Source organism: Pangasianodon hypophthalmus, chromosome 13 (genome assembly GCF_027358585.1).
Source record: "Pangasianodon hypophthalmus isolate fPanHyp1 chromosome 13, fPanHyp1.pri, whole genome shotgun sequence".
Taxonomy (NCBI): Eukaryota; Metazoa; Chordata; class Actinopteri; order Siluriformes; family Pangasiidae; genus Pangasianodon; species Pangasianodon hypophthalmus.
This window is the reverse complement of record NC_069722.1, coordinates 6323702-6394607: the sequence shown is the minus strand read 5'-3', so window position 1 is coordinate 6394607 and position 70906 is coordinate 6323702. Positions and strand designations below refer to the sequence as shown.

Genomic DNA, 70906 nt, shown 5'->3' with positions numbered 1-70906 from the left:
AGGAAACATGAGGAATCTCTCGCTCCACCGGATTTCAGCCCAGACACATCACATGTACAGGCTACATGTCTGACACAAGCGCATGTAAACAACACAGAATTTTTTAAATCCTGAACATCTATGTGGAGCTAGAGAACGTTTTTCGAGAATAGATATGGAGAAGGAGAAGAAGAGTGTTAGAAAAAGAAGAAAGAGAACGAGATGGAGCGAGAGCAGCTGGTGTGTAGTGTGTGTATAAGAGGGAAAATGCATGGAGAAAAGAAGGGGGGCTCGAGGCTGCAGTCTCGGCTAATTACTACTCTGAAAATCATGATTATGCCTTTCAACTCGACTTGTCAGGAAAGAAAAGAAGGGGGAGTGTGTGTGTGTGTGTGTGTGTGTGTGTGTGTGTGTGTTGGAAGGGTGAGGTCTTGTCGATTCTCTCTGTTTTCGTGCACTCGATCCAGACCTCACCAAATTCCCAGTGCACCACATGGCACCATTTGACTTCAGTGTTTCACCTCATTTAATACATTACATTCTTTTGTGTGTGTGTGTGTGTGTGATGGTCCCTTACACCTGAGCTTCTGCATGATTCTGAAACAAAATCACTGCATGTGTAGCATAAGCTTACTTTTATTTTGCCTAACACACACACATACACTACATTTGTAATTCTACCTTTATGGGGTATTTCCACTAACTTGTGTGCTACTGAAGGGAAACTAATGCTTTGCCTAGATCTAGCCTCACTCTTAACCTCAGTAACTTCGAAACATCTTTTGTATCTTTTAGTTTTTTTGGGGGGTGGAGAGGGGGATGTTTAATAAAATTGCGGTTTTGGAAGAAAAAAAATCTTCATGAGGACCAGCCAAGATCGAAACTGTCACATAGTCCTATAATTATATGGACATTTGGACCTCATAGAGAAATAAAAACATGGCAAATACACACATTTGTCTTTCTGTCCTTGTGAGGGCCTTGCATTGACATTATGTTATGCTTCACCGAAATCTGACATTAACCTTAACATCAATAATAAAAAGGAAACATTTTGGTCTTTGGTCTTTAAGTTTTTTAAAAGCAGACATAACAAATGTCCTCACAATGCTGAAACTGCCAGATATTCCTATCCTTATGGAAACATTTCCTCCCCAGCAAGATATAAACACACACACACACACACTGTTAGCAGAATGCAAGATGTAATGTTCAGTGTCGTTGAGTATAAAATGAGCTCATACACAATTATCCTCATCTTCGTTTCTTCTTTTTCTTCTCATGATTATGGTATTTTCTATTCTTATTATTTTGTCCTTGTTGTACATGTGCTGTACATGATGTACAGATTATGAGAGTCAAGCTGTTGTGGCTAACCTGAGAACCCTTGAGCAGGCACTCATTTCAAAGATGGCTCCCAACTCTGATAAGGCAGAAAAATATAACTAACTCTATTCCATGTGTAGAAAATCGATATTGAGATGCATCAAGAATTTTTTTTTTTATAATCGAATCCTAACCTTCTAAGTGAAGATTTGCTCTAGTAACCAGACTTCAGACTGCTAGAACCTGTAGTTTTCAGAACTATATAAAATAGAAAATATCAAAATTTGACTATGTGAAGGGTTTTTGCAGGCCGTGACACAAATGTATCCGTCTCTCGAAGTCTTGCCAACCAAAATGCCTCCCAATGCAATGATGTCATAATATACATGGTCATGGACCAGAGAGATCATTTATTGTAATGTTATTCTGATATGAAAATGAGCACTATAAAAAAACCACACATTTTTTATTGTGCTCTCTGAATATAGAGATGATCTCTGAGGTTCCAGATGCTTTTTATCTGCGATCCAAGTACAAGAAACAAAGAAGACGTGTCGAGAGGAAAATGTTTGGAGATTTTTTTGCGATTAGCCACATTAACTCTGTTTGTGCACAGTGAATTATGCAGTCTATTCCACTATATAGGTTTTAGTTTTCAGTCATAATGTGTGGGTTCATGCTTGTGTATCTGTGAGATTGTGTGCACCCATGTGTGTGGTTGTGTATGTGTGTGTGGGTGTGTGACTACCATGATTGATCTGTGTGGTAGGGAGGTATGTAAGCCATGCGAAGTGCTCCTGGATCTCAGACTCAGCCAAGCGGAAAATGAAAAACCTCTGCATCCAAGCTCCATTAAAAAATCCTGGTGTGTGCATACACACACACACACACACACACACATATACATATACACACACACACATACATATACATATACATTAAAATCCATTATACCCACAGTGTCTATTACTCTTTAAAGGGCCAGTAGTGTGTGTGTGTGTGTGTGTGTGTGTGTGAGTGTGTGTGTCTCTGTTTGTCTGTCTGTCTGTCTGTCTGCCTTAATGCATGGCCAAGTGTACATTTGTACACTTACGAAGAGTGAATGATCGGTCTCTAATAAGGTTCAGGCACATTTGCTGAGAAATCGATTTATTATACTAATCATAAGTCGTGGGTTAAATCATCGTAACATCATCCTATCGCATCGTCAAGGCTTCAGCGATTGATGATTCCCTAGAGGGAGGTTGTGGGTGACTTCTGAGGCCTCTTAAGCCAAAAATGATCATTTATAAAACTTAACGCAAAGTAATCCATCACTCAACGTATGTTTGGTTTCTGGAATCGTACTTCAGCTAGAAGGATAATGTACAGGTAGCTAACAAGTTAGGGAAGTTTATTTGCATAAATTGTACTAATTTGGCTAACCGGGTTCAAACTAAACCTTCAAGCTAACCTGCACTTCAAACAAAAATTTTTCTCTATCATATTTCAGCTCTGTCACAACGTCAACAGCACACACAGTTTTACACCTGACAATCTAATAACCTATCAACTCCCCATGTCTATAGGGGGGCGCCTGTGGTAGCCAATCAAATTGCTATGGGGCAGGTGTTGCTCTAGGCCCCCCACCAGACACAACACTGAACTGATTGCATCTGCATTGCTAATGTTTAACTCTGAGCACAACTCTGAACCAGAACAAGCCTGCGGGCAGAAATGACTGATTGGTTAAGCAGGACACCTTCAGTTAATATGATTTATTTTGTGCCCCTTGAAGTTGCGGCAGCATGTTTTTTTGCATTATTCTGGCATCAGAAGCATGAAGTTCATCACCAGCAGAGATTCCTCAGACCCGAGTTCCTTAAGCCCCTTATTAGATCACCCACTGAGTTTCAATTTCTTGGATTTAGTTTGTATTTTGTCCCAGTTTTGTTGCTGAGTCTCCGGCATCTCTTTCGATGTTCTCTTTGATCTCTGATTGGTTCAGTGGAGATAGAGGCCCTCTCTGATTGGTCTTTTTTTTTTTTTTTAATTTTGCACAGGTCCGGCGGCTCAGGGCAGCCCCCTGCTGGCTGCGTTACCTGTACAGACTCGCCCATTGCAGACGCCTCTGGAGCTCAAGAACTTTCTGCCCTTCAGACTCAACGGCTCCAATCCACTCAGCCTCTTTCCCAACTTCAATACGGTGAGTCTAAAATTTCACATTAAAAAGCATGTATGAAATAGGGCTGCCAATTTATTTTAAAATTACATTTGAAATTTAAGGACTTATTATTAAATATTTTGTTTCTATTTCACCCCGCATAACCACCAGGTGTGGTGTGAATCACCTGGATATCTTTCAACAAAGTTACGAGGTGACGTATGAGGCAGCATTTGCAATAAATACTGCTGTCATACAGCCATCTTTCCCTTTCTTCTTCTTCTCACCTCATATACGTGTCAAATCAAATGTACACCATATAGAGCTTTCTGCTTGTGACTACATCTAGAGCTACAGGTAACCTGTCCTCCAAAGTTAGGGATAGCCTTCTTTCTTGTATTCTCATCTCTTCCGCCTCAGTGAGTGTATTTTTTGTATTAATTCCTAGTGCCTTTATTGTGTAGAACACTATGTAACTCCGCATTGTCTATGAACTGGTTAGTTTTTCCTCTCTGCTTGGTAAGTGGTATTTACCTCCAATTTTCCCCACCAGTTGGTTTCTTCCTCTGCATTGTCTCTCCAAGTATTCCACATCTCCCATCTAGCTGAGTAATAGGCCTGTGGCTATGTGCTGCTAACATGGTTGAGTGGTTTTCCCTTGCTATACTACCCGCTGTTATTGCTGAGTCTGCTAACGTCGTTTTTTCCACATCTCTTGCCATCTAGCCGAGTAGAAGGCCTGTAGCTATGTGTTGCTACCATGGTGGAGTGGTTTTCCCTTGTGTAATTTTTGTGTCACTTTCAAAAATGGAGAAATTCACAAAGAGAAATCTCAAAATGTAATGCTTTGAATTTTTTTTTTTTTTTTTACCCACAGTAATGTTCCTTTGTTGCTGTTATCTTGGCTAGAATTTGCATCCTATGTAAATGTTCACCCCAGCATACAGTAGTTAGGCTATATATAAAACATTAAAAAAACCTGAATTTCAGGTACATCAGCCATAAAAAGTCTCAAGGGGAGCAGTCTTCAAAGTCATAGCAATGTATATCAAACATGGACAGACAGCAGATAGATGGACGCTTTCAGGAATAGATGCTAAATGCCCCAGCATTCATTTAGCATCAGTAACCACTTTATGCTGGTCAAAGGGGGTTGATGGATCCAGCGCATATCCTGGAAACATTGGGCATAAAACAGTCATGCACTCTCATTCTCACCTGCATTTATCACGTCCAGATTAGATTACTGTAATGCTTTACTATCTGGATGCTCATCTAGATGCATAAATAAGCTTCAGATAGTTCAGAACGCAGCAGCGAGGGTCCTGACTAGGACTAGGAAGTATGAGCATATCACGCCAGTCTTATCTACATTACACTGGCTCCCAGTAAGATTCCGCATCGATTTTAAAATATTACTCCTAACCTATAAAGCATTAAACGGTCTCGCTCCGCAGTATTTAAGCGATATGTTAGTACCTTACGTTCCGCCGCGCCTACTTCGCTCTAAGGATGCAGGCTGTCTATCAGTACCACGCGTTGCCAAAACCACGGCAGGGGGCAGAGCTTTCTCTTACCAAGCCCCAAAATTATGGAATAGCCTCCCAGTTAATGTACGTGAAGCAGACACGGTCTCAGTGTTTAAGTCGAGGTTGAAGACTTATTTATTTAACCTAGCATTTAGCGACTAGTGTTTTTATCAAAGGAGTAGATCTGGGGGACTCGTGGATGTTGAGTTTTATCTCCACACGGTGACTGTGAGTGTACCTAACCACTTTCCTTCTCCTTCTGCCGAGCTACACTCCTGAGCTGCCGGTGATCCAGACCTCCCCCCCTTCACTCTGGACCTGTCCACCGGCAATGCTTCATACTGCCACGAAAACGCTTCAGCTGTTTTCCATGGACTACACCAACACACATTGTGCTCACACACACGCACACTACAGTGTAAACCCATATGAGGATGGGTTCTCTGTTGAGCCTGGTTCCTCTCAAGGTTTCTTCCTATCACCATCTCAGGGAGTTTTTCCTTGCCACCGTCGCCCTGCTTGCTCATCAGAGACGGCACACACACACACTTCACTTTACTTTTGTTTGTGTAAAGCTGCTTTGAGACAATGACCTTTGTAAAAAGCGCTATACAAATAAAAATGAATTGAATTGAATTGAACCTAGGAGCAAATCTAGCCTTTAATATAGACAGTAACCCAAGGTCAGGACTGAACCAGGGCCACACTTTTTTTTGAAAATGAATGTAATAAGTACATTTACATTTGAGTTCCCAGTGAGTTCTCACAGAGGTTCTTCAGTTCTTTGCTCTTTGTTCATTATTGTCTCATTACTATGAATGTAATGTGTGTTCACTGCTGCTGCTCTATAAAACATAAACAGTTTCTCAAATATACTGAGAGCCATGGTCCTTTTCCAGTCAGACCCTGTGTGTGTGTGTGTGTGTGTGTGTGTGTGTGTGTCTTCCCCCGGAATGATAAATGCACCTGTCTTGGTTACAAAGTAGCTGTCAGAGACGTGCCTCTCTCCTCTGTACTCGACTCCTCGCCTTCTCCACCTTATTTTCTCCTCCTCTTTCCATTTCCTCTCCTTTCTCTTTGGTCTTCTCCAGTTTTTCCTTCCTCTTATTTTGAGACCTTGGAATTGTATGTTTTTAATCTAGCAATTCTGTGATTTTAAGAACTTAGGCCATAAACTCAAAGTGTTTAATAACATTTTTTACTATTGTTTAGTACACTCTCATCTCTTCTTGCTACTTTGTAAAGAATCTCTCTGGCTCTGCACTGAGTAACACACACTCACACTCTCACACACACCAAGATGTCCACTGCACACATTCTTGAGTTCCTAAAACAAACAGTGGTCCAGGAGGTTTCCAGTTCCCATCGGTGGCTGCACAGCCAATGCTGGGCCGTGTGTGTGTGTTCCCACAGCGGGTGTTACTAGGAGAAAGTGCTCGTCCCCCTGGGTTTAAGATTACACTGTACACTTTTGTGCCACTTTTGTGTGCTGAAAGCAAACAAGCTGAGGCCATGCTGGTGCTGGAGAAAGCCTCACACAGAAAGACGGGAAATACAGAAACAGCAGGCTGAATATGTTCTTGGACATTACACCAATCAGTAGACAGAGTTGTTCTTGGATTTGTTGTATTTTTCCTGAACTCTCTTTTTCTCTGTGTCTCAGATGGACCCTGTCCAGAAGGCTGTTATTAACCACACCTTTGGAGTTCCTCAGAAGAAGAAGCAGGTTATCTCCTGCAACATCTGCCACCTTCGGTTCAACTCCACGGTCAGTACTCATGACTTGATTTGTGTGTGACAAATACACCTTTTATAGCTTTGATTGTTGGGCTCAGGAGCACATCTTATTCCAGGATTGCTGTCTGTGGAAAAAAAATATTTTACTTCCAGTAGACACTCTACATTAGTGTATAGGACAGAATGTTAAAAGTGTTATTCAAGATTAATAAAATGCTGTTTTAAAGTGACTCGTTAAAACTTCACTCCTAATGATTGCTGGCTAAATGAGCGCAAGAGGGCGAGTTAATACAGAAAACACTCGGATGTATACAAATTGTCAAATAACTGATCAATCAGGATATCATTTATCATTAACCTTCACCTTGTTTTCCTTTCATTTTTAAAATATTTTTACTTTTTATTGAATTTTTTCTTCTTTTTTTTATTTTTATACTTTATCTTATTTTTATTTATTTATGTGACACACTTTGAAACTACACGGCTAATGTAGCTAAAAAATAATGGACATCTATGTCTTTCAAATTCATTTCTGTAAAAAAAAAACTTCTCATGCTTTTTTGATGCGTAATTGCACCGTTTTTGGTGTGAACAAACCTTTTGTGAATCTAAGCATAGAAAACAACGCGGTTGATGTACCTGAATGGCACGTCACAGATTAGAAACATGTTTTCCGACACTTTTAGACTTATCGATAGCTAATTGAACGTGAACCCGTCTTCTTTTATGTATTTTATGTAAGGAATAACACGATAGGCCGTGCCGATTTACAAAAGTATTACACACCGGGATGGTGTGATATACCCTCAATGTTTCCATGTAACAGCACAGTCCGAAGTGTGTCGTTCTGCTCATACTACAGCGATTTTTGCCAACAATTACAATGTTTTACTTATTAATGTACAACACATCTCACTTTTAAATGGTTTATAGTTACATTTAATGTTGAAGAAAGTCCATGAGGCAAGTTAGCTCCTGTTATCACTCATGTTATAGCAACAATAAACAATCCATCATTCTGTCATTCTGTTCTTCTCTTTTTCTGTCAGCCTATCTCAAAAAAAGGCAGAAAACACCAGAAATAGTAAACTCCTCTGCCCTGAAGACTTTTTCACAATTTTACAAAGCACCATGACTGTTGCAAAACGCTGACACCTGAGACTCCTTCCATAAATGTTAAATAAATGTGTCCTCACAAAAACCTCACCAGATCAACAATTATACTTTGTACTGTGTTAAACAACGCGTGCATGCATTTAGACCTGCATTTTTATGTGAAAATACAAGGACATCTGACGTTTTTTGTTTTTTTCAAAAGATTCAATATGCATACCACGAAGTGCCAGATCTAATACCTTTCAAATAATTTTAATAGTAATACAAATTAGAAAGAGATCCCAACTGTTTGAGCAGCAGCAGGTCAACAGTGAAAATGTCAGCAGTGTGGAAACATTTCACGCTTTCTATGAGGAACATTAGACAAATGATTTGTAATCACTGTTCATGCCATGAGACCTCTCCACTTCTCCAGCAAAACAGCAGAGGAAAAAAAGAAAGTCCCCAAGCATGCCGATGCCATCTGTAGCCACAGCTTGTAAAAAAAAAAAAACGAAATAATTCACCAAAAAAATAACAGCATTTGTTGCTTTGGATGACCAAGTTCTCTGTTGGATAAAACATATTGAGACTACTGAGTGCTGTTTTTCAGATCACTCAGAATAATAAAAAAAGTTTCCGTTTTGGCTAGGAATTTTTTTATTTTGGTGCGTCATTAGAAAATCCAGCTCTGGACATAATTCCGATACTCAGGCTAGAGTAAACGGGGTCATACGTTTTTTTTTCCCAAAGTGCTGCAGGACTTTGTCTTGCTCCATTAATGTCAAATGGGTGGAAACCTGTTGAGCAGAGCTTGATAGGGTTTGTGGTTTTGTTCTCGACTGGCACTTAGAGCCTTTCTGAAGCTAATCCACGCAGTGTGTTCTGCAGGGGACTGAAAAATCATTTAAACGCTCATTAACTCCCTGCAGAGCTCTCTCACACATTCTCTCTCTCTCTCTCTCTCCTCCTCCTCCTCCTTTCTCTGTGTTGCTCTTTTTCTGGAATTCCTCCATTTTGTCGTGTTCTCTGCAGAGTTGATTTATTAGCTTGTGGAACATGTCGTGCAAATGATTTCAGTCTATTTTATCTCTGATTTGCATTTATATGGCAAGAGGGAAAAAAAAACTCCGACCTCTCTTTCTGTGTGTGTGTGTGTATGTGTGTGTGTGTGTGTGTGTGTGTGTGTGTGTCCTGTTAGCATTCCCCCATGCCTTTACTGGCATTGCCTTTTACGATAACAATTCATTTTAATGTTTTTTTTTAAATCCTTCGCTTCTCTCTGCATGCTTCTTCAGACTCCTGGCGTTATGGGATTTCTCAGTGTCGTTAAAGAATATTCATTATTTCATTCTTTGAAAACACAACGTCTTTATTAGGGCTGGGAATCTCCAGTTACATCACTATCTGATTCAGTTTTAATTCAGGGTGTTATGTGGTTATGTGATACTGAAATGATTCTGTATGCATGTTGATGCGTCTTGCTCAGGACTAGATAATGTGCAAAATTATGCAATGTAAAGACACTCAATCATGGAAATTAGAGCATGTTTTGAAAGACAAAAGTAAAGATATTCTGTCATCAAAGTATTATTAAAGACACCAAGCATCTAAATCGGTTGTTTTTAGACATCCCAGTATTCTCTGCACGAAAGTGTTTTCCCAAACATGCTACAGTTAATGATCTATAAAATTAATAAAAAGTTTCAAAAGTTTTTTTTGTTTTCTTAAAAGACTATCTTGAGAAAGTTGAGAAGTCTATGATCTTTTCACAAGGAAATGACCAGAACTCTGATTTTTGTAATTTTATATAATTATGTAAATTTCATCCACCATGAAACTGCACTAGTGTTTTGTCGTGATGGTTGAAAATGTACATTATGGTTCTAAAGCAGCCAGTGGTCAGAAAAAATCATGATTCTTGTCATTTCCATGCGGAAAAAAAAAAAAATCTAGACTTTCTCAAGATTCAATTAAATCTCTTCAATCTCTAATCTAAAATTCAATCTCTATTTATTTTTCATCAGATATTTCATTAGACGGTTTGTAGAACTCTAATTAATTTTTTCCAGGTCTACTTTTTATAATTGATGCCCGTAGTTATTTTTATTTATTTATTAAGAGTTTACAGTGATATGTAATTAAGATATGTATCATAGCCAGATATTGAAATTGATTGAACCAATATAAAGCCTCTCTTTTTGCTTTGATTTATGCCCTGGTGTGCAGCAAAACTGAATTATAATCAAAACATAATGATAAATGCGAATGCCTTAAAGTCTGTTTTTGTTCTTACTGTTTATCTTTCACCCCGTCTTTTCTCCTTTTCTGTCTCTCCCTCTCTCTGTTTCTATCTGCACTGACGGTGTATTTGTGGAGTGATCATTTTCTCCTGCACATTACACATGCAATTATACCACTGCCTCCCTGCTGGCTGTATCTCCTCTTATCAGCCCTGTGCAGGCCCTGTGTGTGTGTGTGTGTGTGTGTGTATGCGCACAAATGCACACTTAAAGATCATCCAGAAGGTCTCCTGAATATTAACATATATTAAAATTTACATCCCTTATGGTATTTTGGATTTTTTTTTTCTTTTTTTACAGAAAGGTAAATGTTTATATGTTTGTTTAGCTTGACAATGACAGTGTTTTTCATGCATGTATTTGTGTAGCATATTAATAGTTTGAATAATTAAAGACCCCCCACCCCCTGGCTGTATCTGTGTGCAGAATCAGGCCGAAGCACATTATAAAGGTCATAAGCACGCTCGTAAACTGAAGGCTTTGGAGGCCCAGAAGAACAAGCAGCACAGACGGCAGCTCGACGCCACACACAGCAGCCGAGACAGAGAGAAAGACAGAGACAGAGACAGAGGGAGGATGATTGCACCTGATCCTCTCCCTGCTCTCCCGGATTCCTGCGCAGTGGAAGCATCCAGTGAGTGGCCAAATGTTTCCGTGTGGGCGTGTGTGTGCGTGTATGTGTGTGTGCGTGCGTGCGTGTGTGTGCTCGCATGTGTCTAACCCTTTGTAAGGATCAAAAAGAACTAAATGTGTCAAATATGTTCATAATCACCTTGCAACATATAGCCCATTTTTATTTTTATTTTAAAAAATTGTGTTGGCATAGTGTTAATTACCAACAGTTATAAGTGTCAAAAGCCTCACAAATATAAAAAACCCAACATGTGAATAACAGCAACGATAGCAGCAAACAGATTTGAAGGAACTTTGAAGTTGTAGTTCATAATATTTAAGTGTTGTGAATGCAGCACAGATATACATTCACCCTCCATTTTAATAGGAACACCTTTAAAATTGCTCATTTAAGCAGTTATCCAGTCAGCCAATCATGTGGCAGCAGCACAATACATAAAATCATGCAGATACAGGTCAAGAGCTTCAGTTAATGTTCACATCAAACATCAGAAAGAAAAAGTAAGTGTGATCTCTGTGACTTTAACCGTGGCATGATTGTTGGTACCAGATGGGCTGGTTTGAGTATTTCAGAAACTGCTGATCTCCTGGGAATTTCACACACAACAGTCTCTAGAGTTTACACAGAATGGTGCGAAAAACAAAAAACACCCTGTGAGCGGAGGGTCTGCAAGTTGATGAGAGAGATCAGAGGAGAATGACCAGACTGGTCTGAGCTGACAGAAAGTCTATAGTAACTCAAATAATCACTCTTTACAGCCATGTTGAGCAAAAAAACATCTCAGAATGCACAAAACATCAAACCTTGAAATGAACGGGCTACACTGGACAGCTGAACATTACAAAAAGAATCTCCTGGTCTTTTTCCAGTCTTCAACAGTCCCGTTTTGGTGAGTCTGTGCCCATGATGGCCTCAGATTCTTGTTCTTGGTTGACAGGAGTGGAACCTGATGTGGTCTTCTGCAGCTGTTGTAGCCCATACATTGCAATGTTTGATGTGTTGTGCCTGAGATGAAGAAAAATTATGACTGAAATTGAAAACATGCAATTTTATCAGTATAAAATTAAATAAATCAAAAATTGCTACGAAGAGAGGTTTAATACTGTAAACAATCAGCGGCATGGGCCTAGTGTCGTTTGAAAGCTACTAAAGTGCTCTTTTTAATGGTTATTGTTATCGTAGGTCTTTGTTTTCCAGAGCTGTTGGTCACTTCACAGGTCCAGATGATTCCTGGTAATCTCGCAAGCTCTCCACGTATGAAGGAGATGACGTGAACAGCATGCTCCCTTTATATTTAACGTTATGGGTAGCCCAGATTGGGACCTCTGGTGTTCAAACAGTGCAACTGCATTAGATGCATAATTAATAGAATGCTAATTTCCACAGTGTTAATCGCATATTTCCACGGTCCCCAGTGTCACATATTTGCACCACGGTGCATCGTTACACCTCTATGATACAGTGAAGACTTGAAATGAACACATTTAGCTTTAATGATCAAATGTATGTACATAGCAGTTTATGATTGCCTTGGCTGAAGGAAAACATTTGTACAACTTTGAAATGAAATTATTTCTCTGTAAACCAGTGTGAGATTTTACTACCGCATTATTATTATCATTATGCCATTCTGTGATTTACGTCTCCATCAGATTATAGTACTTCAGCTCAGCTCTGATTGCTGTTCACCTAAAATAAAAATGTGCAGCTCCCCCGCAATTTTACCCCTGCCGGCAATCCCAGGGGGTCCATGGACCCTATTTTGATAACCATGGCCTTAGAAAAGCTAAGATTTGCAATAATTACATGCAGTGGATTGTTTCAGTCCGCTCAGCTCTGCCTTGTCAGACACAGTGCACCTCACAGTAGTGTTTTCGGTTTAGGGCTTACAGAATGTTTCTCACAGAATGGTATCAGTTTAAGAGCAAACTGTTCCTAAATCCCTGCTCGTCATTAATGTAGCCTTCTCCTTTTGCAAAAGAAATAGATGAGAGCCAGAGAAGCCTGAGCTCACCGAATCTCATGGTAATATTCTACCCCATTCCTGGTGAGGCACTCAGACAGGAAATATTCAAAAAAGGAAGAAAATACAGAAGAGATGGAGACACAGTGGGTGTGAGAGAGTTGATTAGCCTTTGCTCCTTTTCATAGTGGCAATAATTTAAATACTTTTATGATAATTAGAGGCTGGTATTGGACACCGTTCTTCATTCTTGTATCAAACACAATTGTGAGTGGCCTCACAGCTTGTGAAGTCTTGTATTAGCACACAATGAAATAAACACACATATTCATATACTATCTCGCATGAACATACACTGGAGCTTTAGCTAATCACTGAGTGCTTTCATGCTAACACACACACACACACACATTCATCCAGCTGATTACTTGATGAAATTAGCACTGTTCAGTTATTAAGGTTGCAGCTGCAGGGGCCAATCAGCACACATTAAGCATGTCAACTGCCATTAAGAGCTGAGAGGCACGACAAAGAGAAGAGCAGGTGAGAGAGAGAGACGGACAGACGAGGGGGTGGGGTTGAGTGGCTAATCACCTCTCCACAGAGTCACACACACATTCACTGGCCATGCTGACCTGAAGTCTTCAGTGTTGTCCCCTAGAATCACCTCCAAAGAAATTGAAAGTGCTCAACCCCAAAAAAACAGTAGCTTGTGGATAAAATGCAAATCAAACTGAAATAAAATAACAGAATAAGTGACACAGCTGTGAATGGAGAGGGAAAGACATTACAAAAAATCTGTAATCCAACAAATATACTGTCAGGATTATCACCACCCATCAAGAGAATGGACAAAACTGACTGTAGTTTAAACGTTTCTGAATTTCACTCATTTTCCTTTGCTCTGATTTCAAATTCACAATCTTTGTTACCCCTAAAGAATAATAATAAGTGAAAAAATCAATGAACTCTATTGTCATCTATTTCCTGTATTGCTGTGCTATAAATATGAGATTACATACCTGTAAATCCTCGACATAGGAAAAAAACAGTTTTTAACGCAAAAGAGACATATAACATAAGCAATTAAAATGACAGCTAACATAATCATTCCTACAATAAAAAGTTCAGTACTTTGGAAGCATTGGAAATTTGCCAGGAATAGGACATGAGTTGTCCAGGGGCTCTTGTGAAGATTGATGGAATCATGAATTCTGTACCAGGATGTTATTCCAAAATCAGGTTGCCCCCGCCAGGAGGTTAAAACTTGGACATACTGTAGCTAAATGGTAACACAGAAATAGTTGCACAAGCACAATATCAGCACATTGCAATGTCCTTCACAGTCTCCAGATAGTAACCCTGTTAAAATATGCTGTCTTGAATTAAAGAGGACAGTCCATATGCGGAACCACAAGAATATAACGGAGCTTGAAATATTCTGTATGGAGGAGTGACCAAGATGTTTTCTAAGCTTGTTAAACATTGCAAGAAGAGACTCAGTGCTGTTGTTCTCTCCAGGGGAGACCTCACAAGCATACTAATTGTGGTGCTGATAATTTTGAAAGCAGTGTTTTGCAGGAAAAAAAACGATTATTTGGGGGGATTGTTTCTTCATTTCCTCCCCAAATTGGTCTTGCCGATTCCTACCTACTAGCTAACTCTCCACTATCATATGACAACTACCAAACGGGGAGGGTGAAGGCTAACACACAGAAACAGAAAGACCTCCGCGTCTTTACGAACTGCAGTTCATGCTACATCACAGGGCAGTGTAACACATGTAGAGGAAAGAGCTATCTGCCCTCTTCCACATACAGGACCTCACAGACACCTGTGATTGGCTAGTCTCACTCTGATTGACAGGGGAAAGACAGTAATAGCAATTTTGCTCACTTGACTCATGACAACGCATGGCTGTGGCATCATAGGGATTTGAACTCACAATCTCCCAGTGATAGGGTGAACACGTTTCTGTTGTGCCACTCTGGAACCCAGCTTTAGATACAAAAGGCCCAAGCAGTAGTCAAAACATAGGTAGACAAGCTCAACATAGGACAATCCACAGTTTAAGACACGGAAAACAAAGGTACAGACTTAACAAAACAAAATGTGATGAGACTTCGCCACTTTTTTTTTTTGCAGAAACAACATGGTATAAATGGGTGAATTAAGAATAACACAAAACAGCTGGACACAATAAGGCAACAAGCAAATGACAGAACAGGGGGCGGAGTCAGGACCGAAACAGAAACAAGAACAAACATGAGTACATGGAGCTTTTGCCAAGGAGACCGGGACAGTTGCTGATAAAACACAATTTCCTTTTTATTTCCCAAAACATAAATCTATATTATAGATATATGCTTCTGAAGAATTTAATCTCTGAGTAATGAATTAATTGTAACTTAAATGTAAGAAAAACTGGATTCTCTACTTTGAGAGTTAACTGTGTCTGTGATTGTAGCAGCTAAGTTTGATGTCCTCTACTGATATACTACTGATAAACAATAACTATCACTATTCTACCTGTATATGATGAGCTGGCTCTTATAGTCACACTGTGTCTGTATAATTTATTTGATCATATATAATGTGTTTTATGACAGTAATGCTGATAAAGCATTAAAAATGAAATGAGACTGAGGAAGTGAAAGAGTTATGATGTTCTGCAAAGCTCGTTGATACGTGTAAGCGCAGACCGTGAACATGACTCAGCACTTTTTACACACCGGTGCTTGCACAGTTTATACAGAGGGGACTGAACTATTATACTGAACTGTTATATCCACACACAGCTCTGCTATATTATTGATTAAAGAGACTTTATTATCATCCCCTTTCTCATAATTATCATCACCATTAATATTGTCATTAGTGGTATTATTATCATCATCATTATCTTCATTATTATCATTATTGTAATCAAAGCCACGAATCCGGTATGTGTCTCTGTGTGGGTGTGTGGATTCATGTCCTACCATTTTTTTTTCTTTCCAGCTATAAAAATGTGGTTGCATGATAGTTTTGCATGAAACTTACCCTCAGCTGAGCATGAACACACACTCATTGGGGCTCCAAATGAACTTTATACCAGATTGAAGCACTATGGAAGCCATGTAGAGAAAACACAGCATGTTGGGTTCTCTGTGGGTGTGTGTCTGTGTGTGTGCTTTATGCATTATCATAGACAGCTGTATGTGAGATTTGTCAGCCTCACAATCTTGTTTACTCAAACACTTCGGTTTATCATGCAGTGAAGTGCTCCACTTATACGGAGCATGTCAGTTTAATGAGTAGCACAAAATCAATCCCTTGTTGCCCGTCTATGAAGAATGCAGTGACATCTCTTACCCCTTTTTCACCAACACACAGCCAGAGCCCACATTTCCATTAGTTTCAAACCATTATGTAATGACATGTGGGAGTTTCCTAATGAACAATATAAATAACAATCATTTTGCAAGCTGTACTTTAAGAACATATGAATTCAACCCAAGTTAAATCTGTAAGAAAAAAAAGATATTGTCATGATCATGCACAAGATGAGTGCGACAGTGAGAAAAGAATCACCCCTTTTCAAAATCTTTACATTTTGTTGCTTTACAGTAGGAAATGAAAGCACAAAAAACAGGGATTTTCCAGCAACATTTCTGAAAAATAATTAAAAAATTAAAAACAAGAATAACTGAGGGCAGCAGGTTTTCCTCAAGAATCTGTGGGTATTATGCTCCATCCATTGTCCCTTCAATATTTACAACTGCCCCAGTCCCTACTGAAGAGAAACACCCCTCTCAACAGGATGCTACCACCACCATGCTGTACTGTAGGCCATAGCACCTTTTTCCACTTGGCCTTAGAATCTTCAAGGTATTTTTTTTTTTTTTTTTGCAAAGCTCAAATGACGTTTTCTTCCAACCCACCCATACAAGCCAGATTTGTAGAGCAATTGTGATATCCACACAATGACCACTCTTTGCCATAAAGTCCTGTAACTCCTTCAAAGTTGCCATTGGCGTCTTGGTAGCCCCTCGGAGCAGTTTCCTTCTCACTCGACCATTCAGTTTGGAGGGACAGCCTAGTCCAGGCAGGGTCTTGGTGGATAGAACACCTCCCGCTTCTTAATTATGGACTTGACTGTGCTCCTAGGGATGGATTTAAAATCTCTTTGTACCCATCTCCTGACTTGTGCCTTTCCACAGCTTTATTTCTGCATTCTTTTGTAAGTGCCTTGCCACTCATAGTAGATTGTTTGCTTTGAATTGCACTACCAAGCACTGGAATGCTCTAGAAATAACTGCTTTTATTCTGAACTAATCAAAACCATTACAGTTGATCACAGGTGGAAGCCAATTACCTTGGATCCAGAAGGTGATTAGTTACTCCTGATTACGTTTACATGTGATTTTCTAAGGGGAGTGATCCTATATCAAACGGTATTCTAGTTTAGTTTTATTATTATTACTAGCTTCTTTTCTATGTCCACTGAAGATAAGGAATAACACACGACAGAGCATGCTGTTATAGCAAAATATTCTATGCCGGGGTGGTGTGATACAGCCCGAAGCAAAGCAGACTCGTTTTGCAGTAGAAATGCATGAAACGGTTCAGGATTTGACACTGGCTCAGTAAACAACAACCTTGTTGGTGTTAAAAGGGCCATCAGTGAGATTGTAATTGTAGAATTCCCTGGTGAGGGGGAATTTTATAGAGGCCTTGAAAGGTGTGAGAAGAAAAATGCAGCCAATCTGTTGGGAATATAGTAAAGAGAGGACCAGCGTGCACACAAGCATTTTTTCACACCTGAATGAAGTGTGAAAGTTAATGAAAGGGGGAGAATTGCATTGGGTAACACTCAAAACACTGTGTGTGTGTGTGTCCTGGCTATGAGTGTGCAGGTGTTACTTAGTAGAGAGACTGATTCTGATCATTTCTACTCTGTTACACTTGAGTACTTTAATTTATGATCTGAGTGCATTGGGCTCGAGGGAGGTGAGACTAGAGAAGGAGTAAAGAAAGGAGGGAGGTGAGACGACCAGTGAAGTGGTGCAGAGATGGATAAAGAAATTGAAGGTAGAAAAAATAAAGGTAAATGCAGATAGGCATCAGTTTGCCAATGACATTTTAATAAAAGATTTAAATGACTTTTCTTCTTTTGTCAGATAGAGAATTTTTATAATGAAAATCTCTCTCTCTTTTTCTCTGTCTCCCTCTTCTGTCTGTGTAGCTCTTCAGTGTGACTCCGACTCTGTGGTGAAGCTGAACGAGGCTCAGGTCAGCTCAGTGGTCCTCACTCCGGTATCTGAGGTGTCATGCGCAGATGTGGCCGTCTCCTCTCCTCCCTCGCAGCACTCAGACAGCCTGCAGGATGCTGCTGGTCCCAGCGAGACAGGCACCGAGCAGGACAGCCTAGCTAAAGAGACCCCGAGGGAGAAAGACCCCAGGAGGAGCAAGCATCACCTGCACTGTCCTGTCTGCAAAGTGACAGTCAACTCAATCACTCAACTGGAGGCCCACAACAGCGGTACAGGCTTTGTTTATCCAAGTAACCAGATACAGTGTTTGTGTAGTTATAGAAGTACACTCAATTGTCAGTTGATCAGGTGAATCTACCATATAAGTTCACACTGTACCCTATACTAAATAGTAATAAAATAGTAATAGTAATAGTACACTAGACTAGACTAAATAGTATTTGAGATCTGGACCCGTTCTGAGCACAGCAGTGATTGGCACAAATGCATTTTAAAATCTCGGCATCACTTTCAGTAATGCAAAACATTCAGTCAGAAGCTGCTCTGGTCAGAAACTGACACTGATGAAGCGTGCAGGAAAATCAACAAAAACCGTGCCTTGAAAAAGATGAATTTTAATCAATAAATGCAATGTGAGATCATGTGTAACATGTCATCATCCTATTGTGCTCCGTAACAATTGCAGACCATAGTATCGCAGACCAGAAGCTATAGCTTCTGTAGCTGCTAGTTGCTAGCATTAGCATTTAGTCTATTTTTTAGATTAATTACCCATTACCAAGGTCAGGAATGCTGCAAAACTGAAGTCTGTAAATTAACCTAACATTTTATTAGCTGAAACTAAGCGAATAATAAAATTTAAATAAAAGCATATAAACTATGCCTGCATGTGCTCTGTGTTGAACACAGTTCTTGTATTGTAAAGTCGTCCTGATAAACAACACGTTGTTTCATTTTCTTAATTTAAGCCCCATTCATGTTTTGCATGCAAAGATATTCGCGGCTTTATTAGGCACCATGGACAAGGGAGGCTAAGATGCATCAGAGAAAGGTGTTTTGTTGCTCTGCTCCAAAGTCAGACAGCAAGTTATTAAGGGTTGTATAGGACCACAAAATAGGCTAAAAGGAAGCAAATATTACAAGACACCACACAATTTATTTTTATCAATCGTAAAGCTGCAAACCCCATATTTTCCGAAAACATTTAAATCATCCAACCATCTTGATACTAGCATCAATTTTCCCAGTGCAAGGTGAATTATGGAGGTGTGTCTAATAAAGAACCCAGTAAGAATATACAGTGTTTAAAAACCCAGCAACACTGCTCTACCGGATACACATACCTGTATGATGGCTACAGTCAGTAAGTAACCTTTATGGTAGGTCTACCTAATAAGAATGCAGCTTAGAGAACTTTCTTTGCTTGTTTGTTTGTAATAAACATGTCATATGTCTGTTATACTTGCGTGTTTTTCCTGATCCTTACTGAAGCTTCCTTATGATGATTTAGCTCATGGTGGGAGTTTTTGTGTTTCGGGACTCGTTCATGAATCCTGAACCTGATTTCTCACAGGCATCAAGCACAAACTGATGCTGGAGGGACAGAGCGTGTTGCCACGGCGACGAGGGAAGGCACTGTCCTCCCGTGCCGCGTGTAAAAGCAAGCGACTGGCCAACAAGGGCAGCCTGGGTGTGAGCAGCAAGAGCTTCCATTGTGAAGTGTGTGAGATCCACGTCAACTCAGAGACCCAGCTCAACCAGGTAACACACACTTCTCTGGAAGGCAGTGTCACTTTATATAACTTAAAGTTTACTTAAAGAATTATGTACAAAAAATATTATGTTTGTTTGCACTGAAGAAGAAAGACTAAAGGAAAATGCAACCCATGATCATCCACCTACAAGCAGTGCCATTTATAGCCAATCCAGGTCAATTCACAGTAAGACAGAGGGAGCTTTAGGCCACAACCTGCTACAATACATCTTATAAAATCCAAATCCAGACTTCTGTATCCTCAGAAAAAATTAAAAACCCTTCAGGATTTTAGATTTGACCTATATGTTGGGGTGAAGTTTTTTTGCGTACACCCCATTCCTGAACTAAAAAGATTTTTTACGAAAGCTTCTCTGATTTAAACATATCACAAGTTCCAAGTGAATGACATGCATAAAGCCACAGGACATGGTGATTTATCTTATTTCAAATTAGTTTAATATATTGTATTCACATGCTGCTTAGGTTCAGGTCATGATTGTTGTACAGTAGTTGATTTGATTTTCTTAGGGGTTTTTAGTTTTCATTGTGATTTCAGTTTCTCAGAAAGATTGTTTTGTTGATCTAAGGATAATCATAAAGTCACCGTCCAATAGAAAACTAGCTACTGATATGCTGGCTGAATGATACAGATAAAGGTAGCATATTGCAATTGTGATAAGTGCTTCAAAATGTACTAGAAAGGTAAACTTTTCATGCATCTCGGTTAAATATTTGACACTTCTGCCACCATTTATATGGCAATTAACAAATGATATTTTGTGCAGCCATCTCTCTAAGTCTGATTCGTCTCAATAACTTGACAGGGGTTATTTCATCATTTGTTACACACTGAGAAAATGAATGCGAGAACTGAATCACTGTCAACAAGGTGATAAGTGGATTTATATTAAATTCAGATTTGTATTCCTATAACGTTAATATGCGTTTGTCTTTATTCCAGCACATGAACAGTCGCAGACATAAAGACAGATTGGCCGGAAAGCCGCCCAAACCCAAATTCAGCCCTCACAGCAAGACTCAACCAACCTCAGCAGTGTCGGTAAGACACACACACTCACACACACACACTTCAAGTCACACAGATAGATGCGTCTCTAATGAGATAGATGCGTTTTTCACTCTAATGTGTCTTTTAGCAGAGTGTCAGGTGGAATGGCTATGCAGGAGGAGCCGTGTCAGCCATGAAAAAAGTCTTTAACCAGTACAGTCTCACCTCTCTGTCTTCACAGGTGAGTAACACACCTGCACACCAGTATGAGTCTCTGTGAACATTCTTATCGAACATTTGAATAATATTAGTCTCATTTACACCTGATAGTTTTGTCTGCTTTGTATGCTGATCAAATTTGAACTTCAATGAACCTGAATTTTACACTTACATAACCTCAGGATAAAATATGTCTGCACCTTCTGAAGTGGTTTGAGTGAGTGGATTTAAATATGTATAAATATGTCTGCATTTTTATGTGGATAATTCATATCCCTATATACAGTCAAGCGTACATGAAATGTGGGTCCTGAAACAAGACAACAATCTACAACCTACATCTAATCTACAAATTAGTTTTTTGTCAAGACCCTTTTGTGTGACATCTGGAAGACTTCCAACAGATTTGTTCAAAACTACTATTTGCTATTAATACATTAACACACATTAAATGACCATTTTGTTACTTGTCATAGTAACAACCAGTGAAGCTGTCCCAAGCCCAGACTGGGTGAGAGACCCAGGAGGGTTTAACTGAGATGGTTGAAGTGTAGGTCTATGCATCATTTGCAACTCATCAGATAATTAATGTTTATATTTCTGTTATTTTGTAAAATAGTTTGGTCTGCTGCTTTTTGACTGTAAGAGCTTCCACACCCACTGAAAGTCCCTTGGATAATTAGAGACATTGTTTGATATGTAGAGGGTCTCTGGCTATTAGTTACTTTCATTCATGCAAGTCTGCTAAGATGTCCCATAAGTCAGGCACACAAAAACAAAAAGAAAAAACAATGTTTAACTCAATAGAGTGTATGGCAGAGTTCTTAAAGCAATATTGAATATTGCATTAGAATGAGATCAATTTTGATTATGTGTTATAGCCGTGTGTGTGTTTCCTTGGGGGACCTTTTTAAATGGTTTGTCCTGGGCCTGGACAATATGCACAGCAGGCCTGCCTTATCATGTCCATGTTAATAAACGCACTTACTTACGCTGATATCCATTGGCACTGGGATTTCTTTCAACACATATCACTTTCTTTCTCTCTTTTAGACCAAACTGGCTCTCCAGAAGCAGCTGACTAAAAATTTGACCACCAGTTTCCTGCCCGCTCCTATAACTCCGCCCACGCTTTGCACAGTGGCAACCAATCCCCTCACTCTCCGACACCCTACCGGTGCCGCCTTCATTCCTGCTCCAATCTTAGGCCCCACCCTCTTTCGGCCTGCGCCAGGACCACTGCGGGCCACACACACACCTATCCTATTCTCACCTTATTAAAGTATGCATTAACGTACACACATACACATACATGCGGTTATGGTACAGGTATGATTTGGTGTTACAGTTGACTTTCACGCACAGAACAAACAACATGGTCTTAAAAAATCTCAAAACTGATACACACACTCCAATTTTTCTGCACTCTCCTCTAGGACTGTGGCCCTCACAAGAGGATCACTCTTGAACTATGCAGCACAGAAAGGTAGAAAGCAAAGACAGAGATAGATGATTTGAGAGAAAACACGGAAGCAAGAGGAGACATACGCGCACACGCCCCCAGGCTGGGGGAGGGCCCTAGAGACCTCATTGACCCACCCACCTCTCTCTATTCCTTCAAATAGAGGTTGACTGATAGGTCACGCCTCCAGGGAAATGCGTGGAGCCTCGTATAGTTGGCTGGGACCTCATATAGTTTTATAAGACATTAACCATAGGATTTTACTGTGTAATTTATTAGAAGTACTACAGCATTAGAGGAATAGAGCACATTTCCTAGTGAGACAAATGCAAACATCCCTTTACTCGAGGCTTCTTTTTTTTAAATCTGTGTTTATGCTTTTTAATTTGACGTTTCATTCATTTTTTTTCCCAACACGAACAAACATGTTATTGCTCCCCTGGAAACCATAAGAGCTTTCGCTTTGCATCGTGGGTAATCATCGTGGAATCATCAGTGAGTACAAGTGCAGTGCACTGAGATGACAATTTGCAGGCAAATCAGCACTCGATTGCTAACACACATAGACACGCACACACAGTCGCACACAATCAGTGTTCCAATTTTTTCTGCATAGATTAGATGATTTTGAGTCAGACTGATACACACATGCGCACACATAGACACGCACACACACACACACACACACACACACGGATGATTATAACAGTCTCACATTTCGGCCCTGCATGTTGGTACATTTTGCTCTCAGTGTTATCTCATTAAGACCTCACAAAGGTCAACCTGTCAGTCAAAATCCATCTCACATCACCTGATTACAGTTTCAATTTTGCCACGTTATTTGAGTGCGTGAGTGTGTATGAGTGTGTGTATGAGTATGTGTGCATGTGTGACACATACCAACCTCATTCCCTCATAGACACTGCAGCGCGTCTCTCTCATACAGCAGCGCTCTCTGCTGTACAAGGAGGAGCACTGTATTTTTTCCTGCCAATTGGGGCTTTCTAAAGGAATACTCCAGCATTTTTAACTTTAATCTTTATCTACCACATCTAGAGCTTATATGTGTTTATCACCAACAAGAATTTTGATGTGAGAAAAGAACAGAAAGCCTGTTTACACATACCTCATTTATAATGAAAGTCTAAAGGTTGTTGTATCTCTGTACGGATATGCAAAGTTCTTCTGTCTGATCACCTTTATCCTATAATGAAATGCTTCTATTCCCAATGGGCGTGGTCTCTATCAGGATGACTCCACCCACATCCACAAGGCATAAGGACTCACTGATTAGATTGATGAGGATGAAAAACATGTGCTATGGCCTTCACAGTCAGCAGATCTTACTCTAACTGAACACCTATGGGAGATTTTGGACTGATATATTAGACAGTTTTCTTGCTATAATTATTAAAATACCAATTGAGGGAATATCTTTTGGAAGAATGGTGTTCATCACTCCGGTACAGTTCGCTACATACAGATGTAGAGTTATATGAATATAAAGAGAGAGAGAGAGAGAGAGAGAGTCAGCGGTGTAGTACACAAAGTTTACAGAAAAATAGGTTGTTTCAGACAAAAGTCCCTCATCAGCTCTGTAGAATTTTTATAATACAGTACTGTGCAAAAGTCTTAGGCACCCTCTGTTCTTAAATACATTTTATACCTACTTTCTTACTGTAAATTGTATGCCTACTGCATTAGTGTTTCAGTAGAAAAGAAAAAAAATATACATTTCCAAATATTAACAAATATTAACATTTTTCTTTATAATATTACAAAAAATGTAAGTAATAGATCATTGTAAGTAATGGACTGCATAAAAAGATCAAGGTATAAATCAATCTGATTAAAAAAAAAAAAAAAAAAACAAGTTCTCCATGAAACCTGTGAAACCTGGAGCAAACTACCAGCCAACCTCCTTAGAAAACTGCATTACAGCGTACAGAAAAGAATTTATTCCGTTTTAAGGCCAATTACGATTCGGTTTTATGTTTCACTGCTTGTTTTATTGTTTGGTGCTCAACATAGTAATTATTTTGATACTTTTATCTTCACCTTACACAATGTCTTTAGAAGTGTCTAATACCTTTGTACAGTGCTGTATATGAATTAATGTGTGACATTTTTGTTGAATACTTTCATGAATTTTTCAGTCAAAGCTATTTGTAAATTATGCATGATACTGACTTGTGGAAGCGTTGAATGTGTTGAAAGTGCATTTGAATTCCATCAAGAAATGTTAAAAAATACTATATAACACTAATTCAAACAATAACTGTTACACTCCAGCACAGAAAAGGTCTTCAGATGAGACAAGTATGAGAAACTGTTTTCTGTTCTTTTGCATTTTTATTCATCTTTCAACACAGAGGCAATGCAGCAAACAGTGATTCTTGTTGGTTATACTTTCCCGAAGGTTGAGTGATAATCCATATGTGAGTTTTAGAGCTTAATTTACAAATACCTTTGACGAATTTAGGAAAAGTTTCTACAAAAAAAAGGTGCTCAAAGCTTTTTAATCAAAAAGGGAACAAGATGGAATTTTAAAAACCGTCCCTTTAGACTTACATTATAAGTGACTTTGGAGTAAACAGGTTTTCTGTCCTTTTCTCCGTACATGAAAACACGTTGAAATCCATATCGGTGGTGATCACACATATTTACATGAGCAGTAGATTAAGATTTAAGTTGAAAAATGCTGGCATTTAACTCTTGATCTGCAGTGATGTGTTGCTGCTCAATCTGTTACACTCAGTACATTCATTTATCTGTTCATTTTTTTTTCCATGTTCTGAAATATTAAGATATTTTACAAAGTCTTTAAGAAGATTACTTTAAAAAGTTGTCTATATTAGGTTGTATGTAGATTTCTAAATATGTAGAGAGTATGTAGAAAATTTATCAGAGTCATTATTGTCATTATTGCTATGATAAGAACAATTTCTATCTGAAGGGTCTTCTATTGTTTGCCAAGTCATAACAAAGATTACAAAGATTATGAAATAAGAACATATGCCAAGAATGAGTTAGTATATTTACCTACTTTTTATGATTTAATATATTGAAAAAAATATCAGTGTGGGAGGAAATCAAGGTGTGTGTGTGTTTATGTGTGTGTGTGTGTATGAATGTGTGTGTGAGAGAGATTATGCAAAGAGAAAAAAAAAAAACAGCATGACTAAATGATATGTCTTATTGCATTTGGGACATTTCAGCTTCAAAGCCTACAGTGACAGGCGAGTCTCAGGGCTCCTGTTTGAGCTCCATCAGAGGAGAAGTTAAACAGAGTAAAACATCAGCCATACTGTAATCCAACCTGGAGCATAGCAAGCATAGGGTGTGGATCAGGATGTGGGTCAAAGACGATAAAGGGTTTACAACGTCATACCGTTTATCAGCAGTGCTGAAGATTAAAATAAAACGTACTCTAAATAAATGAAATTTGGACATTTGGTTTAAAAAAAAAAATAAAAGCACAATTGAAGTAGAAGCTATAACAGCCAAATATTGACATTAACAAAATTTTAAATAAAATGGTGTATAAATTGTCTAGTCTATTATTTGTACACTACATGAGAAGTATAGCTAAAGCCTTATATGTCTTTTTTTCATTATCTATTTTCCCGTATCGTATTTTAATGTGCTGAATTTCTGCTAAATATATTTTTGACTTTTTTTTTTTTAGTAAAGTAATCCAGTTACACAGGAAGAATCCCAATGTGTAGTACAAAGAAATGAAATTCAGTTTGTTTGTGTGTTGAAAACCCTTTTTGTCTTTGATCCATGTACAAACCACGACTTTTCCTGAAATTTCAGAAATCTCTCTCTCTGTCTCTCTGTATGTGTGTGTATATGCACATGTGTATGTGTGTGCTTGTATGTGGATGATATCAGTTATCATCACACACACATGAAGGGCCCTGGATATCTGTTCTGCTTGTTCTCTCCTTCAGTATGTAAAATCTGTTGAGCAATAACACTGTTTGGAGCTGCAATAGCCATAATCAGAGTGTGAAACACATTTCCTTTTATATAAAATGGAAATTTAGCCATGATTTTTTACCTTTCTCTGTGACACTGGCCATCTCGCTGTCTGTCTTTGTGTCCTCCTTCCTCTTGGTTACTGTTGAATTAATGCCAGTGAAAATGCCAGTTTTTTTTTTTCCCCTGCACTCTGGACGAGATTGAATCTGTGTAATGGTACGTCTTGTAGGACAGAAGGCAGCCATGGAAACATCAGTTGCCAGCGGTGACAAGACAGACGAAGGCATTTTGCGGCACATTTGCTGCAGTGCTTTTAAAAGTGACTTCAACAGTCCTGTTTTGCTTTGGTGGACGTGCAATAAGAGGGGTCTCATTTCGATTGCATACTTTCTTATACGGTAAAGGAATACTCCAGTGTTTTTCAAACTCTTCTCTATCTACTCTATTTGTAATGTACATGTGATTAAAGCACACAAGACATTCAATATTTCGAAAACCTGTTTATTCAGACTGAGGTGCAATGAACGTTTAAGGGCAGTCAGTTAATGTTTAAAATATTACTATATAATGTACAGTTACAATGGCAATAAAGGTCTTAGGATAAGACAAACGTGAAAGAAAGTCTTACCAAAGCTGGTAGTTTTGTCAAGCAATACAGTAATACAGTGGTGTCTACTAGGCGTGCAACACATCACTATCTGTATCTGTTTATCTGTGACTGTATTCGGATTTAAACCCGAGGTAGGCATTATTTATTTACTTACTTATTTAATTATGAAACCTATGACTATGCCCCCAGAAACGCTACAAAACAATGAAAAAAAAAGAACCTGACTGTAGAAATGGTAGCACTTTGAAATCTGGCTGTGACAGTTCCTCAACCTCAGCTACATCACTCAAGTTCATAACTGGCCTCAACTAGAGATGTGCACAAAAATGTTTTTCTTCAACCTGCTTATTTTTGTTTATACGTCCTCTCGCTATTTTCTAACAAATTTAGTCTGCTCTATTTCCCCGAACATAAATAAATTAGTAGCTTACTTTAAACCACTGTAACCCTGACCAGGCAGTTACTAAGGATGGATGAATGAATGCTAATGAACATGGTGTTTGTTTGTCCCACGAGCTCCATATTTGACTGCCTGTTAAAAAAAAAAAAAGTCACTTTTGGGTAATGTTTTTTGTTGGGTTCCATGGGATCCCAGCCTCAATACAAAAACCTCTAATCCCAGCCAGATACCCTGTGAATATTTCTGACAAGCTTTCTAAAAAAAAATTATAATAAAAATAATAATAAAAAAAAAATAGTATAGTACACCTCCTATTCATGTATGTATTTGTTTAGAACACATTATCTGTTTATTCAATGTGTTCTTATTCAGGTATTCAGCTATACATCCCTAGTGTCTGTGTGCAGATAGACACACACAACCACACACAGCCACAAGTTATTCCCTCAAAAAATCTCTGAAATGACCAGTTCTACAAATGTAGAGCTTCATTTATAAACAACTTGAAAGACTTTACAATTGACGTTAGACTTCTATACAAATAAGTTTGGACTAAACAGGTTTCTTTTCTTTCCTCAGAACATTTTTGTCATTGTGTCGTACATAGCCTACGGTACACAGGTTGAAAAACACTGCAGTAGTCCTTTAGGCAGCTTCTAGGATGCTCTGAGTGATTTCTCTTCCCAAACACACGCTCTGTCTTGCCACAATGACACATATTCATTAATAAGCTCCTGTACAGATGTATTTTTAATACTACATTTCTCATAACTGTTCAAACATTCAAGTGTGCAGCTACATTCACAAACCACAAATCATGAGCACATGGTCCAGAAGCACAAACTAACACGTCGTGTCCCACGTACATTCCTCTGTGTAAGCGTTTCATCAGGACCGAGCGGTGAGTGTATGTTGTGTGTCTCTGTCTGTCTCTCTGTCTGTATGCCAACAGTGCTGTTCATAAATCAGATTTTTTCTAAAACATGAGAAGATGAGCTGATTGTCTTCTTAAAAGGGACATGGCCAGTATCTGTGGATGGAAATACAGTTGTTCATTGTGTTTTTGACCCAGTAACGAAAAAAAAAAAAAAAGCTGAACATTTTGAACAGGTTCTTATTCTTGTCCTTTGATTTGATTTGCTGTTTTTCTGTACAGAGCATGAGTGAGAGTGAGTGAAAATGAGAGAGTGAAAGAGAGAGAGAAAATAAATCAATTGGATCTTCCTTACAGCAATGTGCCTGTTGTTTCTGGGGCTTGTGGGAATGTTGGTTATTGGCTGGAGGGAGACAGCGTGTCATTTTGCCCTGCATCACAATGACAAGTGTCAAAGCAGCCAAAGGTCCTGTTTAACCCTTCTCCTCTGTCACACACTCTTCCTCCAAACCTGGACAGCTTCCAATGAATAAAATCACCCTTTCTTCTCAGGAAAAAAATCAATGTACCAACTGGCAGTCTTGCCACTTTTTCTCCTTCGTATAGAGTGAACTGATTAAATGGCGTCTGTAGGATGAGGAAGGAAATGAATGAAGGAAATGAAGGTGTGTAATGTCTTCACATGCTCCTCAGATCCTCCTCTTTCCTGCTGGTCAAGTTCTTGTGTTTAAGTGCACTGCTAAGGTTAATTACACTAGTGGAAATATCTTGAATATCTTGGAGAAATGTATCTAATATTTCTTATAGGATTAGTATAAATCAGCTATAAGATTGTTCAGCCTATTTTAGATGCTTTTACTCATTTCAAGTAGTAAATGTTCATATTCTGTTAGCAGAAAAGTTTCATTCTAGAAATAAATACTTAAAATTAGAAAAATTATCTGCCAATATAACAATACTATATCAAGCTTGAAATGAGTAAAATGTCTAGAAATAGGTTTCATAATCATATATTTGGTTTACTGCAATCTAAGAATTATAAATTTTATTATTTTCACTTTGCTAATAGAGATACAACCTTTTGTTTTCTGATAACAATACCGATACTGAAACCTTTAGTATCAGCCAATATTGATACCTGTCTGATATTTTTTTGCTTCCACCATTAGGTTGTCTGTGTGTTTGTTTGTCCGTGATTCTTGTTAGCACGATATCTCAGGAACGGATGGTTGAATGTTGGTAGGATTTATGTGGAAATATCACTGTAACCAGCAGACGAACTGATTACATTTTGGAATCGATCCATACAGGGTCAAGGTCACAGCAAGGTCACACATCTAAAATAGCTTTTCTTCTTTCTATATTTTAAGGGTATATCAGGCATACTAACCTTTTTTAAAGGACATTTAAAAGATTTTTGGAAGCACTTCACTTAAAAAATACAGGAAAGAAATACAAAGTGTAAAGCATGACTTACACAAAACCACAGCTTTTTTAATCAGTTAAACCGCTTCACTTACATGGCAAATATAATAAAGTATAAATATAATACAGTTAATCCTAACAAGAAATACAATCATGTATTTTTATATGCAAACATTTCCAGTTCCAAAAAAAAAAAAAAAAAAGTTCCAATCTTTTCCATTTATTACAGGATCGGGCTGAATTCGTTGTTTTTTCCTCTGATACCTGTTCCACATCCATTATTTGTTGGTATCGGCCTGATACCAATCCTGGGTATCGAATCTGATGGTATTCCAGTATCAGAATGTATTTATTGATAGAGACTTAAAAGCACTTTTGCAAGTCACTCTGGATAAGGGCATCTGCCAAATGCCATAAATGTAAATGTAAATGAATCTGTGGCATCTCTACTTGCTAAAATTGTATTTTTTGCAGTGTAGTAAATTAGTCTTATCTACTTTGGCTAAGATTTACCTTTTTTATTTATTCATTTATTCATTCGTTCATTTATTCATTTATTTATTGAAAGATCCTACATCCGGGCTCTGAGCCCAAAATGGCTGCTTATACCTCTAATAGATAGATATGGCCATGGTCCCCGTGGTTAAAGATCTACTGCCTGATCAGTGACCACAAACTGTTTTTTTTAGCAAACAAAGAACTAAACTCTATGGATGACTGAAACAGTCTTTTCCCTCATCATGAGAATTTAAAGGTCTCGGTTATTAAACCTGTTCCCAAGGTCCCATTTGTAAATACTGCTGCCTTAAAGTGCTATCAAAAAACCAATGTAGGTCAGGTAACTAGCTAATGTTAGCTGTGCACTTAAACACTAATAACTTTGTAATTGCGACTTTGAAAATGTAAACAGAGCTTCCAAAGAGCATGTGAAGTCAAGGTATGATTTAATGTGTAATGGTTAGGTTGGGAATTTACAATAATTTTATTTAATCATTTCCCCTATCTTACCTCTCGTCCTCCATTTTAATATCTTCTGTCATATTGCAGTATTGCCTAAACCATTTCAGAAAATTTCTCTCTCACACATTCACATCTCCATCTCTCTCTCTGTCTCTCACACACACACACACACACACAGGGACATTTTTATCAGAGATATACTGCCAGGTGCGAGCAGCCCCCATTTTAAGGTCACCGCAGGCTTAGCCAAGAATGAAATGAAATACCCGCCCCATTAAAAAAAGAGATAAAGGGCAAACAGAAAGCAATCCTGCTGCTTTCTCTCCAAGAAATAACACTGACATGCTCATGACAGGGTTCAGAGCCAAATGGACTCGGTTAAAGCAAACGACTGGAATATGGAAGACGTGACCTTAGCCAAGATTTGTTCACTTTCTTGCTGGCTGTTGGGGTAAAACAGGTCAGCTGACTTTTGCACTCTTCTATATAATCACTTAAAATTAGCTAAAATTCAAAAAAAAAAAAAAAAAAAAAAGGAAGGAAGGAAGAAGAAGGGGAGGGGCTGAGAGGGTATAATGTGATAATATTGGCATTGGTATTCCTATTTATGAGAATTGTGACAGGAACCATCGTACAGTACATTAATAGCTCCGTTATTAGAATAACAAGCAGCTGATTGGACACTAACATACAGCAGGTCTGAAAAATCGGGAACAAACGGGAAGATGTTGAGCAAAATCCCCAAAAACATGATACAGCATAAGGGTGAACACGCAGAGCATACGTTGTAAACAATAACTACAAAATGAATTACGTGTAGCTTTAATCTGATTGGTTCCTGATTTTCAGACACCCTGTAGACATATTTTTTAATTTTGTATTTGTTTTTCCCACCTTTTCCTTTTTTGAAATGCAGTAGTAGTGTTTCGGTGGTAGTGTTAGCAATCTTTAATCTAATAAAAAGATCTCAAGGTATCATGATATAATATTTATTGCCATATCACTCATCTCTAATTTGCAAACAGAGTTACTGAAATTGTGTTTCATTCTCTGAAGTTGACTTTGAACAGGAAATGACACTCTACAGATGGACAGCGTACATCCTGAAGGGCTACAGCACTGCAAAGTTTTAATTTGTTAGCCAAAGTATGTCACACACACACACACACACACACACACACACACACACACACACATACAAATACAGCACTGAGAGAGATATCTCTCTGGTTGAACTATTTTTTTAAGGTAACAGCATTTAGATGAGCCTGGAAAATGCAATAGCATTGTAGAAAAATAATTACATGCCTTCACAAAGCATATAATACCATGTATAAGCACAGGAAATATATACAGTATTTTTTAAGATAACGGAATGTCAGGAACAGGCAAGCAGAAACCTCAAAGTGAGCAGTAGCATGATTTATCAGTCAGTAAAATAAAATTTCATTTACACAAACAAGCATCTCTGATTTGATTCAAATGTAGGTCTTTTATATAGCATGATAAATGCTAATCCTTCACTAATTCTACAGAAAACCACAACAATATGCATAAAATAAACAATTATTTATCAAGCGAACATTCATTCATTCATGAGAAACGTAGTGTTCATGAAATCGTCAGTTCAGACAAAATCAGTTCTTCATGCTCCTGTCCAGTGTTTCTCTTCCCTCTCTCCACTTTTTCCTTCCTTTCCTCCCTGTCTAGCTGTCCTGAGAGCCGCTGCTCTTGTTCTTGTTGCGGCTCAGAGGGAAGGTGGACTTGCTCTGTGGCTGGGTCATCTTACTGGCCAGGTGGACGAAGGGCTCGATGAGAGAGCGTCTGTCGGTCACTGAAACCTCCCAGAGCCTGACTTTCTCCTGACGAGCCCACTGCTGAGCCGTCTCACTGTCCACTCTCCTCTGCTCAGCCACGTCCAGCTTATTCCCCAAAACCACAATCGTCACCTGCACACAGACAAGAGAGAAAGGTAGATTAAATGGGCTTGCCAGAATTTACTTTTATATCAAATCATTTTTATGGTCATTTTATCCATACAGGCATTCATATTTGAATATATTCATGATATTTATATATCGGAATGACTAAAGAAAAAATACTGTGGGTAAATAAGTAACTAAAAACAAAACATTGGAAGTTTATGATAAAATGATAATGTTACCTCATTGTGATTTTCTTTTAAAAAAAAAGTGACATTTCCTGCTGTGTGGTTGATGAATATGAACTCATCACTCAGTCTTAAGCAGGAGAGAGTTACAGGTCCATTCATTTTCTAATGCATTTACGTATCTTAAGTAAGAAAGGAACTTAGGGTCCCTGGAGGACTAGTGGTTAGGCCACAGCGCTCTCCCCACTGTGTCCCGGGCTTGATTCCCGGCCAGGGAATCAAACCAGACCCGAGCGCACTGTTGCACACCACTGGGGTTGCGTGCAACAGTGCGCTCTCAGTGCCAGTGCCAGAGAAAGTTGGGGAGGGTTGCGTCAGGAAGGGCATCCGGCGTAAAAACTGTGCCAAATCAAATACACGGCCCAATGATCCGCTGCGGCGACCCCTAACGGAAGCAGCCTGCAGAGGAATTAAGAAAGGAACTCGACAGCTGTACAGTGTAAGGCGAGACTTTGGCAGAATAAATCATGAATGAGTCGTCATTCAGCACTGACATGAAAAGATAAAGCAGAGTTCCAGGCTCTGACCTCTTTCTTGTCCCGGCAGCGGTCGATCTCTTTCTTCAGAGCCTCCATGCGCTTGAAGGACTCTTTGCTGTCGATGCTGTAGACGAGCACGAAGCCGTCAGCGAAGCCAAAGTAATGGCGCGGGAACTCCGTGCCGTCACGCAAACCCCGTGTGTCGTAGAAACGCACCTGCTCCCGTGTGCCTCGGTCCGTCTCCACCGAGCCGATATAGATGTCCTCCAGCGTCTCCATGGGCTCAGAACCTACCGCAAAAACATACGTTCACGTTTTAGTGAAACTGTAACACCTGTTCAAAAAAAACACAACTCTAGAAACATTTTTAAAGTAATACTGTGGCTCACCAGCAACATGATTTCCATACAGTAACTGTTCAAGGATCGCCGTCTTTCCCACAGACGCCTGGCCACACACCACCACCTTACAGCTCTTTCCCATGATCACTCTCTGCACACATTCACCTCATTTACACTAGAACAAAGACGCACAAACATGAATTATAGAGGAAACGCTTTGAAAAGTGTGAAACAGGCTGATGTAGATTTTTCCCATGAATCATTAAATGTTTTTTTTTATTTCTTAAAATGGCAGTTTATAATGTTTAAATCACAGTTGCAATAAAACCATATAAGCCTTTACTTTTCCAGATTCGACCCCTGTGTTGAAACTTATTTTGCCTTGTGGGTTGTTTTTGGGGAAGAGATGCAGATCTGAGCACCTCTTTCACAGCTAGGCTATTTTCAGGGCCAGAAAAATGTAAAGAACAATCTAAAATCGATGGAAAAACAAATATAGCCAGATCTTTTGCACAGCAATATTGCAAATCACAGGTACCTTTTAAAATGACTATTTAAAATGACTATTATAGGTCTAGAAACACTTTTAACAAGTTACAAATGGCAACTTTAAAACATAAACATACAAAGCTGCATCAAACAAACTTACAGAACTATGACTGCACGAAGCGGATTATCGTTTTAATACTTTATGAGGCGAAATTTGATTTATGGAGCCCTGGTGAAACAGGCATGAGGTTTTTATGTGCATTTCATGTTAGTTTTAATTCCAGCCATGGTTTCTGTCCAGTTAAAACACCCTGCGGCTATTTTTGCTAAGCTAACTGTTAGCTCTCTCACATCTGTACAGAGATGTAACATGAACAGCTGTATACATGCAAGAAAATTAATATAACATCGCTGCTCATTTCTCAACCAGTCATTCCTGAGCGTGTTTTAAAAAACAAACGAGATAATAACACAAGTTACATACACTCGAAAAGGCAATGAAGCTTCCGAGCTGTACTCACCATCAGCACTTCCTGTTTACACCCGCACGCTGGGTTGCCAGGTCTGCGGTGAAATCCCGCTCATATGGTCCAAAAAAAGCAACATTTTTCCTTACAAACTTCATACACTGCTCTATAATAATAGCAATGTATTGGACTATAAACTGCAATATATGTGTAATAACACAATATTACAACACATACACTTTCCCTAAATAGTTTTGAATTATGTCCTAAAATGAATAAATGTATTAAATAGACCTAGAATTAGTTGACACACTTAATATATGGCAACATGTAAGGAAGTTGATTATTTTCCTATGACAGCATGTCCTGAAGTGTTTTATTCCTCTTATACCACCGCAGTTTGCCAAAGAGTACAAGTTTGTACTTTATTAAAGAGCAACACATAATAATCACTGTTTATAGTTACATTTAATGTTTCGAAACATCGGTGAGGAAGGATAGTTCCTGTAATGTTACAACAGCTATAACAGTTGTTCACTTTTTCCATCTCTTTCCTGAAGTTGAAACAAAAAGCAGCGTCATTGTACTCAGAAACAGGAAAACCGTCCATCCTGAAGACTTTCTCTTGGTGGAAAACCTACTGATTATTAACAAAGCACTGACACTGGAGACTCCTTCCATAAATGTTCAATAAACATCTCCTTACACTACAATTATACGGCTTTCTTTGTTAAACAACAGCAAATGATTTATCGGTTATTATTAGTCTTAGATTTTGTGAAGTGCCTGCCATTTGCCTTGCAGTCGACACTACTGTTAGAGCTGCTGGTGTAGAAAATTAATCAACACCTTTTGACCAATCAGAGTTGAGAATTCTACAGAGCTGTGGAATAAGTTCCAATAATTAATGTAATAGATTAATGTAAAAAAAAAATTTTTCCATGGAAATCAAGGCATATGTAATCCTGGCAACCCAGTAACCCTGCCCACATATCTGCAGCAGAAATGAAGCTGATGAATAAGGACAGAGCGCCATCTAGTGTCAGCAGGATCAGTTACTGTAATTACTGCGTCCTCTGCTCCCGATCATAAGCGCTTATTCACCTCATATTACAGTGCAAGGGCACTGATGAAACTCAGTTTCCACTCCAGTGACACGGTTTATATCTCTACTGCACACAAAGTCTGGTGTTAGTCAAATTCTGATGTCTGTTTTGTGCACGTGCTGCTCAGCTCCCATACGTCATTTCCTCTGGCGTGTTGGAGAACATCCTCTCCGAGTTCCTGCTGTGTGTTCATATTTTGGGAGGAAACTGGAACACTATGTGAACAAAGGTTTTTTTTTTTTTTGCTGTGATGCATTTTGCATTTGAATGCAACAAGAGAAAAGAGAATCACTTATACAGATGAAATCAACTGACAATATGTGTGTGTTCTAGTTTTATGAGGGACTTTATGAAGTTACAGCAGAGAAATTCTTTTTTTTTTTTTTTTGTCTTCTTCATTTCATCCTAGGGGTGTGCACTTTTGTTGTTATTGTTAAATTTAAATCCCTACTCTGATTTATAGCCATTGTTATTATAATTATGAATTTGAATAAGTGGTGTGGGAGATTTAAATGTATTAATAGCAGTAAAACTGTTGCTTATTTTGGTTTAGGATTACTGAGTATTGAGCTTATTGGTTGTAGACTACACTCTCACTCTCACAACATGTAGGCAGTTTGGTTCAATCAGAATATCGATAGTGCACGTGTATGGCGTCTGTATGAATGCAAATTGTGAAAATCAGATGAACATAAGGCGAGTTGCAGCCTACATCGTTTTATTGGCATCTCTCCGTAGACTTCCACGGGATTACCTCGAATATTGCCCTTTCCAACATGGCGGACGCGTTGACGTATCACAGGGCTGAGCAACCTACTTCCTCCATAGGGAAGGGCTAACTTATGAAGAGGGACAAAGTAACGGCCATATAGAACGCACGTCATTTTTCAGAGCTGAAGCTGGTATGCTTTAATTACTGACACTGGTGTAAACAAGAATTATGATTTTCATCACTTCACTTTGGAACGACTCTGTTAAATGGCTGCCGTTGGCGAAGCGCCCTGCCGCGAGCGTGTGGGCGGGGCGAACATGTAAAGAAGGCGGAGCCAGTATATAACCGGGGCGTGGCGAGTACGTAAAGGAGGCGGGGCTAGTATATAATAAGGGCGTGGTCAAGCCCTGTGCGTCAAAGCGTTCACACGCTGTTCGTGGTTCTTGACAGCAAAATGGCGACGGTTGGCTACGATGCGACTGCGGATCCGGAGATGGACTCGCTCAGCGATGAGGAGCTGGAAAGGTAATTTAAAAACCAGATGCACCAGGATAATACATGACATTTAAGCGAATCGACATGTTAATTGAATAATGTCGTGTTAGATGTCGTCCTGACAGAAGCGTTATCCCAAACGCGCCGCTTGGAAAATCTCGAGCTGCTGTTTTCGTTGGCCTAACTGCCTCAACCGCCTCTGGCTGTTTCTCCATATTTCTATCAGATGATATCGGTCTTCTTCTTCCCAGTGCTAAATATCAACTGTACAAAACTGTTTTAACCTCTCGGGCTGTTTTCACCTTCATTCTGAGCGCAGTGTTTTAGAGAGCTAGCCACAGTGAAGCTAAATTAGCTTAGCCATAAGCACAGCCATGATGGTCCTAGGCTTTGTTAGGCAGTTTAAAGAGAAAACCCTGGTCGCATTAGTGATGGCATGAGGACAGCTCGTTTTTGTGATGTGAGAATATTCTGGATTGTGTGTTAGCAGCTGGTAATGTGGATTTAACAGCACGTGCGAGCTCAGCGCCATGCTGCTTATCGGCGAGCTGCCGGGCTGCGCGCGCGCGCTGTCACCGCTGTCCGCATTTAGCTCATCATTCACAGCATAATCTCACCTCCTGAAATAGTTCACACGCCTCAAAGCCTAGTTCTCTAAAAACAGCACCACTCACCTTTTTACTGCATTACAATAGCACCGGCTTTTTCTTTTTTTTGCTAAAGTTTCAGTTTTGATTCGCCGGGTGTTTGAAGTCGGCTGAATAATCATTTAACCAGCTACCTACCGAGTTGTGACTCAGATATTACAATTCTGAGGGAAAATGTGAACTTAAATCAACATTTCTGTCCACAAAAAGGCTCATTTTGCTCATGGTGCTCTGAAAGCTAGAAGAGGATAGTTAGCCCTGTGCGCATGACGTCATGAGCCCGAGCTTTTGTTTAGCGTCAGGCGCATTTGGGTGAAATATCCCTTTAAGAGGAAGTTCACCTTTAACGGGACTCCCTTCATAAACCTCTCGAAGTTTCTGTCTTAAAGCCTTCACACACACACACACCTTAACGAGCCGTTCCGTTTCAGGAGTGTAACCCTATACACAGGAAGTGAGCTGTGTGTGTGTGTGAGAGAGATAGTTTCCCAGCCTGATTTATAAAGTGCCCCAAAATCAAACTCTGTGTTATTAATACCAATAACATATAAGGGTATATGTAAAAAAAAATAGTTTTGGAGATATTCCTGTTTTTAATTTTATACTTACTCACTTCTGAGAGACGATTCAGTTGTTGATGACTCACTCTGTACTAGTCTTGTGTTCGTCCAATTAAATGCTCTATACAGCATACATGTCCCGCCCCCTGGGGCGATTTCTTGCTCTACAGTAGCAGCTCGTTGGCAACAGGCGTGGTTCAGTGTGATTTTAGTTCACACAGTTCCCTTTCCCAACCATGGCTCGATGGGGGGAAAAATGGTTGAAAGTTGGCAGAGTTTTTATTGGCGTTTATGTGACACGTGCATTTCAGAGGAGCATTTTACCAAGTTGGAGCTGTTCAGTGCTGGAATATTTTAGACTGATTGAGAAAGCCATGCCGTCTTTATATACCATTGGGGGCTTCTCCATCAGTAAGGGTAAGTATTAATCAGTAAGAGTAAATAATATGGACACGTCTGGTGCCTCCCAGTGATGACCGTGTGGCTCTCGGTCACCGTCGGGACTGCTGACAGTTGACCTTGGCTCAAACATTTACTCCATAACTACAACACCACACAGCAACAAAGTCGTCTGTTCTCCGTATGTAGCTAGTTCGGCAAGCTACTGTAAAGTTTGTTTAGATTCGGCAGTAGTAGTCTACACAGCTTTGCTCATTAGCGCACAGTAGTGGTGGAGATTTAGCCTTCGACATTTCACCTCGCATGATCACAAAGTACTGACCAGTGGTTCATTCATTAATAAATTATCACTGGTAAATTGCTGTGGTATAAGAGGAATAAAACACTTTGGGGCTTGCTATAATAGGAAAATAATCTACTTCAGGGTGGTAATAGTAACTCAGCTTTGCTTTGGGCCACATCACGCCACCCGATCGTTGATAGACTTCAAAGGAAGGGGGAAAAGCCAACACTGAACTAGGGTTGTGCAATGATATTCACTTAACTGTTTAAGGCGCTGGTATTTGACTATTGAAATCACTACTCAGGTATTCGTTATGCCCTACAAGCACAAGAATTCAGGGAGAAATTGCAATATTAATATAAATATTACAATGCAGAGACTGGTACTATCATGGTGTGACACTGATCAGAAACTTTATTCCAATGAGATTTAGAGACAATATCACAATATTTGAAGGTATGTCTACACAAACAATGAATCATGAAGTAGGTTTGCTAACAAAATGCCAGTAAAACAATAATGTCACGTTTCAATTTATAAACGGAGAAAAACAATACATTCTGCAATACAGTACTTTTTACAATTTTATTTATGTCTTCTATCAGAGTTTATAAGTGTTATTTAAAAATGTTAGACAAAGAATTCATGATATCTGCAATATCTGAAAAGCATATTATGACATGATTGATCACAATATCAATATTATATCATCGCATTGTCCAGCTCTTTTGTGCACAAGTACACACACCCTGTATACCACCGACTTTAAGAGTGAGGTCATTCGTTTAGTCCCACCACGTTGTGACCTACATGCATTACTTTCCTGCAGTGCAGTTCTCTTTCCAATCTCTTTCTCTTGCAAACATCTTCGAATTCAGTCCCTCCTGAATGCAGGACTCAAACCTGGCTCAGGTGGACCTGTACCATTATTTTTACCCCTGCAGTTGTGGTCTAAGGCTATTGTTGCTAACGTTGGCCACTATTTGCTAGCTGTTAGCCTTCCTGCAGCTGTGTAGAGAATAAGGACAAGGTCATGCAGCATGTTGTAGTGACACAGGACTATAGCAGGGACACTAGTGTTGTTTAAAAAGAATAACAGAAAATTCCAGAGATAAACTGTCCCAGGCTTAGTGTCAGTTTGATGTATAGCAGGCTATTAGTCAGGATTAGATCATTTAGAACAGGGGTGTCGGAACTTATCCGGATGCCGGTTTTTCATTCCAACCAAGTAAAAGCCACACCTGGGTCTACTGAAAGCCAAGATCAACTGATTCAGGAATCAGGTGTGGCTCCTGCTTGATTAGAATGAAAACCTACACTCACACCGGCCTTTTGTGGATAAGATTGGACACCCCTGATTTAGAGGATATAATACAAGCATCAAATCTGGAGCTAATAAGGAGACTTCAGCTGTAGCATGAGGAAGCCTGAAGCGACGTGATTTCGGGTTCTTTATTGTCTTTCAGTTAGTCTGCTAAATAAATCTGACCAGGATTCTTCTGTTGGGCCTAAATCACATAATGTTACTGAAATGATTAGATTATGAAAGGAATAGGGGTCTCACTGTTTGTAAAAATATCCCAGTATTAATTGAGCTTTTGAAAATGTACAAGCTTGTGGTTAACAAAAAGAAAAGTAAAGAAAAATATTATTACAAAATCCTCGAACAAAAATCTATGCAAATCTGTGTTTATATATGCACACACTGCGTGTGTGTGTGTGTGTGTATGTATATATATTGATTAGATTATTATACAATGGATTTGATATAAAACAATGAAGATGTGGTCAAATGTAGACTATCAGCTTTATTTTAAGAGGCTCCACAAAAATATGGCATTTACCATTTAGGAATTACAGCCATTTTCAGCAAAGTATTTCCATTTTCAGGGGCTCAAAGGTATTTGGACAAAGTGACATAATTGTAAATATAACCATAATTTTAATACTTGGATGAAAATCCTTTGCAGTCAATGACTGCCTAAAGTGTGGAGCCCATGGACATCACCAAGTTTCCACTGAGTTTCCATCTCCCTGGAGATGCTTTGCCAGGCCTTCACTGCAGCCACCTTTAGTTGCTGCTTGTTTGTGGGTCTTTAAGCCTTCAGTCTTGTCTTCAGTAAGTGAAAAGCATGCTCTATTGGGTTGAGATCAGGCGACTGACTTGGCCATTGAAGAATATTCCCTTTCTTTGCTTTCAAAAAGTCTTGAGTTGCTTTTGCAGTACGTTAAGGATCATTATCCACCTGCACTGTGAAGCGGCGACCTATGAGTTTTGTAGCATTTGGCTGAATGTGAGCAGAGAGTATAGCTCTATACACCTCAGAATATTCTGGAGAAGGTAGGTGTATCATTGTCAAAATCTACAATTAAGAGACACCTTCATGAATGTAATGTACAGAGAGTTTACAACAAGGTGCAAACCACGGGTAACATTCAAGAACAGGAAAGCCAGGTTAGACTTTGCCAGAAAACATCTCAAAAAAGGCCTCCCATGTTCTGGAATAAGATTCTTTGGACTGATGAAACCAAGATTAACTTGTACCAGAATGATGGGAAGAGAAAAGTATGGCGAAAGAAAGGAACAGCACATGATTCAAAGTATACCACATCATGTGTCAAACATGGTGGAGACAGTGTTATGGCAAGGGCATGTATGGCTGCCAATGGAACGGGCTCACTGGTGTTTATTGATGATGTGACTGCTGACAGAAGTAGCAAGCTGAATTCTGAGGTGTAAAGGACAGGACAGAAAGGAATAAATTTGTTTGAATAAAATGTCCTCCGTGTCCAAAAAGCCTCTTAAGGACCATCATATTTTATAATTCCAGTTCCAGTGTAGAAAATGTTTTGTGCATCATGTCTTGCATCATGTCTTACATTTGCAGCATTGGTACACATTGGTGAGTGTTTCAGCTTGTGCTTTCAGCTTGTTCAAAGGGCACTGTGCCTCTTAGTGCTCTCTTCATATCTCTTTATGGCATCCCCTGAGGTATAAAGACCAATGAGACTGACTTTATGCAAATTAAATTACAATCATTTTATTAGTATGCACAGAGATGAACAGCTGAGACACCCCTTTAAATTGAGTTCAATATTGCCGCACTTTTCAGAATAGCACTATAGGTCTGGCTGTGTTGACCTCTCAAGGGGTGGTCTTTCATAATGCAGTGCAAAAAATCCAAAATACAGGAAGTTTATAATTATAATATTAGCAGTGTTTAGATGTGAGATTTTGCACAATAGTTTCCAACTGACTGCAAACTATTTCCCAAAAAAGCTGCAGCATGTCATGATACACAGTCAGGAGGGTGAATTTTTTTTTTTTTTTGGCTGTTTATGGTTGGAGAGATTGTTAGCTTGCTGACAACCAACTCCAAAAAAATCTTTGTGTATGGTTTAGGACTTGATTTAGAGATCCCTAAATTCGTTTAAGAAGATGAATTGCGTTTATAAAGCTGGGGTAACCAGACTGAATTCTTGAACATAAAGATAAAATACTGCATCGTTTTTCACACTTGGGATTTTTTTTTTTTATTTTCAGATTCTGGGCTGTTTGAGCCTGGAGTTCGGTACAATTGGTGAAATGTGAACACTGTTTTCGAGCTTGGGAGCAGTCCAAAGAACCGACTCCTGGTTCTCTTGAAAACTGTGATCTCGAGTTTTCTTCAGCCAAACCGTGGTGAGGTCTGCATCAGCTATCCATGCTTGGCACTGCATACAGAGTAACGTAATTGGTTCACCTTGTCGCGTTTCTTACTGTTTCTACTTTCATTATGGCAGGGAAAGGGTTTTTTTTTTTTTTTTTTTTTTTTTTTTTTTTTTTTTTTTTTTTTTTTTTTTTTAAAAAAAGGACTTTCGTAGAACTGGAGCACTGTGTGAGTGCTTGCACTGAGAACATCGTGAAAATTTCACGTCTCATGCCGACCTGCGCAGCTAAAAAGTCTGCATAAGAGAACAGCTCATTGTTTGCAGGTATTCCTGTACAATTACGTGCCATGGATCCAAAATATCACTGTTCTTCACCGCTTGAGTGTTGTATTGTTGAACGTAGTGGCTGCCGTTTTGCAATCCCAGAATCAGTCCTAAGTGCGGACTTAAGTACTTGGACCAAGTTTGAAACTGCCATTACTGAGTACACCATAATCTAGGACTTTTTGTTGCCATGCATCCAGTGCCACCTTAGTCAATCCTGGCAGCTTTGCTGGTTAATATTATTAGACATATTGTAGTAATATAATTCCTCTTAGGTTCTTAAATTACACCACACCAATAATATTGTTCAGTGGGTGTGATTGTGTTTGTACAGATATGGAAGGTCGACTGACCCGAGCCATCCGTCCTTCCAGCGACATATGCTGCGCTCAGCTGTTTCCCATAATTCAGTCCTGCACCGGTTGTAGTGTTCCCTGTTCTGATTGGATGGGTTTTTTATCCTGGCTTGTGCCTAGTGTAATGTGATCTGTGGTACGCGTATATCGGGGCTGCTTTCAGTAAACAAATGCACAGTGTTCGTGTGTTAGCTACAGTGTGTGATAGATTTCTGTTAAACTGTGTTGATTTGCAACAAAAAGCCTGTTAGGTAAGTTTGATCCTTTCTGCAAGACGACCATAACAGAGCTGTCAAATTCTTTTAAACATTGTTTAAAAGAATATTTGAATAAAAGCATATTTGAATATTAATGAACATATTAGAGCTGCCCAGGTAATCTCTTATGTATCATTATTGCAATGTGAGTTTCCATGATGAGTACATTGTGGAGGGTTGCGATAAAAGAACAGCTTACAATTCGGAAACTCCATTGTAGTTCTGTTCATTAGGTTAGGACCACACAGCTACAGGACCACACACACACGTGAACAGCTGAATAGACTATTGTTAGCGATTATCCTGTGGACCCAGCAAAGTATTTCAGTGGACTGATCAGAATACTTTGAAAAATACTATTGCACAGATTATAAACGTATGGAGGAAAAAAACTGGCTGTAGTTTGGTGATATGTTTTCAAAATATGAACCACTGTGGCTTCTGTAGCTGATCCTGTGTTGCAACTTTAGTCAAGTCAACGCTGAAAACAGAATGGGCAGAGAAGTGTGCATTTATTCTCAATGCTTCGAATTTAAAACACACCTGCCATCGGTTGAGTCAGTGGGCTTAGTCTGATGTGGGAACATGAAGCACCATTACACAACTGTAACTAATTACACCATTACAAAACTATGAACTAATGATTATTGGATAAGTAATAAGTAAATGCTGTAACCATTCAGTCATGCTAGTCTCATATCCATACATTTGTAAGCACAGAATTTTATGGAATTTAACTGGACTGGCAAGCTTAGGATAATTTGGAACAGCAGCTAAAAGAACAAACTACACATCATGAGCTCTAGCTGAATGCGGTAAAACTAACAGGAATTCCTGAAACTGGTGGAATCCTTCCCTGACAAGAACATTGCAACATTGCAGCTGTTGTTAAGGCAAGAAATGTGTAATCAAGTATTTAAGAAGAAATGAAAAAGTGATTTATTTATTTATTTATTTTTGGTCCAGGGAAAAACAGTATTTTCTAAATACTGTTTGTTTCTGCGAAGGTCGTGTCTCTCCAGTACACTCTGTTCATGTGTTGTCACATCAATAATGCTTATAAACTGTGATGTATAACTGAATATCTTGTCAGGGTGCGACGATGTGTATCTTGGAAATGTGCAATTCACATCATGGAAATTAGCATTCTGTTAATTATGCATGTAATGCAGTTGCACTGTTTGAGCACCAGAGGTCGCAATCTGCACCACCCATACAGTTAAAATATAATGAGAGCACGCTGGTCACGTGATCCCATTCCTTTGTGGAGGGCCTGCGAGATCTGCACCTGTGAAGTCTGATAGCGCCAGATTGCAGTGAGCAACAAACATTATACGTTATTCAGGTTAAAAAGGGCTCTTCAGTAGCTTTCAAACAGCTCCGTAGGACATGGAAAACAGGCATTTTAGCCGACTTTGGAGCTCTGTTTCCGCTACAGAGCTCATTATGTTTGCTCATTATGTTTCAGTCAATCTTTTTCAAACTCCCCAGGTCAGACACTTTGTTTATTCTATCAAAAATTTTGAGAGAATTTAGTTATTTATTTTTGAGATATGGTGAACCTGTAGCACATTGTGTTTACAGTGTTAATCTTTGTTTAGAGCAACTTTTGATTTGTTTAGTTTTATACAGACAAAAACGCATAGTGTTTTGCGTCGTTTATTATTCAAAAATAAAGGAGTCAGGTCAGTTCGGTTATTTTTTTCATTCAACTTTTGTTCAAAATATTCTGAGAATGAAATCGAAACGTGAAGCCAGTATCGCAAATCAAATCGAATTGTGACCGGAGTGTATCGTTACACCCCTCATATCTTGCATTTAAGTATTGAGCCTTGTCCCAGAAAGGTCACAAAACTGGATACACTCCAGCTCACTGTTATTAAGCCTGTTGAGGCAGTCAGACATTTTGCAAGTCAAAATGAGACCAGCTGTCATGGCCATAATGCTATAATTGCCCCATATTACTAATTAAAAAAAAAAAATAGGCACCAGTAGGTGCCAGTGCTGTTTTAATCAGAGCAATGTTATTGTAAAAATTGAGACAGGTGTATGTATATAATTCCCATTGACGATTCTTTACACTTAACACTCTTCTTCTGGTGAGTGCTTAGACTATGGTCTAGAAAACTACCACCGTTAGAGGTGTGCCATTCAGAAGACATTCTGTTTTCTGTGTATGTCCTTTTGCCTGCTAATCATCTTGTGTTTGTGTGTTTGTTGTCTCCCCAGGGAAGCCGAGGGTTACAAAGAGCAGGGAAATGCTTATTACATTAAGAAGGACTACTCTGAAGCATTCAACTACTACACCAAGGCTATTGGTAACTAGCTGTGCATATTAATTTTAATAATAACATATACATTTTGTTCCTTCATGACTGATGACAGCTCAGGTTCACACGCTGTAGTACGTTTGTACAGTAGCACTGCCTGTAGAGTTAAGCACCCAGTTCAGGTTCACGAAGCGGTTCTTTATAAAACATGTTCAAACACTGATTGCAGATTTGTTCTTTCATGTCTTCATGTAATGGCAAAAATCGAAGAAACATGTTGCTTTAGGAAAGTTTTTGTGACTGTTTCTTAGAGACCAAATCAAATACAGCCTAACGCTTTGTTTTTTTTGTTTTGTTTTGTTTTTTTTTCTTTTCATGATTCCTTCCTGGTTGAATTTCCTGTTGTGTGCAGCTGGAATTTACTGTTTGCTTTGATTTAACAGATGTGTGCCCAAAGAATGCCAGTTACTACGGCAACCGTGCAGCTACACTGATGATGCTGAGCCGCTACAGGGAGGCTCTGGAGGACTCCCAGCAAGCCGTGCGGCTAGACGACACCTTTGTGAAGGTAAGAGGTCACCAAGTGGACGCTAATCTTCTGTAAACGTCCACAAAGTAACAAAGGAAATGGTAAAGGCTAGTCTGTTACATAATGCACCCACTCTGATCAGTCAGTGGCAAGAACTGGACCAGTCATGGTACTTCGGCTCAGAGATATTTCATAAACCCTCTGATTAAAGCTTCAGTTGGGAACAGTAAACTGGGTCAGTACACAGTGATCCACACTAATATCGTCCGTTCTGAGGCTTTTCCAGGTCTGTGATGGGGGAAATGCTAACCTAGATCACGTTTCCACTACTGCGGCTTTCTGAGCGTAGTGCTGCTGAAGGATGTCTTAGTGCTAGAACATATTATGAGATTGAAGTCTGTTTGCAGCCTTTACATAGTTTATGTACAAGCACCGCATTATAACATTGGAGTATGTTCACTCTGGATAAGGGCATCTGGCAAATGCCATAAATGTAACTGTAAATGAGCATGCTGGAACAAATTATAACTTAAAAAAGCGAGAAAAGCAGTCTTTTTTTATTATTATTATGAAAAAAGATGACAGATGGAGCCAATTGACAGATAAATCTGGAATGATTGACAGTTGGACAGCTGTTTTGAACTCTCTGATGTGATTTGTCTCTCTAAATATGGTCTTTGTCTTGCTTACGATATGTTTAGATAGTTGTGGTGTTTTTGTTGGACAAAGTTTGATAAGAAGTAATTCGTTCTTCATAGCCTAGCTCACTGGTGGCTGTCAGCGGTTCAGACAGAATGTCAGATCAGAACTTATGTAGGCTTTTCCTCAACTTGCATGCGCATATCACTGCTCATCATCATCCTGTATCAGCAGCACGTCAAAACTACAACAGGTAACAGGACAATAACAGCAATGACTATATTCAGTGGAAGGATGGGCAAGTTAGTTATTTACTTAATATTTGAGGAATTGATTCAAGCTAAACTGGAAAGGACTTACTGAAACCGAATCTTGTTTGAAACAACTGCCCAAGGACGTGTGCATGCAGGTTGTTTCTGGGGACAGATGTGTTCTCATTAAAGACAGATGTGAGTTATTACTATAACTTACAGTTACAGATATGAACCATCAGTATAGACAGAGCCAAAAAATTGCAGAGAAGCTTGTAATGTGAAGATAGTCTTAATGATAATGTTCAGCCTGAGATATTTCAGTGTCAGTATTTTAATATTACAATGTAACTAGAGATAATGTTTGTTATCATTGGTATCTGATGTCATGGACCAGTCCTGCTTTAACAGCTGCATACAGTGGTCTAAAGGTCAAGCCAACACTCAAGCAAACTGTCTCCTCTTTGCCGTTTGATATAAAACAGAATATAAAACAGCTAATGTGAAAGCAGCATTAATTGTTATTCACAATATTGTTAATATAGTGATCTTGCAGAAGCCTGCAGTTTGTTCATGGGCACTATAACAAACCACACATTCTGAAGCATTTTGTTCTGTGAACCTTCAGATTAATTACACGGGTTCTGGTTTGGAATCTGCTTGTGTTTTAATGCATTGTGGCAGAGACAAGACCAGAATGAATGATTCATGATTTTTTTTTGTCTCATACATTACTTCTGTTTTTGTCCATTTTGTACTTTTATGGACATACTGTACACTTTGTAAAAGAGGGCAGTTATAAGTGGATGTTGTCCTCATTTAACCTGAGAGTTAGTGGAGCAGAAATGATTTCATAAATGATAGCTTCATCAGTGATTCTGATCTGCCTGTTAAATAGCTGAAGAAGGAGTGATTAAACTAATAAACTGGTCACACAGTCTTTTTGACAGTTTAACACACTATGTATATGGGTGTGTGTGGGGGTAACTACCCTGTCTGGCTATCCATTTCGGACTTTGCCTTTGTGTGGCGCCATCAGAGATCTGAATTAATTCCCTGATCATTCCATGGATGACGTAATGGAAAGATTTTTTAGTTAATACCTATTTGTATGTTTGCTCACTCATTCATCCTCTGTCCCCCCAGGGTCACTTACGGGAGGGCAAGTGCCACCTGTTGCTCGGCAATGCCATGGCTGCCAGCCGCTGCTTCCAGAAGGTTCTAGAGCTGGAGGCCGACAACAGCCAGGCTCAGCAAGAAGTAAGACACGCAGTCACAACAGAGTCAGTCAAGCTGGGTGTCTTGGAATTGCATCTCGCTATTTTCTTTACCATAGTGGATTAAATGTCAGATTATTTCATATTATTTTGGAGGGAATAAAGTGGTACTGCTGGCTCGCTAGCTAGATTGCACCTGTGAGCGACATTAAGGAAATTGCAGCTTAATTTGTATTTTTATTTGTCTCACATGACAAAGGTTTCTGAATTGGCAGATTAAAGTTCAGTTAGGCAAAAGATGAGGCTTTTTTGTATCCCGTGGTTTTTTTTTTTTTGTTTGTTTTTGTTTATTTATGATCGGTGTGACTAGTGCTTAATGCTACAGCCATTCAGGACAAAGCTCACGAAAGCTATAGACAGCCATGGATTTTTGTAGCTGTTGGAACTAATAATGAACCAAGGACTATGACCTGCAACATTTTATGTACATGTACAGCTCAAGTTGTGTGTTTTTTTTGTCACAGCTAAAGAATGCAGAGTCCATTTTGGAGTACGAGCGAATGGCTGAGATCGGCTTTGACAAACGAGACTTCAGAATGGTCAGTGAGAATAAAATAATCTGACTGATGTAAAGATGATTTTACTGTGATGGTTACTGCAGACAGACTCTAACTGTTCTGATATGCGTGTCTGTGTGTAGGTGGTGTTCTGTATGGATCGAGCACTGGAGTCGGCCTCTGCATGTCACAGATTTAAGGTGTTGAAGGCGGAATGCCTGGCACTGCTCGGCCGCTACCCAGAAGCTCAGTCTGTTGCCAGGTAACCATATAACAGCATAAAAACTAATGAAAAATTAAAGACTATATATGACTTACTGCTATAGATCATTTCATTATATCCTTAAAAAAATCACAGGTTTTCAAATCTTTGGTTGGTGGGTTTTTTTTATTTTTTATTATTTTTTTTTTACCTTTTTCCTTTTCTCCCCTCTTTTCTTTTTTCTTTAAACGGGTTTGTCTAACTCTGTCTTGCAGTGATATCTTACGGATGGACTCTACTAACGGTGATGCCCTGTATGTGAGGGGATTGTGTTTATATTATGAAGACTGTATCGATAAGGCTGTCCAGTTCTTTATTCAGGCACTGCGCATGGCACCGGACCATGAGAAGGCCCGTCTGGCCTGCAGAGTGAGTCTGAGTTACTGCTACTAACCAACCACGGATATGGTGTTTCTCGTTACTAATATCATTTGCAGTTGTATCACTTCGGACACAGTGATTTCTTAATATACTGCGAACAGGAATTACTATAACTATTGAAACCACTACTCAAGTATGCAGACCTGTGACATTATTAGCATACCCTTATCAGTACAGCTTAACTGTGACATTATTAGCATACCCTTATCAGTACAGCTTAACTTTGACAAATACATACTTAAGTGTACCTGTTGGTGCATCTCATACTGGGCCATTCGTCTATCATAGAAATATTACATCGGCTGAATGGCTGAAAGCTCCAATTCCAGACATGGCTCATGTTTGACTTTAGGGTTTTACACCTGATTTATCTTTACTATGTTAAGGTTTCAACTTGTACTGTATAAATGTACTGGCTTCAGTTCAGACATGAGGAATTAAACAGTTCATTTTTGTCATTTGCTGTGTCAATCTATGAGGGATTTTGTTTTTCCATTTCTTATCCCTTCTCAGTTAACTACACTTGAATTCTTGCCTAGAAGGTTTGAAAGAAACTTTAGACTTGCTCGCTCGCATTTCTATAAACTGGTGTGAGAGGTTTTTTCCATATTAAAGCTGAGTTTGTTTTTATTTCTGCCACTGCAGAATGCCAAAGCTCTGAAGGCTAAGAAGGAAGAAGGGAACCAGGCGTTTAAAGAGGGCAATTTTGAGGAGGCTTATGAGCTCTACTCGGAGGCCCTGACCATCGATCCCAACAACATCAAAACTAACGCCAAGCTTTACTGCAACCGAGCCACCGTCGGCTCTAAGGTGAGCGTTTAAACCTCTCTGTCCACCACTGGAGTTACAGCAGCATTTTTTTTTTCTTCCCTATTTGGCAAGCAGAATTTGCACCGTGAACATTTGGCAGGGTTCATCAAATGTAATTGATGAACTCAGCTGTACATGCTCAGCCTACCTGTTAGGACACAGTATTTTCTAAAACTTTGTGTTAAGTGTGAGAGCCAAAGCTCAGCTATATAATCACTGCTAGTTAAAGCTGCACTCCCCACAATCGCTGATGCTGACCCACTTAATCTCAGCCAGTATCGTTAAATGTTTTATATACACGCGTGCGCGCACACACACACACACACACACACACACACACACAGCCAACTGACAATATAGGAGAGAAATTCTGCCGTCTCTATTATGACCTTTTTACCTGCATTGTGTCTGCTTCTGTGTTTTCAGCCAGACACTGACTTCTAGCTACATATTCATGCATACATGGGTCTTCTATACACTGTATTCCAGCCTCTAGACGTTAAACTGGAAATAGGCATGTACAGGATTATTATGGTTGTGTATGTTTTAGGCCTACCTGTATATTCAACTTTTAGGGTTTAAGCACGACAGACATTGAAAGGTCTTTTGATACAGCCTATGTAAATTTACTTAACGATCCTTGCATGTAAAGTAATATATTAATTATGATCATATTTTACGTGTTTGTACAACTCTTTACATGAACATTGACATCTCTCAATCTACTATGTTTTAGTTAAAGAAACTGGAGCAGGCCATAGAAGACTGCACAAAAGCCATTAAACTGGATGAATCCTATATTAAAGCGTACTTACGGAGAGCCCAATGGTAAGCTGTGTGTGTGTGTGTGTGTGTGTGTGTGTGTGTGTGTGTGTGTGTTTTCTGTTGTTGCTTTTTTTTTTTTTAAATGCAAATGTGCACACACTTTTTTCTGCATTTGACTCCTGTAGTTATATGGACACAGAACAGTATGAAGAAGCTGTGAGGGACTATGAGAAAGTCTATCAGACAGAGAAAACTAAAGGTTGGTGGGCTGATCACCTTTTTCAGTGAAAAGAATAAAGATGGGGTCAAACCAAAATCACTTATTACACCTTTAAGGCCTGAAGCTAAAATGCCATTTCTTGCTGCTTTACAACAGTGTGTCCTGTCCTTTAGAACATAAGACTTTATTGAAGAACGCTCAGCTGGAGCTAAAGAAGAGTAAACGGAAAGATTACTATAAAGTTCTAGGAGTGGACAAAAATGCTACAGAAGATGAGATCAAGAAAGCTTACCGCAAACGAGCCCTTATGCACCATCCAGGTAGAATACTACATATTCATACACTTCAAAATATAGTAACATATTAATACCAACAGTATTACCTTTTGGTCTTATAGTAGTTGTGTAATGTAGTTAATGGGTTTTTTTGTTTGTTTTGTTTTTTTTTATTATTATTATTATTATTATTATTTTAATTTCCCCCTCTCTTTCTGTCTCAGATCGGCACAGTGGTGCGAGTGCCGAGGTACAGAAGGAGGAGGAAAAGAAGTTTAAAGAAGTGGGTGAGGCCTTCACTGTGCTCTCAGACCCCAAAAAGAAATCTCGTTATGACAGCGGCCATGATCTGGATGACGACGACATGAACATGGGTCTGTTTCTCTCACAACAAATGCATGAACAAATACATAAGCTGCTTTGCTTTAGTAGCCACATTTTTTTAAAGGTACCTGAGACCAGCAATTCACGTAAATCTATAAATACACTCTTCTGACAGCTTTGTTGAAGCTTTAATTGAACTAAGAAACAACAGAGTTATGGGATTGCCTACACTAGGGATCACAAACTGGCAGATCATGCTCCCAGTACGAACCCATTGTAGTATTTTAGCAGACCAAACTGGGGGGAAAAAAAACTGTAGCAGAGTGTTCAGCATAGGATAAAAACAAAATTGCCTTAGGTCAGCATCTAAAGATTTTTAAATAAATAGGAACACTTGTGGGTTTTGTAGAAGAGTCGTTGGTGGCTCTTATCCAATCACATGCTTTTGTGTAAATGATTTGGCCAGCTCATCAGACCAGAGATTAGCCTCAGGATTAGAGACATTAGTGCACAAAAGGAGAGTTTTCATAGATTTCATTTCCCCTCTCTGCTTTGATGTATGAAGAGACAGCATGTACAAAAGATGATGATAGAAACAGAATTATTAAAGATAAATAGACAGAGTAGTACAAGTTTATTCTTCCTGCTTCAGGTTCAAAATCGATCTCATCTGTTCATAGTCCCTTTGAAGTTTATAGCCATGAAGTAATCATTAATGGTTAAGCATTAAAAGGAAACTGTTGTAACCATTCAGTCATGTTAATCACTTATCTGGACCTTGTAACTAAGCAATTTTATGAAACCGCTTTCACAAATTTTAGGTTAAATACCCCTGGCCTACTCAAAGCAGCATGCTTGTGATGCTACATTGACATTTGCCCATAAATTCTCCCTGCCTGGGTAACTGCCTTTCAATTAAAAAACAATGGTTTTTTTCTTTCTTTCTTCAGATTTCGATGCCAACAACATTTTCAAAGCGTTCTTCGGTGGCCCTGGTGGTTTCAGTTTCGAAGGTGAGGCATGCAGCACAGAACTGTTCTCAGTTTGAGCATTTGCTCATAATACAGTCATAATCTGATGATTAGGCATGATTATGATTAGGCATGATTATAATTTATTTATTTACTGGATAAGATGTGAATTCTGACTAGACTCGCTCAGACTCAGATTGTGACTGTATCTTTTTCTTTGTCCCATAGCATCCGGACCTGGAAATTTCTTTTTCCAGTTTGGCTAACTGTCCATCCTCCCGCATGTATGCAGTAGACCCACACGACCTCCAGAACCGACCCCAACACAGACTCTCACCTGTCCCACACACACATACAAAAACACATAAACACACTCCCCTATACAACTGCATGATGTACTGCAGTGTGAAGGGTCTAGGACCAGCATACGGTCATTCTGTATACAACAATTTTAAAAACAACACAGTGAAGAGTACAGTGGTACTCTCTGAACACACTTTTGATTGCAATTTTTTTCTTCACGGCAGCAACGTGAACAGCTGCACATATGTTACGGTATTGTTTTTCTTTAAATTAAAAATGGTCCTAGTTAATTAACCACTCTAGCAAAATGGCTTTTCCTAGTTTGTTTGGTTGTGGAACCAAGATTGGGTTCTCAGACTGTAGAAGGTGCTAACGCATACTGACTGAAACATTATTCGCAGCATTCATTACATCAATGCAGGATTCGTACATCTCTTCTGTTCTTGCGCCACATTATGCTGAATTCAGTGCCAGTTATTACTAAGGTTTGTGCTTTGGGCCTTGTGATACCGTTAGGAAGGAATGTATAACAAGTACCTCATCTCTAAATGTACAAAAATGTTCCCTGAGTAAACTCGTTTCACTTGTTTTTATCTTCTCAATTGCTGATACCATTATATGCCAAATTATATTGTTAAAAATGGGTTCATTTAAGCGTTCTCCAACTAGTTGGGCTAAAGTCCCAGCTTGTTGAAGTACTGCATATATAAGTGTGGAGAGTACAAGTACAAGTCTGGTGTTCCAGTTCCCTCTAGTGGTTCCCTCCAAACATACAAGCTCTACATTTCAACATCACCATTCAACCATTGCTGCATTGTACATTTTACTGGAATGTAAAGTGTTTCTCTTCGTGTTGATAGTTGATGACTGTTTAGTTTTTTTTTTTAACTATAAAATGTACTCCTTTTTTGATATCGATATTTATTGTAAATTCACAAGCCGGACATGAGCCATTGAGATGTTGTGTGAATGTTCATTAGCTGCATGAGGATCTTAGCTGGTGATCTGTGAGGCACAAGCTGGAGCCATGCGTTCTGGTTACTGAGCCTGATTAGAGATTACAGCTCCCTAACTATCAGTGGAGGAGCTGCTGGAGGACCTGAGTGCAAATCCCTACAGTGCCACCAAAGGATCTCCCAGGATGGGGTTCTTCGTTTCCTGTCTTGGAGAACCAGAGTCCAGTACAGTTTTCCCTGCTCAATCCACATGATTCAGTGTATTCCCAGTTTCAGTAGGTGTGTAAGAGCAGGGTGGAAAATTACCAAACTGTGCTAGGATTTGGATTTGGAGAACCTGGTTCTAAGACTAAGTTCAAAACCTCATGCAATGTTCTCAGTGTTGTTTTGGATGTAGTCTGTATCCTTTTTGGAAACTGGAATTCTGGATGTTTAAATGTTTACCCTGCATGCATACTTGAATTTTATTGGCCGTTTATTTTAAACTAAGTAACTATACAAGGGAAATCCCCGGATGTAACCTTCGTCTACTTATCAGAGTTTGAGTTATAGGTGTTGAAAAATGGTTTTCGTTCGCCTACGACTTGAATTAGACTTGTTAAAATGACTCATGTTGCCTGGCCTAAGATCCTCATGATGCAGTCAGAAGAGAAACATGCACATTGCTCTGGCTCATGCTAAACGAACAGTCTTGACTATGGACCGTTTTTGAAAATAACCATGTAAATAAACTTAGCCTGTTTTCTGTTTCTCCCCATTTCTCTGACTCTTAAGACTTTTTTTTATAACCCATTTTACATGTTCAGGGATTTTAGGGTTTAAATAGCACGTTTTCCATGTGATTTTGCTTATTTTATTAGATCAGCTATGTCCTTTTTAAACGCTAGTTTAACGGAAAGCTACTTCGGCGTTTTTGTTAACCGGTTGCTTGGATACCGGAGATGGGACAGTCCTGCCTGCGCGAGGACCTGTTTCTGTTTCATGGAGCTAGCAGGTTGCTACTAACTCAGCTTCGCGTTAGTCACTGAATTAGATGTAAAAATGTCTGACAACGAGGGAGAACAAGGTCCGAAAAGCACCTTTTCCACCTACATGGCCGAAGCCGACCAGCTGTTTCACAAAGGAGAATATAGCAAGGCTGTTGAAAGCTATTCCACGGTAAGACCTGTGTGAAAGTTAGCGATAGCAAACCTGAGCATCAAAAAGTCAGTACAAGACCTGAGAGGAGTCTGATATCAAAGCAAACCAAGCACTAAAAGCTTGAGCATTTGCTTTAAAGTGTAAATAAATAGTTTTTTAAAGCACATTTTACACCATGAAGGGTAGCTTAGTGTGTGTGTGTGTGTGTGTGTGTGTGTCAGGCTCTGCTACTACAGCCGGGCGACAGGAACTGTTTGGTTGCCAGATCCAGGTGTTATGTGAAAATGGGACAAGCTGAAAATGCCCTGAAGGACGCAGAAGCTTCTCTCAAAGATGACAAAAGCTTCTTCAAGGTGGGTTTTTCTTTATCATATCTTTATTCCTCATCTTTTTATTCATTATCTTTTCTACTTCAAAGTAGCACTCGAAGAATCAAGTGGCAACCATACTGATTTCAAAACTCTTACACTCTGGAATATTTTCCATTCTGCCTGAAGATGAACAAATATTACTAACAGGCAAATAGAGTTAATTTTGGTGCTTCAGTATATGGGGACGGTGTATGTACAGTTTTATTATAAACCACTTTTTTTTTCTTAATATAAACACATTTTATGTAAATGTTTTCATAGGCCAAACTGAGCTTTAAAAAAAAGTCCTACCAGATTTAAAAAGTTTTAGTAATGCTGATTTATTTCTCACATACATGCATATGATAATGAACGCCGATCACCCAAAGCATGTTCACAGCACAGCTCATTTGCATTTAGTGACACCCACAAAACTCCATATAAGGTAAACCTCACAGAGAGCTGAAAGTGTGAAATGAGGGCAAAACGGTGAAAGAAAAGATTTCTCAGAGACAGAAGTGGAAGTTATTTGACTCATGTCTACACCTATTTTAAAAAAAATCTATATTTTTAAGTGTCTTGGTGACTCTCTCATGCTGACGTGCTCTTAAAGAATTACTTACTTACATACTTACTTACTTAAGCCTGTCGCACACCAGTGTACTGTCCCCAATGCTGTGTTGTAAAAAAAAAAATAATAAAAAAGGAGGGCTTGTGTCATAAGGAAGCCTGATGTATTCAGGATGCTCGATGATGGCACGCTGCACATTACAGATTGAGACACACCAGATTAGTCACTTATTGTTCCTAGCATTAAAGTGTTGCACAGCTTTAAAAGAAAATGCCATGGCAAATGGAACAGACTTACATGCCAGTTGAGCTGCAGCGCATCCTCCTTTTATTTCCTTTGTCTTTAAATTGTCTTTCTTGTCATAATGCAGTATATGGATTTGTGTTAGCCTGCTTTCTTTAATTTCTTTTTAATATTTAATATTTCTAGCATTGCTAGCATTGCTGCTTCACAGTTCAAGCTCAACCCTGAGCTTGGGTTACTGTCCATGTAGAGTTTAGCTTGTTCTCTCCATGTACACGTGGGTTTTCTCTGGGCTGTCTGTTTTCATTTTCGTTAAATTTGTGTGTGTGATTGAAATAAGCAAGTTATTTAAAAATATAACCAGTCTATAAAATTGTAGTAACTCATTGCCACATCAGCAAGTTTCCTTATACATAAATTTAAAGAAACTCTGTAGCTCTCATAGGATACAAATGTTTATCCAAACTAACAGGTCTTTCACGAATACCAGATTTTTAAAAAAATATTTTTTTTTGCATAAATGCTCCTACAGATGATTTAAGATTTATGAGCAATTTACATGTTTTTTCTTTTTTTTTTTTTTTTTTTTTTTTTAAAGCAAATTTCTTAATTGATTTTTTTTTTTGGTCTTTTATCCTTTTAGCCTAGCTCAAGATGTGAAACAGGAGTGTGTGTAGCACATTAGGATGTAATAATGACTGAAAGGTTTCTCACCTCTTGCTCAGGGATTGTATCAGAAGGCAGAGGCTCTGTACACCATGGGGGATTTCGAGTTCGCACTGGTCTTCTACCACCGAGGCCACAAACTGCGACCAGAGATGCAGGAGTTCAGACTGGGTATACAGAAAGCTGAGGAAGCTATCAACAACTCTGTGGGAAGTGAGTGCTTTATGAAGAATTGTCAGACATCAGAGTTACTAACTACAGAGATATGAGACTTATTTACAGTTATATTATCCAGACAAAACTGTTTTGTATTTATAAAACCTAATGCTTGTAATACAGTATATATAAGGCTGCTCATTCAATTGGATTAAATCATCATAATCATCAGTTGTTAATTATTAGAAGCTTGAGTGATGAGCCTTTCTAAAAATAAGCAACACTACTCATTCATTAATGACGTTTTCGTTGTTTACACTGTAAATGCACTAACTACTCTCAGATAATTATACTCGGCATTTTCAAATCTGCGTGAGCACTTGTGATCTGTCAGCATTTTGAGAAATTATGTGCATTTCCAATGATGTTATCGAGACTATTAAAATGAACAAATCCACCATAATTGCATCATAATTACTGCAATGACATGTTTACCATAATTATATAGCACCACATCCATTCCAAATTATTCACTTCAGTCTATGAAAAGGCTCTTGCTTTTCATTTCAGATTTCTGTGTATGTACTTTTAGTCTTTAGGGCTGAACAACTGACGTAATGAATGTAAATTTGTTTTCAACAGTGTGCATGTTTGCAAATCACTCTGGATAAAATTTTTAAAAACTCACTCTGATAAGCAAATGTACAGTTGTAGGCTATATAATGGTTTTGATGTAATAAGCTGGAATAAACCTTCTAACTTTCTAGGTCCTTCATCTGTAAAGCTGAAGAATAAGGGTGATCTGTCTTTCTTCCATAAAGTAGAAGAGGTAAGTCTGTGTTTGCCTGCTGCCCCTAGAACAGACACTGACAAAAGCAGCTTTGTGAAAATTAACACAAATTTCACAGCTATCAGCTTGAGCTCTTCACAAATGGTTTATACTTATAAAATCCTATTCAGTTATCTGAATGTATGTGTGTGTTGACTGGCAGCGCAAAAAGCTTCGACCAGAGACTTTTAACCATCCCCTGAAGAAGAACCTGAGTGAGCAAAGCCAGAAGACACCCAAGAATGAGAGAACAGCTAAACAGCTCCTGGGAGAGCTGTACACTGATAAAGAATACCTGGAAAAGCTGCTCAAAGATGAAGGTGTGTTTGTGAAATTATAGATATTAATATAGATGAAATTAGGAAATCAGTTGTACACTATTTATTTGGTTTTTCTGTTTATTTGTTTAAATGATTGAAAACCTGTGGTCTGGAATAAAGAGGGCACCCACAGCCATAAACTCATGAATATAAAGGAGCTTGTAATATGTATGAAAGGATGAGCTTCAGTGCTGTTTCTGTTTCCCCACACACACACACACACACACACACACACACACACACACACACACGACCCCCAAAACATGGGTGCCAAAAATTTTGAAGTTGACATATTTGCTGCTGTCTCGTTTCAGATCTAATAAAAGGTAAGACACGTACTGGTGAGAGGCTGCAGGACGTAATCATGAGCTGCATCTCATATCTGGACACACGCACTGAGTTTTGGCGGCAGCAGAAACCTATCTATGCCCGCGAGCGTGATCGAAAGCTCCTACAGCAGCAGTGGAATCGCACAAAGAACCGTCCTCCCACTGACCCCACCTTCTATGTCCTCAAAAACATGGAGGAGATAGACACAGGTGACATATTGAGCTAGGCTTCACAGGTTGAAGTAAATAAAGGATCCTTAATACCTGATAATCATTTATCTAGTAATAGTAAGTCAAGACAAGTGGAGTTGTCGCACAATCTTGATATTTCACAAATCATTACAGGACTTTCATCATTTCATGGCATGATCTGATGAAGTTGATTGAGTGGCATAACATTGAAATCATGCCACAAACTCATTAACCTTGACTAATAATTATTAGACAGTTCAATAACCTAGACTACTGAAACTTCATAGTCCATAAAGAAATATTCTACTGAATCTCTATTTTAATTTGTCCTTCCAGAGATTGGACTACTGTTCCAGTGGGAGGAATTTGTGGTTCTGCTAATGTTGTTAGTGTAGTGGTGTGGATCTGATCACATGGATACCACAAAACCTTTGTGAAAGCTTAAATAACTAAGATGTTTTTACTGTGTTGCTCAAGTGTCTGAAAGTTAAATGATAAGAACAGCTTTGGTAAGACCTTCTCTCACAGTTGGCTTATTTTTTTTGTAAGTCTGGAAATGTTGTAGTTTAATTTGCGTCATGTGGTTGGATATTTTTAATGTTATTGACAGACTTAAACAAGTGTCCTTAGACTTCCAATATGCAACAGGAATCAGTTGCCATGGTGATTTTGTGCACAGCTTCTTGTTCATTTTTGCTTCATAGAACTGACTGCAGGTAACACAGAGAACAGCTTAAAGAAGGCCCGAGAGGTGCTGAAGACAGTGCAAGGCTGGTCTGACAAAGCTCTGCCCAATAAGGCAGAAGTGCTGGGAAACCTTTATAGCTGCATTGGTACCATTTGATCTGGTTTCAGATTTCTTATTCACATACACACTCATAAGTCTTCCAATAAAAGTCTGGCGGAAACTAGAGGCACTGTTCCTCTGCCCTGTCATTAGGTAATGCGCTGATGGATCTGGGAAACATGGACAAGGCCCTGGAGAACCACTTTAAAGATCTGGAGCTGGCCCAGCAAGGGTGAGTCATCAGGTTGTTTCAGAAGACAAGTAGGCAAGTTTTTGCTTACTGTATATCATAAAAAATGTATCACACATGTAAACTAATGCTTTTTTTTTTAAACAGTAACTTGATGGACAATAAGTCCAGGGCTCTGGACAACATCGGACGAGTGTACGCACGCATTGGCAAATTTCAGCAAGCCATAAAAGTGTGAGTATAGCTATTTTAGATTATGTGAACTCAGACAGGTTACTATTGTTTATAAGTTTAAGTGTGTGTGTGTGTGTGTGTGTAGCTGGGAGGAAAAGATCCCTTTGGTACAAGGTGGGCTGGAGAAGGCCTGGCTGTTCCATGAGATCGGCCGTTGTTATCTAGAACTGAAGCGTCACACCAAGGCCAGAGACTATGGCATCCACTCACTCGGTGCTGCGGATGACATCGGTGATGAGAAATGGCAGCTCAATGCCAGCGTGCTAGTGGCGCAGGCTGAGTGTGAGTCCAAATTGCATTACTCATTATGCACAAGAAAGTAATACAAGTAATGAAAATAAGTGTGACGTGCGGAGGTGAGGAATAGGACACAGGAGAGTGTGTAAATATTTTCTCCCTGTTTTTCAGTGAAACTGGGTAACTATAAGTCCAGTGTGTTACACTTTGAGAAGGCACTGGACCAGGCTAAACTGCTGCAGGACGACCATGCCAGAGATGCCATCCAGAAGGTCAACACAGACATTCCTCCTCTCCTCTATTGCTCATGCTGCTGCTTTCCTCTTGTTTTACTCCTGTTATTATCTGTCACTGCATTCAGACTGAATTCACATGAGTGGAATTCTCAATTACTGAACATTTGACCTCTAACACAAGTATTTCATAGTTCTTATAATAAATCAGTATGACAAAAGTATAGTAATATATGTTTGGAAGAGTCTCTGGAACTGAAGAATGTTACTCTGCAGATCACAAGGGTTGTGTTTTGGCATCATATTTATGAAACACTGAAAATCAATAGTGGATTTCTTTCACACAAAATCAGAATATCACCAAAATGTAGTATATAGAAAACAGTACAATTTTTTTTCTAGCGAAATTATTTTGTTGATCAGCGGTCTGTTTATATTTACACTTTTCAGAGAAAGCAAATGGCATTAAGGAAAACTGATATCATGTGAGGGTGAATTACTACTTTAGTCAGAATAACTAAATGAAAATCTAGATGTTCTAGATGATCAATTTTCCTATTTTGGTCCTTGAACACTGAAATAATGTACACTGTCCAAGGTTTTTGAACGCCTTGTATTATAGCATGTTTGTTTAAAATACCTAATTTTAAATGCTCTATTATTTTATTGGACTTTATTTTATTGGATCAATCTTGATTTAAATCTAATTGAAAAAGGCCAAGATCTTCATCATTCTAATTAGGTACTTGCAGTACACCACATAATTATGCTTTCAGTTAATACCAATGCTGTCTATTAATCTTTTATCTATAGGATTAACAGGTTTAACCTCCAAGTGTGTTTGTTTTTAATAAACCCATTTAGAGTTTCATTAGGATCTGAGAGTGAGCAGTTCCACAAAGATTTATGAAGAATTAATTCTACTGATGTTTTTTTTTTCTTGATGTTGGGGTATTCAAATTTCCTCCAATTATTCCATACTTTATTTGATTCTTTCTTTAGATTTCTGAACTGCATTCTTTCTGACACTATGCTCTCATTTCATTTCTCGTATTGTCTCACCCGGCAGGCTCTTCAAGAGACAAGACAGCAAGCGTCCCAGTGACAGCAGACTGATTCGGTTAGCGTTCCCCCTCTGAAGGAAGTTTCAGAGACTTATGGAAACAAATTTAAACTAATGAATCATAATTACTGCTTGTACTTAGGGCTGCATCCACTAGAATAAATCTTGTATGGAGAAATCAACGGAGTCTGTGTTTCAGCAGGAGGATGCCGCATGTCAAAGACTACTTCATTTTCAAACAGTACACTTTGTGGTCTGTTTTCAAAAGTGTAAATATTAAGGAACATCTGAAAACATCTACAGTGAGGGTCACCATGGAAACAATTGAACAATAATTTGTCCAACTGGACAATAATTTTAGAATTATTACCCACATTATAATTAGGTCATGCCTGTGATTAAGACAGGACTTTAATTTAGCATTTTACTTCTGCAGATTTTCTGATGTGGTTAATGAGTGATGCAAGCAAATTTTATTCTTGTGTGTTGCAATATCAAGACTTGTGAGGAATGATTGTGTAACCACAGAATTTTGAGCGTCTATCCACTTGTGAGAGAGTTATGCAAGAACCTGAGACAAGGAGTTTGAGCTTGTCTGTATTTGTCCTGAAGACGTCTGCTAAACTCTGAGTCTACCTCTCTCACTTAACTTTAAGGGCAGTACTTAATTTGGGCCAGATCAAACCAGTAAACAGTAAAATTAAATGAAGTAATAATAAAATCACTTCAATGAATGATCATTCTTTATGTCACCCCCCTTCCTAAAATACATCCTGTTCATTCCATGATGACTAACTGGTAACTAGTAATAATGGCGTACTTGTGTTATCAGTCACATGTCATCGTGCATTATGGATATGGCGAAAAGAGGCAGCTGACATTGTTGTCATTTCTTAAAGAAGTAAAAAAATGTGATGGTGTAGAACAAGTTGCTAAAAAAAAAGGGAGGAGTCATTTCTGTTTCTGAAACTTGTTTGCCCATCACTTAAAATATTCAACCCTGTGCCATATGTGTGTTTTTGGATTTCTAAAGGACGCCAAACTGTGACATTGAGAGGAGACTGTAAGTTACATGACTGTGTTTTGGAGCAATTTGGATAAATGCAAGTTAAGAAAGTATTTTTTGCATTTGTGTTCTTTTTTCTTTTCTTTGTGTTATGTTGTTTCAAAGTACTTTTGTAAGACCCAGTGTTCTAAGCAAAATGTTTGCTGTGAAGTTAACACACAGGAAATGTGTAGTTGACTCCTCCAGTCCTCCCACGGCATCACTGAAGTGGTAGAAGCACTGTTGTAGCTATATTTTCTGGGAACTTTCCCCTTCCCACCGACTCGCTGGATCACCTCTCCTGTTGGTTTTGCTCACATTTTACAAATTATGCGCTGCTTTATAGCATAATCTCAGCATAATCTGTATCTATCAAATCTGTACAAAACAGGTCTTCAGGGGTTCTTTGAGGGCTTATTGGATAATTAAGCGTTCTTGGAGGGGTTATTCAAAGGGTTTCCTCACAGGGAAACACTATTATAGGGTTCTACATAGAACATTTCCTCAGAGCAGTTTTTCCAGAAGGAAAGAAAGTACTGTTATTGGTGTTATTTTATTGAAAAAACGTTCAAAAGAAAGGAGCAGAAAACCCCATTCACTGGAAACTCACTTATAATAGACCTCTAAAGGTGGCAGTAGGATTGCATCAAAAATGTTTAAAATGTCCAAAACTGATCTTAGATTTTCTCTTTTTTGTTCATTTCACTTTACAGTGTGTCCAAATTCAAAATTCTTGTCTGTAGTAATCACACGGATGCTACAGATTTTGAAACACTGGAGTATTGCTTTAATGGTCTTTGCACATGAGTACCGCTTAACACCCCAAAGGTTGGATGTGTGCAGTGTGCAGACACCTTCCCTTTACTCTGGTTATTTAAGATGCTTTTTGGTTTGAGGACTGTGAGAACAAGGGTTAATCTAGGTCAAGGTCAAGGTGTTGCCCTTGGTAAATAACACAACAGCATCTTATACTCTCAGAAACAAAAGGTACTAAACTGACCTTTCCTTGTTGCTGGGGTGGTACCTTCAAGGGTACATCTTTGCACTTTTAGTATGTATCTTTTACCTAAGATGCATGTAGTGAGCGTAAGAACCTGAAGAGAAGACCTGACTGCACACGGAAGAGTGGTTTTCACAGTGCACGAAGCACAGTGCTTTCAGTTTCAACTTTCAACTTTCTGTAATATTGGTTGGAAAAACGAATTTTAGAGTAGTTTACAGTGTGCCAAGGCTCATTTATGAAATCATTTATAAAGCACTTCTTCAGAGCAATTATGCTTTTCTACAACCCTAACCCACCCACACTGCTGCAAAATATATTCTCTCAGGAAAGGACAGATCTCCTCTTCGCTTATCTGAGGTCTGTTACTTTGAATTTCCGGTGTTAAAAGGTTTACAGATGACATGTCGCCACACGTATGCCAGAGTGGATTAACCATACTGTTTCTCGTTCATTCATAATAAACAGTCGCCAAATAAATTTTCCACCATGAAAACTACTGAAAAAATAAATACATTTATAAAGACAATCAACAAACACGTTCCAGCCTGATTAGTAAGGCAAGACATGCTTCAGTCGTGTGGGCGTGGCCATGAAGCGCCTTCTTCAGAAGAATGGGCGAAACGTGAGCTTTATTTAAAGTGGGCGTGGCCTTGCTTTTGTATATCCCATCCCATTGTGCTACCTTCAAATGCTCCGTTACAAGTCGTTTCCGAGTCATGAAATAAGTTTATGCAGTCATGCCTAAATGTAAATTGTGGCTTGGTCACTAATGGTATAGTCTTTAATTTCTCTAAAGCTGCTCTGTAGTAATGTCTGTTAAAAGTGCAATATAAATACAATAGAATTAAATAGGGTGGATTAAACTGAATTAAATATGGTGCCCTGTGATGGTCAGTGTTCCTGTTATGTATCTCATAATGAAACGGAAACATAGAATTCAATAGAAGGAGTAATTAAAGGTTGATAGTCTACTTGGAAACCTTTCTGATAGGGAAAAGCTCTGTTGTGGGGCTGTAAAGAACATTTAAGGGTTCTACAATTTTTTAAGACTGTAGAGAAAAGAAGAGAGGGAAGTAAAGAACAGAAAACCTGCTCACTGGAAACTCCCCTATAATGGAAGTGTATGAGCAGCTGTTGAATTTATGTCAATAAATGATGAAAAATGTGCAAATTCAAACCCACGCTGGTGACACATAACCATGAACTGTGTGCCAAACTAGTACCAGCACTGAAAGGATGAATTATGCAGATTTAGACTTTAATTTACAAATACTTATGACTGAAGAATTCATAAAGACTGAAAATCTGGTTTTAGATTTCCTAAGCACGTTTTAGTTCATTCTCAGTATCAACATCAGCAATATAAAAAAAAAACATGTTGGTTTTATGCATTCGATTGTCACCAAATGGTCCTTTTTTCCCCGGTGTCCTAACTTTAAAACTCATTGCATCAGAAAAAAAAAAAAAAATCCGAGCTTCCCCTCCCACTGCGCGAAGGGCAGTCGTGTGCTCGTATTTGCGGTTTTTTTTTTTTTTTGGTGTGCACGTGAACGCTGCATCAGACCTCTGTCGTGCCCGCGCCCGCGCTCCCGCGTCGTGTGCGATAGCGTGTTCAAGAAGCAGCAGCAGCAGCAGCAGCAGCCCGCGGCTTAGTGCTGTGTTTCCCGTGAACTCTGCTCGGGCAGGCGGGGCGGTTCAGCGCAGGACGTGAGAGAGACGCGGAAAAGCTGCAGCTGGTTTTCGGCGCCCCGACGGCCACTGACCGGAGCTCCTACACACACATACACACACAGACACACAGGTAGGCGAGGGTTGAGGAGGGAGGGGGGGAAAATTGGTGTCTTTTTGGTATACATTTAGAGCATGTAAATGTGCGGGTGTGTGAGGGGAATTTTCTGCTCTTGCACTGGGGCACATGGGTGACTTCACCTCAGAGCTGCTCTCTCAGCGTGCTGCTTGGCGCGTGTTGGGTGACACGCAGCGTTTTATTTGTTTGTGTGGATACAATGTGTCTGCTGCAGCCACTCCCCAGATTTCCTGCAGTTCCCTCTAGTCTATTCAAATCTCTTTTTCTCTGCTATCTCTGATCACAAACTCGTCATAAACCCCCTTCTTTGTTGGTTTAGCTCACTGATGCATTGCCAGGTGCCAATATTTTCTCTTCCGTCTTCTTAAAAGCTGTCGTTTTAGCATGTAATCGAAGGTAACCAAATATTTACATTCAGAGTGTGTGAAATTCAGGAACTTTTTCTTTCACGGCGTCGTTTTTTGGGGTCTTTTTCCGGGACGTCAAATAGGCCTCGTTTTATTTCTTTGTCTGTAACGGATCAGATGGCGTGTCTGTGTCCGAAACTGCTTACTACCGCACTAAGTAGTATGCCAGACCAGAGCTGTGCTGTAGCTGTCATTGTGCTTTGATGTACTGTTTAGTACGGTAGTAGGCTATGCGGGCTGGGGCGCGTGCACAAAGGAGCGGCCCAGACCATTTGCAGGTGTTCATATCTCACGCTGCTTTAAATCGCTTTACTTCATATTTGAGCTTCAAGATCATACAGATTTAGCACCGTGATCCACATTTCATCCACTTTTAGCCTGTATCCGTGATATAAGAAAACATTCAGACCAATTCCTTGTTCATTTATGTGTTCCTTTGTCTGACTTTTCACTCATGCAGACTTTCCATGGATTACAGTAGTGCAATATTCCTAATGCGTTAAAGCAGGCTGATCTAATTTGGCTGCCTTTATTGAAGCCACATTTCCTGACTAAGGGGCGGGGGAAAAAAAAGCAGTGGCACGAAAGCTGTGCCCAAACTGCTGAAGTTTGCTCTGTGCTCGATAACAGGAACATGTGTCAGCTGATGTCCTTCATGTTTTAGAGCCACAAGCACAGCAGTGTTTGTGCAATCCTGACTAACAGCCAGTGCATCTGATCAGAGCTGAAAAGATAAAAGCAGTTGGCCGTTGCTGAATAACGGACATATTCGAGATAAAGGGGGTCGCGTGTGCATGAGCGCTCTGTGTCCGAGTGCAGGGAGGGAACAAGGTACAGATGGAGATATGGACAAGGAGGTGGGGGGGGAGAGAGGAGAGAGGCTAGAGCAAGAGCAGACAGCATCCTACAGTAATTGGGTAAGATTGGGTGGATCCTCAGATTTCACCAGAAAATCTCTTGGGAATCAGCGGAAATCGCTGGACTTTACCTGGGTGTTATTGCGCTGTGGGTGGAAGAGGCAAGTGGATTCGTTGGAGATTTTTCGACTTGGAGAAGCAGACTGAATAAAACTGGAGAATGAAATAGGATCATATTTTTCTGAAGTCTCTTCATAGGCTTCCTTGCAAGGTTTTTAACTTCCATTGGGGACCATACTAAATCTAGTCTTACATACTGACTGTTGCTAAACTCTGTTAATCTTAGGGTGGTGGTTTGTTTGGCTTCATGGATGGTTTTCAAAATTAGATATCATTTTTGAGTAAATAAGATCAATGCCAAATAAGAAGAATGAGTTTTTATGAATTCATAATGGAGACAGAAATCGAAGTTTATGGTAGGAACCTGAAAAACAGGAAAACAGGCCTGTGGTATATTTTATTACCTGTGGTGCATGAACAATCTCATCTCCAAGCTTATCAAGCAGTTTTTTCTCTTGCTGCAGGTCAGAATGTCAGACATGCCACAGCATGGCCCAAGCACTGGACTTGGTCTCATCTGTGAAGCTGAGGTACTGTGGGAATGATAGCTATCTCATGTTTGCTTTTTTTTTTTTTTTTGAGACAGGCCACTGTTGAGGAATGGAAGCTGATCAGAATCAGGAAGTGCCGGAGGCAGTTGCTCAGACCCATGTGGCAGAGACAGAATTGCCCGCTCCTGAGCAGCTCAAATCTGAGGAGGTGAATGAGACACCAGAGAAGCTAGCGGTGGAAGATTCTAAACCAGAGATACAGTCCACAGAACAAACACCTGAGGTGGAGCCTGCCAAGGATAATGCATCCCCTGAGACAGCCACAGAGCCAGAGAAATTGCCTGAGAAGGAGGAAGTAGCAGAAGTAGTCCTGGAGAAAGCTGTCGAGGTGGAAAAATCTGCTGAGGAACCAGCTGAGGTCGAGAAAACGCCAGAGATCGAAGCGGTGGAGAAACATATAACTGAACCAGTGGAGCCAGAGAAGAAAGCAGAAACTGAACAAAAGGCAAATCCAGAAGAAGATGGGAAAGCAGAGCCCGCTGCATCAGAGCCTCCTGCCGCGAATGAAGCTGCACCAACCGAGCTGGTAAACGAGGCAGAGAAAGCAGAAGCCAAACCAACTGAGGAGGAAAAGCCTTCCGAGGCTCAAGCAGTTCAAGCTGAGCCCCCAAAAGAGGTGGAGGCACAACCAAAAGAACCAGCGCTCCCTTTGTTCTATGGCTGGTTCCTGATCTCTGAAGTTGAAGAGAAGATAAAGTGTTCCACAATGGAGTTCCTGAAGACGCTGGACACTCTGGAGGCCTTCAAGAAACATATCAGTGAATGTGAGTAGAGAGTATGTCTGCATGTCACTACAGCTCTGTGCTGGATGCTTGTGTTTAATATTCCTTTCTTGGTGTTTTAGTTACTGGGGACGCAGACAAGGAGGTGGATCTGGAGCAGTACTTCCAGACCAAAGCACCGCTCCACTGCACTACTGAGTTCTGTGACTATGGAAAGGCAGAGGGAGGAAAAGAATATGCTGAACAGCAGGTAGGTCATCCACGGGAGTTTCTGGGAGGAAACCATGAGTAGCATGTTGGAATTATGGTTCAAACATGGTTTTGACAGCAGAAGAAAAGCATAGAAGCATCTACATTTTTAGCCTCGCCAGTCCAAATTCTATCAGTATGCAAATCAGAAACCCTTGTATATAGTTTTCCTTTGCATAGTGGAACCTGATTGGCTGTTTTCTGACCAAGTTTATGACCCAATAACCATCACGCACAAATTTGGACTTTTCATTACGATTTTCCTACTGTTTAAAAGAATTTTGCAAAACTGAATGCGGTTTTGGTTTTAACACTGATACCCAAATAGATTTAAGTTGTTTATGCTACTGTGTCTTACTAAGAGAGTCAGTAAAAATGATTCTCATGTAATTGGTATTTCTTGATATACTGACATTTCAACATTGTTTGTCTCATAATTGATTTTTTTTGGAAAGTCTTTTGTTATACCTGTTATACTCCTCTCCTAAGTAGAAATAAAGTCCTTATTTTTTGTCCTGTGTAGGTGGTTAAAGATTCCTGTGGAACAGGAACAGAACTATCTGTTGTTGGTCTCATAGTGACTCCTCGCACATTCGGTGCCCGTGTGTCACTTACCCCTGAGCAGCTGTTGCTGTGGCCCACAGGAGCTGATAAATTGGGGATTCCTCCAGCTGACCTCCCCGGTGTCGAGGCCCTTCCAGTGGGCAGCCGCGCTCATGTGACCCTAGGCTGCGCAGCAGGCGTGGAGGCTGTTCAAACCGGTATAGACCTGCTGGAGATCCTGATCCTCCAGCAAGGAGAAGAGAAAGCAGTCACAGTGGAAGAGCTGGAGCTGGGCACGCTCTCATACATGGGCCAGGGTCGCTGGTATCTGGCTCTAAGGGAGCCGGTCACATGCGATGCCACATTCTCGAGCTTCTCTGAAGAGCAGCGTCCCACTGAACCAGCCAAGAAGGAGGGCGGGGAGAAAAAGAAGAAGCTAAAGTGCTCCATTCTGTGAGGAGATAGAGAGAGATGATGAGGGGTGACGGTGTTCTAGGGCTGAGACTGGTTTTGTGTATGTGTGGCTGTGTGTGAATGTTTTTCAGCTTTAGTGCTGGGTGAGGGCGATTGGTACGTACTACACCACCTCACCATTCCAAAGCGACCTCTCTTAGCAGGTGCCTTTTCCTTTCGCTTGGCAGCACAAGCGTCAAGGCCTTAGAATCTGCCTTACGATCAAGAATCACCGTGCTGTAGCTCGTAGTTCACTCTGTGCAAGGTGCTCGCTCACTCTGCGTTACTCCTGTTTCCTCCTGCACTGCAGCATTCGGTCTTCCCTGCACTTAATGTAATTGATTGCTTATCTAAATGTATTGATCTATTAGGTTGTATGAGCAGCAGCAGTCCGAGTTCCTGTTTTTCAGGCAGACTGAAATGATTTGATACCTTTACATATTTTGAAATTAGACAGCCTGTAATTGCCAAATTAATGATTTGTTAGGTTTGGTACGAAGTGTGTATGACGGTTGGCCTTGGTGTGTGTGTTTGTAGTGTGTCAGAACTTTTTTCCTCTCTCTTTGTTCTCAGATGTAATAACATTTGTGATGAATTTCACTCAGATTGCATGCTGTTTGTGTCCAGCTTTACAGTCACACCCAACTCCTATCCATCTTTAATGTGTACAGTCGCAGACCTGTTAACAGTTTCTCCTTAGCTACTAATTTTCTCTCTGTATTCAGTATAGATGGCTGTTTGCCGGTGGGAGTGAAACAGTGTCTTGCCTAACTCTCGTGTTCACACAGCGTTGCAGTCACTTCATGGCAGATGAGTTCCTGTTAACTTGTATTATCCTTTTCTTTAGCTTTTGAGCTAGTCTCACTTTTGCTCTTTCCAGCTGTGGTCACTTTTGACAAGCTGCACTCAGAATACTGTGACTGGCCACTGCCCTGATGCCTTCGTCTCTAATGGGGTGGTATAAGGCAGAAGCCGTGCTTATGTAGGCCTCACATGTCGAGGCGCTGTATTTTTGCACTTATTCTTTTTTTGTACACTTAATAAACAATTTGCTTGGCTCTGACGATCTCTCTTGCTTGTTTTTATTAAAAGATTGACTCTCACTTCACACTTCCTCTTTTTTTTTCAGTTGTTTCAAGCTGCCTTCCAAGGAGAGCGTGTGTAATCATTTGTAACGTAAAGACAGTTGCACCAAAATAAACCCCTCTATTTTGATCTAGGGCACTACTTTGTGTTAGTTGGGGTCATGCGAGGCTGCAGATGAAAGCGATTCTTAATTTCCACAACAAAAAAACATGAACCAGCTAGTCATTGTTTAAAACAGAAATGTAGTATTGTAAGCTACAACTTCAAGACCTTACATGAGAAGACATATATAGCCAACTATGCAAATACATCCAAAACATAGTGGAAATTTAACATGAAGCAGCATGTGTAACATCAGTCCTGCTGGATAAATGTATAATGGATCATTTAC

The 70906-nt window shown here is 39.4% G+C and overlaps 5 protein-coding genes across 11 annotated transcripts in view; 4 read left to right on the top strand and 1 right to left on the bottom strand.

The window, feature by feature from the left end:
* znf385c (zinc finger protein 385C) overlaps window positions 1–28637 on the top strand; it is a 94403-nt gene extending 65766 nt beyond the window's left edge. For 4 of the 5 annotated variants that reach the window (XM_026917249.3, XM_026917251.3, XM_053239025.1 and 1 more), the window contains 8 exons: window positions 3348–3490; window positions 6641–6745; window positions 10539–10746; window positions 17937–18233; window positions 19538–19725; window positions 20682–20780; window positions 20878–20970; window positions 22002–28637. In XM_026917249.3, the coding sequence (XP_026773050.1) occupies window positions 3348–3490; window positions 6641–6745; window positions 10539–10746; window positions 17937–18233; window positions 19538–19725; window positions 20682–20780; window positions 20878–20970; window positions 22002–22229 (1361 nt within the window). In that variant the 3' untranslated portion in view covers window positions 22230–28637. The remainder of the gene's footprint in view (window positions 1–3347; window positions 3491–6640; window positions 6746–10538; window positions 10747–17936; window positions 18234–19537; window positions 19726–20681; window positions 20781–20877; window positions 20971–22001) is intronic. The other variant, XM_026917250.3, reaches the window with a different exon arrangement.
* Window positions 28638–31639: 3002 nt separating this feature from the next.
* On the bottom strand, window positions 31640–34812 carry nkiras2 (NFKB inhibitor interacting Ras-like 2). 2 transcript variants are annotated; one of them, XM_026917256.3, is made up of 4 exons: window positions 34667–34812; window positions 33705–33831; window positions 33364–33605; window positions 31640–32615 (listed from the first exon to the last, which is right to left on the bottom strand). In XM_026917256.3, exons 2-4 carry the CDS (start codon window positions 33796–33798, stop codon window positions 32373–32375), a joined length of 579 nt encoding a protein of 192 aa, XP_026773057.1. In that variant the 5' UTR covers window positions 33799–33831; window positions 34667–34812; the 3' UTR covers window positions 31640–32372. The 2 variants fall into 2 exon arrangements, with proteins under 2 accessions (XP_026773057.1, XP_034165574.1); XM_034309683.2 differs by having other exon boundaries at window positions 34630–34675.
* A 1986-nt stretch (window positions 34813–36798) lies between these two features.
* dnajc7 (DnaJ (Hsp40) homolog, subfamily C, member 7) lies at window positions 36799–54889 on the top strand. The gene is made up of 14 exons (XM_026917253.3): window positions 36799–36955; window positions 45632–45720; window positions 46116–46240; window positions 48238–48351; window positions 48833–48907; window positions 49009–49127; window positions 49343–49496; window positions 50154–50318; window positions 51055–51146; window positions 51269–51342; window positions 51477–51623; window positions 51803–51952; window positions 52853–52915; window positions 53102–54889. Exons 1-14 carry the CDS (start codon window positions 36885–36887, stop codon window positions 53137–53139), a joined length of 1476 nt encoding a protein of 491 aa, XP_026773054.3. The 5' UTR covers window positions 36799–36884; the 3' UTR covers window positions 53140–54889.
* A 139-nt stretch (window positions 54890–55028) lies between these two features.
* Window positions 55029–62791, top strand: odad4 (outer dynein arm docking complex subunit 4). Its single transcript, XM_026917254.3, has 12 exons — window positions 55029–55290; window positions 55494–55625; window positions 57162–57315; window positions 58026–58087; window positions 58251–58407; window positions 58722–58946; window positions 59633–59761; window positions 59869–59947; window positions 60053–60139; window positions 60225–60421; window positions 60548–60648; window positions 61679–62791. The coding sequence occupies exons 1-12, from the start codon at window positions 55174–55176 to the stop codon at window positions 61712–61714; spliced, it is 1476 nt and encodes a 491-aa protein (XP_026773055.2). The 5' UTR covers window positions 55029–55173; the 3' UTR covers window positions 61715–62791.
* A 2487-nt stretch (window positions 62792–65278) lies between these two features.
* Window positions 65279–70492, top strand: cnp (2',3'-cyclic nucleotide 3' phosphodiesterase). Of its 2 annotated transcripts, none has more exons than XM_034310083.2 (4): window positions 65279–65521; window positions 67494–68226; window positions 68307–68434; window positions 68957–70492. In XM_034310083.2, the coding sequence occupies exons 2-4, from the start codon at window positions 67512–67514 to the stop codon at window positions 69431–69433; spliced, it is 1320 nt and encodes a 439-aa protein (XP_034165974.1). In that variant the 5' UTR covers window positions 65279–65521; window positions 67494–67511; the 3' UTR covers window positions 69434–70492. The 2 variants fall into 2 exon arrangements, with proteins under 2 accessions (XP_034165974.1, XP_026772559.1); XM_026916758.3 differs by having other exon boundaries at window positions 65280–65521; window positions 67498–68226.
* The last annotated feature ends 414 nt before the right edge of the window (window positions 70493–70906 follow it).

Coding starts and splice junctions, on each gene's coding strand:
- nkiras2 (XM_026917256.3), bottom strand. CDS start 33,798: ATGGGAAAGAGCTGTAAGGTGGTGGTGTGTGGCCAGGCGTCTGTGGGA. Junction 33,606..33,704: donor GTATGGAAATCATGTTGCTG/GTGAGCCACAGT, acceptor TTTTTGCGGTAG/GTTCTGAGCCCATGGAGACG. Junction 32,616..33,363: donor GCTGCCGGGACAAGAAAGAG/GTCAGAGCCTGG, acceptor GTCTGTGTGCAG/GTGACGATTGTGGTTTTGGG.
- dnajc7 (XM_026917253.3), top strand. CDS start 36,885: ATGGCGACGGTTGGCTACGATGCGACTGCGGATCCGGAGATGGACTCG. Junction 45,721..46,115: donor CTACTACACCAAGGCTATTG/GTAACTAGCTGT, acceptor TTGATTTAACAG/ATGTGTGCCCAAAGAATGCC. Junction 48,352..48,832: donor ACAGCCAGGCTCAGCAAGAA/GTAAGACACGCA, acceptor TTTTTGTCACAG/CTAAAGAATGCAGAGTCCAT.
- odad4 (XM_026917254.3), top strand. CDS start 55,174: ATGTCTGACAACGAGGGAGAACAAGGTCCGAAAAGCACCTTTTCCACC. Junction 59,762..59,868: donor AAACCTTTATAGCTGCATTG/GTACCATTTGAT, acceptor CCCTGTCATTAG/GTAATGCGCTGATGGATCTG. Junction 60,649..61,678: donor CCAGAGATGCCATCCAGAAG/GTCAACACAGAC, acceptor CTCACCCGGCAG/GCTCTTCAAGAGACAAGACA.
- cnp (XM_034310083.2), top strand. CDS start 67,512: ATGGAAGCTGATCAGAATCAGGAAGTGCCGGAGGCAGTTGCTCAGACC. Junction 68,227..68,306: donor CAAGAAACATATCAGTGAAT/GTGAGTAGAGAG, acceptor TTGGTGTTTTAG/TTACTGGGGACGCAGACAAG. Junction 68,435..68,956: donor AAGAATATGCTGAACAGCAG/GTAGGTCATCCA, acceptor TGTCCTGTGTAG/GTGGTTAAAGATTCCTGTGG.